The 72,089-nt window shown below is 37.2% G+C and overlaps 2 protein-coding genes and 1 long non-coding RNA gene across 3 annotated transcripts in view; 2 read left to right on the top strand and 1 right to left on the bottom strand.

Annotated features, from left to right (window-relative positions):
• The window catches only part of Dynlt3 (dynein light chain Tctex-type 3), a 10,800-nt gene extending 5,076 nt beyond the window's left edge, over nucleotides 1-5,724 (top strand). Inside the window, exons 3-5 of the mRNA XM_090326232.1 lie at nucleotides 1,908-2,031; nucleotides 2,957-3,034; nucleotides 3,788-5,724. Coding sequence (XP_090182358.1) covers nucleotides 1,908-2,031; nucleotides 2,957-3,034; nucleotides 3,788-3,864 — 279 coding nt within the window. The 3' untranslated portion in view covers nucleotides 3,865-5,724. The remainder of the gene's footprint in view (nucleotides 1-1,907; nucleotides 2,032-2,956; nucleotides 3,035-3,787) is intronic.
• Nucleotides 5,725-22,055: 16,331 nt separating this feature from the next.
• On the bottom strand, nucleotides 22,056-59,489 carry Cybb (cytochrome b-245 beta chain). The gene is made up of 13 exons (XM_090325726.1): nucleotides 59,411-59,489; nucleotides 56,931-57,026; nucleotides 55,094-55,204; nucleotides 47,663-47,747; nucleotides 46,156-46,301; nucleotides 43,807-43,997; nucleotides 39,300-39,429; nucleotides 36,465-36,557; nucleotides 31,259-31,512; nucleotides 30,045-30,207; nucleotides 28,352-28,498; nucleotides 25,581-25,705; nucleotides 22,056-23,458 (listed from the first exon to the last, which is right to left on the bottom strand). The coding sequence occupies exons 1-13, from the start codon at nucleotides 59,453-59,455 to the stop codon at nucleotides 23,332-23,334; spliced, it is 1,713 nt and encodes a 570-aa protein (XP_090181852.1). The 5' UTR covers nucleotides 59,456-59,489; the 3' UTR covers nucleotides 22,056-23,331.
• On the top strand, nucleotides 30,013-32,437 carry LOC150040568 (uncharacterized). The gene is made up of 4 exons (XR_016533722.1): nucleotides 30,013-30,259; nucleotides 31,263-31,381; nucleotides 31,562-31,804; nucleotides 32,302-32,437. It is a non-coding gene; the product is annotated as an uncharacterized LOC150040568 (long non-coding RNA).
• Nucleotides 59,490-72,089: the final 12,600 nt, after the last annotated feature.

The raw sequence follows: 72,089 nt of genomic DNA, 5'->3' as shown, positions 1-72,089 counted from the left end.
AGACATTTGAAAGGGTATCAATGTACGTGAATTAATGCACCTTCTATCTGGCAAATATCATGTAACCCTTTTACTAATTACAATAAAAAAAAGAAAAAATATATATATGAAGGATAAAACTGAAAAGAAATCTCAGTCTACTTTCGGTTATTTTGAACTACTTTTCTTTGCTCTTATCCATCAGCCAACTTGTTTTCTACCATTGAAACATTTCTATGGAGGCCTTGGAAAGGCTTGAGAACATATGTTCTATTTTGAAACATTTCATCCCTTCTTAGACAAGTGTTCTTATTTTCCTTATTTTATGTTTATCTCATTTCTTTTCTGATTTTCTCCTCAATTACCATATATTTATCCTGTTGAACTTTTATAGCCACTCATTTATTGGTAATAGGCATACATTTTATTTTTTGTTAGTAATTGAATTTCTCCAACTCCTAAATTAAATTAACTTAGAACTTATCTATAATGTCTTATTTAGGATGCTCGGAGAGAATTTCAGAGCCAGTTTCCTTCACAAACAAACCTTTGCATATCTACTGTGTGCCATGTCGAGTATAACCTTGGAAATATATTGTCTAGTGGCCTAGTAGTTCATGATAATCTGCTAGATTAATGTTAGTTAATTGTAATTATCAAGGTTATTGATAATGGGACCCACTTTTTCATAGTAAGTGCAAGATTCAGAGTATTCCTATTAGATGACCTGAAAAACAAAATTAAAACATGTGGGCTCTTACATTCTCATTCAGAAAAGCCAAATGGAGAGCCTGAAAGGCTGTTAAAAGTTCACCAGTTTGATAATGCTAAATCCGGAATAAAATCTCTGTTTTCCGGATTCTTTGGCTACTGTCCCTTCTCTGTCATGTTACTGAATTCTCTAGAGCAATTTGAGCCATACAACACCAACCCCGTTAAGTGATTTAAAGTCTTGGTATTTTATGGTTAGTAAAGATTTTATATTATCCAACTGAAGGTCAGTATTTGTAAGTATTTTTATAAATCTTTATGATAATCCGATTGTAGGAAATGAAGATATGCATTTGTGTAAATGTGCATGTATGTGTGTGTGATTGTATTAAGTTAGATGAATGAACGACTTACGAATTAAATTCTATTACTTTAATACAAGCACACAGCAGCAGTAATGATCATGGTAGTGAGTTTTATCCTTGCTCTTTGCCAGTCTCTGTGTTTGAGCACTTGACATTCATTCTCATTTCATCCTCTCATTGTGTTATAAGAATGTTGTTAGCCTTCCTGGAAAACACAGGAAAACAGATAAAACTCACACAGTAGATATGGGCAGAGCTGGCCTTCAGACCGGGATTATGATAGTAAAGCTGGTGGACTAGGGATGCAAATGATCACAATGGGACATCATGTGGCTCTTTTTCTAGAGAATTTTTATTTACTTTAATTGGCAGTATTGCTAGTTGTTTCATAGCAAAGTCCTTGTGTAGTATGAATAACAATACAATTATATGTTCTGTTTTAAAATTGTTTCTTTGTTTCTAGTTTAAATCCCCTACTTTAAATCCCAGCTGTTTTAGTGCCACTCTTTAAGCAATTATCACCATCTTTTAATCCCTTTCCTGTTTTGCAATCCTTTTATCCTATGACTTATTATATGATTAGTCTTTCTTATGTTATATATTTTACAGTTCTTTTATTAGTCTCTCAGATTAAGTTCTTTATCATGGAGACCTTTGCATATTTATTTTTATATGACCCGTAGTTGTTCATAGAGTGAGAAAATACTTCTGGAAAGCCTTTGCAAACATGTAAGCAATTATAAATGAAACAATATGTTTACTGGGATCCTCTATTGGGGTGTACTTTGAATAAATGATTGGTAAAATGTGTTCATTTGGCTAAAGGACTTACATTCTCCCCTTCTCTTGTAGTGTATAGATGGGGTTTTAGGAGGTGAAGACTACAATTACAACAATATCAACCAGTGGACTGCAAGCATAGTGGAGCAATCGCTAACTCATTTGGTTAAGTTGGGGAAAGCGTACAAATACATTGGTAAGCCTGTCCTTCTTCATTAATTCACTCATTTTGTCCTTTTGATTTTCTCTTAATTTTGAGAATGCATATGAATAGTAGACATTACATTTGGATATTAATGAAGTAGAAATGACTTCTGACTTATTAATCTAAAATAATATTTGTAGCCCAAAATGTGGCTCAATTGATAGAATACCAGCAATTATCAAAAATAGCAAGCAAGAATGCAAGACCTTGAGTACAAGCCCATTTATGCATACACACACACAGACACACACACAGACACACACACACACACACACGTGAATGCACGTTATGTATATATGCTGATATATGTATATATAACAATATGTGTATACACACATGTGTATATGCTAATATATGCATATATGTATATGCATATATATGTGTATGTATGTATGGTAATACCTGTAAGATGGCCATGTTTTTTAACTTTAAAACAATTATTTTAATCTTGACAAAAAAATCATGTGTGCTGATAGTGTATAGTCTGATGCTTTCATACATACACAAGTGCCTAAACTAATATATTTCACATATGCATTACCTAGGCATGTTTCACTTCTTAAAAGCAGTTTGAGCTACTAGGGCTCAGCAGCAATATCTAAGTCCAACTGTCTTCCTGGTAGTAGTCCCATGCTTCTATATAGGACTGTGAAATTCACATAGTGGCTGGAAAACTAAACTATTTTTGTGTAATACAGTTACCAGTGATTAATAGTAGTGTACTTCAAACTGACTGGATCCTGCAGTGTTAGAATCATGATGACTGGTAGTCAAGGTGACATTTTTTTCTGGTCTCCTGGATGAAATTTTTCCTGTTTAGTTTGTCCACTGTTAGAGATGTGAACACAAATCCTTCCATCTTGATTCTTTTCCACTATTTATAAATATGACTTTATGTCTATGACTTTATTTGTAGTGACTTGTGCTGTGGTCCAGCGAAGTGCATATGGCTTTCACACAGCCAGCTCATGTTTTTGGGATACCACTTCTGATGGTAAGTCAGTTCACACAGAATTGGAGTTCAAGCAATGAGAAATAATAGTGTGTGTGTGTATGTGTGTGTGTGTGTGTGTGTGTGTGTGTGTGTGTGTCTGTATGTGCATGAGTGTGTGAGAGTCCGGGGCCTTGATGCTGTTCTTGAGCTTTTGTGCTCAAGGTTAATGCTCTACCACCTCTAGTGGATCTGTACCTTCACTTCTGGCTTTTTGGTAGATTACTAAAGAGTCTCACAGACTTTACTGCCTGGACTGGCTATGAGCTGTGATTCTCAGATCTCAGCCTCCGAATGGCCAGTTTTTCATATGTGAGCCACTGGCACCTGGCAAGCAATACACTTTTTTAATCAAATGCTTACTTAGCATTGATTAAGTTCTGAAAATACATTATCAGTAGCATTACTTGGTATCTAATTACATTATAACGTCATCCCATTATAAAATGTGAATATAAAAGAGGGTCAAGGGAATAAATAATTAAATGAAAAGAGAGTTGAGGAGATGGATTAGAGTAGGCTACATCGGGGATGGGGGAAGATTCATGGGAGTGGTGACACTGATAACGATGCATTGTATACATAACTGGACAGGTTAAATTGAAACCCCTTTGTACAACTGAAGACAACAATAAAAACATATAAAAACGAACAGCATGACCACCACAATAAAAATAAATGTGTATCTATTCCCCACCCCCTTGTAATTTTGAAGTTTTACTGATGTTTTTAAGTTTTTCTCTTGTGTATTTTTAGGAACCTGTACTGTAAGATGGGAGAACCGAACCATGAACTGCATTGTTAATGTTTTTGCCATTGCAATTGTCCTGTAACCAACTAAAATAGGATGGGCTAAAGCTAGTAACTTAAGAATTTGTCAGTGTATCCTTTCAAAAGAGCATAATAGTTACTTATCCATGTGCTTGATGATAAGTGTGCAACATGCTTGAAAGCTGTAACAAAACTGATTACTCTAAGCAAGTTGGAGAAGTAGCTCATTCTACACGGCATCATTTAAATATGAACTTAATGAATGTTAGCAAAAATAAATGCAGAAATATGGCATAACTTAAAAAAACATAGTCTTTATATTTATACCAGCTTTTTACTACCATCATTAATGTCCCTAAGGAACTGGGAAAAGACATTCAGATTATATAGTTACCTTTTAGCTAGAATTTAACAGGCATATAAATATGTGAACAAAATAGTCACAAAAAATGTGGAAAAAGTATATTATTTAGTTATTAACTGTTTAATTTCTTTTCTTTATTCAGTTGGATCAATATAAAGTGGGAAAGAATTTTGTTTTTTTTCTCCTATTAAGAAATGTTACTGTAGCCCCTCCAGTAAATCTATTCTTTTTGCCTGTCCTGAGCTTGGGCTCAGGGCCTGAGCACTGTCCTTGGACTTTCTCAAGGCTAGCACTCTACCACTTGAGCCTCAGCACCACTTGCGTCTTTTTTCTATATATGTGGTACCGAGGAATCGAACCCACGTATTTGTGCATGCTAGGCAAGCCCTCTACCACTAGGCCAAACTCCTGGCCCCAGTAAATCTATTTTTTAAATTCAGTTTCTTGGATTTAAACTTGAACTTGAATTTAAATCGATAAAACCAAATTTCCCAGTTAAGCAAAATTACAGTATATGATGAACAGTACATGATTCAGACAACTGCCTTACAATCCACTCCTCCCATGTGGAACAAACATTTGTTGAATGCCTGTTGTGAGCATATTTCTCTGCTAGGCAGTTCAGTTATCAACATGCTGTTAGAATGCTAAGTTTCTTTTGGCAGCTGCTCAGTTAGAGAACTAGTGTTTATGTTTGAAGAAGAAAAACTGAGTTGTTTGACAAGAGGGAAAAAGTGAAGTGTGGTTATTCATGTGGAAGGAAGCAAAATGAAAAGATGTAAATTTAAGAGTTGCTCTTAGTAAGTTGCAATGCACAACATATGCAGCTCTTAGTTAAAGGCCTTATTAGTGTTAACCATATTTGTGGTAAATTTTATCATGGCTTTAATTCACACTCATCTGTAAATAATTTAATAAGAGACTAATTGTGTGGAACTCAACTGACTGGAGTAAGTGTAAATGCAAAATATACAATCATTAGCATGTAATCTAATATCTCAGGGCTTATGAAATATATTTAAAATTATTTAGAAAGTAAAATAAAAAGTAGGGTATACCAATGATCACCAAATGTGAAGTCAATCTGTGGGTTAATCTTGAAGATAAAAATCAATCTGCTATTACCACTGACACCAATACATGTAGAAACTGGAATCATAATTCACTTATGTTTTGGGGAAAAAGTAAAGTTTAATATTAGTACTGACAATATTAAGACAGCATCCTTGTATGAATACTATGTGCATAAAAGATATTTGGCTAAGTAACAAAAACAATGTTATAGAAGAAGATGAAGACGATGCAAGGATATGTTTTGATACAGTGATCTGTGGTTTTGACAAATCAGAAATTCAAAGTCATTATTTTTATGTTACTTTATGCTGCTGGCTTTTGTGCCCTTGGAGATTATAATAGTGACCAAAATACCTGTGCAGTAAAGGCTTGTTTTTGGCTATTGTTGTTGAGGGATTTTAAAAAAATTGACTCATATCTCATGAGCTTGCTATCTATGTTGTTTCTAGTTAAGGAATAATAAAGATTATCTTCCTGTACTGTACATTTGCCTCTGATTGTTTATTCAATAGTTAAATAAATATCAATGTGCTTAATACTAATTTATTTTTCAGTTCAGGTACTGGTGGCTAATACTTATAATACTGTTACTCAGAAGGCTGAGATCTGAGGATCAAGGTTTGAAACCAGCAAGAAAGTCCATCAGATTCTTTCCTCCAATTAATTACCAAAAAGGTGCTGGAAGTAGAGCTATGGCTCAAGTGGTAGAGCACTAGCCTTGAGCAAAAAAAGCTCAGGAACAGTGTACAGGACTTAAGTTCAAGCCCTAGTTCACACAGCCACAGAAGAATTTATTTTTCTTTTTATTATAGGGTCTCACTATATAGCTCTAGATGACTTGAAACTTGTGATCCTCCTGCCTCATGCACAGATTGCAGGCATGTACCACCACATTCAGCTTCTATAAGAAATTATAAGCAGAAGAAATGAGAGAAAATAATATGGAACCAAATAAATATATTGTTGCAGAACAGGCACTATTAAAGAGCAGTTCAAGGCTACACAGTGACTTCAAGGTAGCCTTGTGCTACATAGCAAGACCTTGTCTCAAAAGAAAAATAAAATAGCAGTCCAAGTCTAGGATTGATTTTTAAAGCATAATTAATAGCTTATATTTTATGATTTTTTTCCAGGCCCAGGGCTTGAACTCAAGGCCTGAAAACTGGCCTTGAGCTTTCTCAAGGCTATCATTCTACCACTTGAACCACAGCACCACTTCCAGCTTTTGCTGTGTATATGGTACCAAGAAATTGAAACCAGTGCTATGTGCAAGCTAGGCATTGGCTATACTCCTGGCTCTATTTCATGAGTTTTAAGACAAAATTTCATGTAAAAAGTCAGTAAAAGATATATTCTGTAATCACTAGCTTTTTAAAAAATTGTATTTTATTGTTGGGGTGATGTATATAGAGGGATTACAGTTACACGTGTCAGGTAGTGGGTACATTACTATTGGAACATTGAATTATTAGCATTTAATAATTATTTTTGGAAAAATTTTGTTCTGTGTATCAACTTGCAATTCAGTTGTTCCTGTTTTTTTGTTTTAATTAAAGACTTTTACGGTATAAAATTAGGGTATTCAAATGTAAGTACTAACATGGATTTTTGTAAAGCTATAATTTTATGTTTGTAAAGTACCAGAATACTGCCTAAATGATGGCAACATCGTATTACATTTTCTCTAGTTAAAGAGTGCTTTTCTACTCTTTCTCAAGCTGGGTGTTATCTGATTATGAGTCACTGAATTTATTTTTACCACCTGCATTCATCTTTACATTTTAAAAGTAATCTTAAGATATTTAGGATTGTATTTTCAAAGTTTGGCAAAAATGTTTGTCTATTTTGAGTAAGTATTAAAAATATGAGAAAAATCAGTGACTTTATGAAGAGGAATTTATGGCAGATCCCAAAGCAAAGTTGGAGATATGTATTGGAAACTCCCCTCCATATGCTAAAAATCTTGCAAGGGAAATTTGTTTTATAAACTAGAAGGCAGAACTATGTCTGTGACTAAAGATAATTGAGTCTGTGGAGTCATTCTGTAACGTTCACTTTCCACATTCATGAAATTCTCAGTGTCAGGATGTTCAACATTGATCCCTTTACCACATTTAGATGGCTATCATCAATATGAGTTAACCTCAATGACCCAGGAAATTCTAGCCCACACTGTCTAGTTGCAAACTGTGGTCCCACTTAATGTCACTCCTTGAATATATACAACTTAAATCTAATCATGGCTAGAAATACCTCTTCTTGCTTCTTGCTTATTGTCTCTTCTCCAAATGGTTTCTAAGACTCTTGGGGATAATAAAGCTGAGACTACATATGGACCCTTGGAACAACACGTAATATACTATGTATGTTCCATATATGAAACATGGGCAACCACCCCCTCTGGGATCCTTAAGAGATGAAGACCACATGAGAAATACCTTTAAAGTTCTCCCTATCCAGGCCAGGACAAAAACAATTAGGTCACATGTCCAGCAATGTCAGTGTCATAATCTGGAAAATTCAGTACATTGACTCTCTTCAATGTAGATGGTTCAATGATTGATTATTGTAAGGATATACTTAGATCAAAAGAGTTTTCTTGAAAGTACATCAGATATGGAAGAAAAGAGTTCTATATTTCAAACAAAATGCAGAATACATTAATGAAAGGTGAAATGAATACTGATACTAGGTAAACAACAATATCAACTATATCAACTGCTAGTTTACAAATAAATACTCTATCACATTATAGAAATATGGAGTCACTTGAATCTAGTTTCTGTTTTCCTTCTTGCAGTAGAGATATGGGTTTAAGTAATGTTTGACTTTTTCCTACACTTCTTTTTGGCAGTTCTAGGGCTTGAACGCAGGGCCTGAACACTTGGGCTTTCTCAAGGTGAGAGCTCTATCACTAGAGCCACAGCACCACTTCTAGCTTTTTTCTATGTATGTGGTACCGAGGAATCAAACCTGGGTCTTTGTGCATGCTAAGCAAGCACTCTACCACTAGGCCAAACGCCCGGCCCTCTCCTAGCCTTTTGGAAACCAACAATTCCTTGTTGCTACTTTAATTTTGTACCCCCCCAAACCACACACATGTATCTACTTACAGTTTTGGAGGTCAAAAGTCCAAATAGTTTTAGTGGATTAGAATCAAAATGGTGTTTCTTGGGACTCTCAGAGAGAATACTTTTTCTTGCCATACTAGTTCTTAGAGGCCACTTGTATTCAATGGCAGATGAGTCTTTCCTGAATCTTCAAAGCCAACAATTTCTCTGACCTCCGATTCCTTTTCGCTCTCTGAGCCTCATTCTTCTTTTTTCCTTATTGGAAACCTGGGGATTATGTGGAAACACACAGGATTTTATCTCATTGTCAAGATCTTTAATCACATCTGGAAAATTCTTTTTGCCATGAACAAATCGGTACATTCTAATAATTATGTACATTCCAATAATTATTTGGAGGATGTTTGTCTCATAACTTTATTACTATGTGCTACTGAATACTGGCACACTTTTACATCAAATATTGGCAAAGTAAAATAGTGAATAGATAAGACATTGATGAGTTGGGTACATGGCCTTTCCAAAAGAGAAGCTATGTCTCAGTTACGACCATTGTCATCTTTTAGAAACAATTACCTAATGTTCTAGCTATTAAAAATATCCAATATTAAGATGTGAACTGTCCTTCCGTTTTGAAATCATGCCTCTTGAGTATCCAGGTTGTGTGTGTGCTACTATTAGGAGGTAAGAAAAGAATAAATTAATATCAAAACACTATCATTCTTTTTCCCAGGGACAAATGATTTTTCTCATATTAAACTTCAGAATTACAATTGTCTCCCAGTTGACGGCAGAAACATTCTCTAGGGAAGAGAAGAAGCCTCTCTCTCTCCCCAAAAAGATGTGAATGAAGGAGAAAATACCAGGAATATTCTATTAATTGATGAGTCTGTACATGGAAAACTATGAGAAAGAAAATATCATGATTGGATAAGTAACGATTTCTCCCTTAATATTTAACAGTGATTCAGATTGTTTTTTTAAACACTCTATACTCAGCACTTTATATAGCAGAATATGCATGTCTGTGGGTCAAATGTAGCCCATAGATGATTAAATGTTTGTCTCAGTTAAATAGTTTCTTCAGATCTAGACATCTACTAATTTTTCCGAGGCATCTACTGGTTTCTCTCTCCACACAACAGCCCCTTCCATTGATTGGATATTTGTGAGACATTGTACTTGGTCCACTAATGGCCAATAAGCATGGAGTAGGAAATGAGGTCAGCTATGGTCTGGGCTTACAGCCAAGTCAGTATACTTGAGTGTAGCTGCTATTGTTGCAACTCTGATAATGGAGACTAGGGAGTTGGCACGGAAATAATGTTCTGTGATTTATTAGTATGCTCTTTTTGGAGGCAATTTTGCAGCATCTGGATCTATACAATAAAAATAACATGAGTAGGAAAAGGCAAAGGCAAATGAGAAATGTTCATATTGTTTGTAATAGCAAAATAAAAATCTACAACACAGTGGTTGAAAGTTGTAGTCCTAGCTACTTAACAAGACATCAGGGAATCTTGGCTCAAGAATCTTGGCTCAAACCATAAAGGTTTTCATATTAGCTAGTTGCCAGTGGCTGGTAATCTTAACTATTCAGGATACTGAGTTCTAAGGATCAGGGTAGGAGCCAGTCTGGGAAGGAATGTTTGTGAGACTCTTATCTCTAATTTTAAAACACCAAATAAGAGAGCTGGAAGTGGAGCTGTGGCTCAAGTGGTAGAGCACTAGTCTTGAGCAAGAGAGCTCAAGAACAAGGCCCAGTCTCTGAGTTCAAACCCCAGGATTGGCACAGGTAAAAACAGTTTCCGCAGGGCATGGTGGCTCATGCCTGTAATCCTAGCTACTCAGGAGGCTGAGATCTGAGGATCAATGTTCAAAGCCAGCCCAAGAACAACAAGACTTGAGACTCTTATCTTCAATTAACCTCTAGAAAATGGGAAGTGGGGCTTGGCTGAAGGGTAGGGTGGTAGCCTTGAGCTGAAGAGCTCAGGGACAATGTCCAGGCCAAGTACAACACCTATGACCCCCCAAAAAAGTTTCCATCTTAATGGCTTAGGGCTTAGTGGACACAGTGGCTTATCATGTTCTACCAAACATGGGAGGAGCACAACAACAGGGTACAATGGCATGCACCTGTCATCCCTAGTGTGGCTGGGAAGCACAAACTGGAGAACCACAGAAAGACTTATCTTCGAGATAATCAAGGCAAAAAAGGGCTCGCTCAAGCCAGCTGGCTCAAGTGATAGAATGCATGTCTAGGAAGTGTAAGGGCCTGAATGGAACATCACTTCATACTTTGTGTGTCACATGATTTGAATTGAAACAATTATGTTTTGTCAGTCACAGGGCCTGGATGCTGTCCCTCAGCTTTTGTGCTCAAAGCTAGTGCTCTAACCTGAGTAAATAGGATTACAGGAATAAACCGACAATGTACAGCACATATATATATATATATATATAGTTTTAATCTTTTTTAAAAAAATTAATTTTATTGTCAGGGTGATATACAGAAGGGTTACAGTCAAATGCAGAATGTAGTGAGTACATTTCTTGTCAAATATTGTTACCCCTCCCAGATTTTTCTCCAACTTTCTCTCCCCTCAAATCCTCCTCAACGATGTAAAGTTCATTTCAAACATATTGTCTTGTGAGTATTGCTGTTGCATTGGTTTGGCCTTTGCCATTTGTCTCAACATTTTGTTGTTCCCCTTCTCTTCCCTAATTCAAATAAATGTATATGTAATACACCAGGTAGCAAAATCAGATATAGTGAGGACAGGGGATAAACCATAGGGGGAGAAATAGAACAAAAGATAAATAACTTCACATTAAAAACAACAACCACAAAGAAATTCCTCTTGTTTCCATATCTTGGAGTTCACAATTTTATATTTTTAAAACACTTTAAGTTACATAGGATGTGAATACTTTTTCGTGTAAAACATTGCAGTATAATGAAAATATAACACATTTTTTGCTCTCCATCTTGCCTTCTCTTGCTCCTCCATGTCTTCATCCACTCCCAAGAGACAAAAAATCTACTGTTATTTGATGTGCCTGATCCCAGACTTTCGTTTTTCATCCATATAAGCAGATACACATTAATTTTAAAGTTATATGATACACAATATTCTACCAATTGGTCCTTTTATGCAACAATATGCCTTGTCATTTTTGTGGTATTAGATGCAATCATCTTGTTGGATTTAGCAGATATATCATATGGTACACAGAAGATATACATCATTAATTTTCTTGTTTCCTATGTTCCACTCAATGCAACAATATAGAATGGCACACACATCCTATTATCCATATACAAATACTTTAACGCTTTAGAAGTGAATTATTGGGTGGTATAATTGAATATCATTTACATCTTAATTGCTCTACTTCTAGGACTTAAAAATTACTACTTTGTTTTGATAAGAGAGAAGATAATTAAAATGCTTAAAAACAAATAATAGCTAGGCACTGGTGGCCCAGCCCTACCTACTCAGGAGACTGAGAATTGAGATTTGAATAGAGCCCTGGCAGGAAAGTCTATGAGAATCATCTCTAATCAGCCATTAAAGAGCCAGAAGTGGAGATGTGGCTCAAGTGGTAGAGCATTTGCCTTGAGCAGAAAAGCTCAGGGACAGTGTCCATGTCCTGAGTCCAAGCCCTGGGTCCAGTCCAAATCAATGCTGGGTTGAAGATATGGCTTAAATGGTAGAGCACAAGCAAAGCAAGTGCAAAGCACTGAGTTCAAACATCCCCCCAGCAAAAGTCAAATAAATTTCTCTCTGTGATAGTCAATTTTTTCTTCCCTCTCTTGTCATCATGTATTAATTGTGCAAAGGAATTTCATTGCTATATGGTGATTAAACTTGATCATTAACTTGATTGTATTTAGGAGCATGACGAGGTTATTAACAATCTTGTCCTAGTCCTTTAAAATTACCAGTCTGAAATAGAATTCATTGTGAATCATAGCAGAACATCTTTAAAACATACAAAAATATTATGGTCACTTGTCTTGCTTTTTTGGCTATATGCTTGGGATATCATACCTGCCCTTGTCATTGTATATAATTGTGTGTGTGTGTGTGTGTGTGTGTGTGTGTGTGTGTGTGTGTTACTATATGTTCTATGTAGAAGTTGCAAGAAGGGGCATATTAAGGGTACCATCATGTTCATCTCGATTAGCTTCTTGACACTCTTTCTCTTTGTGTCTAGGATCAGTAGTGGGTCTTTATTTTTGCCAGTCCTGGGGCTTGAACTCAGGGCCTGAGCGCTGGCCTTAGGATTTCTCAAGGCTAGTGCTTTGCCACTTGAGCCACAGCACCACTTCCAGCTTTGTCTATGTATGTGATACTGAGGAATCAAACCTGGGTCTTCGTGCACGCTAGGCAAGCACTCCTACAACTAGGCCAAACTCCTGGCCCAGTAGTGGGTCTTTTTTGTTAGTTATTGGGCTTGAACTCAGGGCCTGGGCACTATCCTTGAGTTTTCTCAAGGGTAGTGTTCTACCACTTGAGCCACAACATCACTTCCAACTTTTTCTGTGTATGTGCTACTTAGGAATCAAACCCAGGGCTTCATGCATGCTAGGCAAGCACGCTACCACTAGGCCACACTCCTGGCCAGTGGTAGGTCTTAAAAGTATAAGAAGGACTGCAGTTTATCTGTGGCTATACTTTCAATTGTTTATGTAGTCTTCCAAGAACTATTTCACCTGTCCACGCTGTACTTAATATATAAATCACAGAGGGCAGATATGGCCCATTTAAACATTCATGTTATGCAGTAAAAAATCCAAATGAAAAATCTAATTTCTGTGACTACATACCCAAGAATTACTTACAGGAAGAAAGAGTTATTTTAACATATAGATTGTGAATTCAGTCTACAGTTTTTGGCTTACCTCATTCTGGACCCATAAGGAAATAGAGCTTTTCAGCTAATGGCAGCAAGAATCAGCAAAACATATTGCCACATGGCAGACTGGAAGCAAAGTAAGGAAGAGGACGAGTCACCAGTTATAAGCTTCAATAGGCACATCTCAATTGACCTATGTTCTGCATTTAGGTCCTGCTTTACATAGTTTTCACCTAGAAAGTAGGTTTATTTGAGGACAAATATTTGTCCTAAAAATTGATGGCCAAGTGTTCAACACATGAGCCTGTGGGATCAAATTTCATATTCAAACCAAAACACAAGTAGTCTGCAGATCACCTACAATGGGGACCCATATGATGCTAACTGAAGTGAAAATGCACACTGTCCAACCTTGATGTGCTGTATCAGAGTCAGACAGTGAGTTGGCAGATTGGAATTTTCCACTTTGAACACATTTTCCTCCAGTGATTCACATGGTAGAAAACTATTTCCTTAGGGAGTTAATTATGGCCAAGACTTGTGGGGTAAAATTTTGAATCACTAACTCAGGAGCAAAATTTGTATTGCTAGGTAGAAGTTAAATGCATACAGTGAAGACTCCAGGAGGATGTGGGATGCCTCCAGTAAGTGAAAGTCTAGACTAAAACATTTGGTATTTTAAGATCTTAGACTAGAAGGGCGTAGAATAAGAATGGCTCATCATGAAGCGGTATAGCTCTGGACTGGGAGGGGACTTTAAGGTTGCCCATGTCAACCTACAGCTTACACATAATATGGAGAGGAGATTTCTTGGATGGAGGTAGGGCTGTGTTTTATGATTAAACATAGCTGCCAGTATATTGCTTTCTATCCCTTTGATGCGGAACTCAAAAGAGTAAGGAAGCATGGTTAGATTTCTGGAGGATAAACATTGGGAGATATTTATCCCAAGGGAACACACACACACACACACACACACACACACACACACACACACACACGACACACTATAGGCTTTTGCTTTCTCATCTTCAAGGAATTTGCTTCTCCATGCAGTTCAGCTGGACTGCCACCAGGGGACAGTAGGAGGTCATTGATTATGCACTAAGTATAAGCTAATGTACTTGGAGATGTAAAATGATGGCTTTCTGCCCACATTGGCCCCTTACCTAAAATGAGCGGTCATGGGTCTTCAGCTCTTCCGAGGACCCTTAGTCTTGTATATAAAAAGTTTATCTAATTTGGAGAAGGGAAAGGGTATCACAGAAATGGTGGGACAAAGGTAACTCAATGTAACAGTGATATTCACAAGCTATTATGTTGGAAATAAACTTTTGAATTTAGTGTGGAGGGGAATCAGGGTAAGGAAAGCAGAAGAAAAGGAGGAAGGAGGTAGCACTGTTTGAAAGGAAACGTATTCATTACCTTACTTATGTAACTGTAATCTTGTACATCACCTTCAAAGATTAAAAAGAAAACATACTACTTAACATGTCAAACTTTAAACTTACTGCCTTGGAATTACATTTCCCAGTCTCTTAATTATATAAATATATGTGTGTATATATACTGTTTGTTTCTAGATTTTTCAATTGGTATTCAATTGTGTTCCTTGGTAGGTCTCTTCTGCCCAGCCTTCCATGACCCGTTTTCTATCCCTGGTCTTTTTTCACATGTTGAATATAGTTAAGGCAGCAATTCATGCAGTATTTGTTTCATGTTCGTTATGTGCCACACAATAATGTTTCCAAGCCCTAGGATAACAAATGAACACAGCTACGTCCTTCATGAAGCTTCCATTCTAATGGAAAGGTAAATAATATGCTCAGATGGTAATGAGAGCCATTAAGAAATAAGAACAGCTGGGCACAGTGGCTCATGCCTGTAATCCTAGATAGTCAGTAGGCTGAGATCTAAGAATCACTCTTCAAAGCCAGCCTGGACACTAAGATTCGTGAGACTGTATCTCCAATTACTCACCAGAAAACTGGAAGTGGCTCAAGTGATAGAGCACTAGCCTTGAGCTGAAAAGCTCAGGGACAACACCCAGGCACAGAGTTCAAGCCCCATGACTGACAGAAAAGAAAGGAAGACAGAAAGAAGAAAGAAGGAAAGAGAGAGAGAGGGAAGGAGGGAGGGAGGGAGGGAGGAGGGAAAGAAGCAAGCAAGCAAGCAAGGAAGGAAGGAAGGAAGGAAGGAAGGTGTTGGGGACCGACTGTGGGGTCAATGACTGTGACTGTGGGGTCAGTGATCTTGGACCCACACAATTGTGTACACAAGGAAGTAGCTCTTATCATGATAACTTTAAGCAATGTCAATCACTTCTTATCAAGATGACTTTAAGCAATGTCAATCACTTCTTATCAAGATGACTTTGGGCAATGTTAATAGCTTCTCATTTATCCTATTTGTGACTTGATTACTATTTTGTATGAATGTAGCCTCTGGCAGTTCCCTAGTTTTAAGAAGAGTATTTAGGGACGGAACTTGAAATAAACTGGGCTGCAGTCTTTACCTGGGTTGCAGACCTCCCAGACCCCATCTGTTTGTCTCTCTTCTATTTTTTCCTAGTCCCTGGCCCCTATTTCAGGAATCCCAATTTGCTGCCGGCTTGCTCCGGCAAGGAAGGAAGGATGGACACAATAAACAATGCCAGGGTGGAGGATAGAGAAGAAAGGTTTAAGGAAAGGATGATATCTAGCACTGTTATTTGGTATGGGATCATCAGAACACACCTCTGTTAGATGAAATTTCAGCTGAAATATGAAGATGTATAGGAATCAACCACACAGATATGTGACAGAAACAAGCAGTGGAAGCACAAATGTAAAGATCTTGAGATTGGACCAGTGTATATTTGAAGGGTATCAAGATGGCCTGTGTCACTGGATCTCAGAAAGTGTTTGACGCAAAGTAGAACCAAATAGGTAATAAGGGGGTCTATTTTATGGTTTGAATATGAAATGTCATATGTCGAATACTTTTTCCCTAGCTAGTGTTTTTGGTTGGAAGTTTCTGGTAACTTTAGGAGATAGCACTAGATCAAATCGGATGCTGGTGGCAGGTCTTTGTAACTTGTCTCCAGCCTCCTTAGCTTTTTATTTCTTCTTCCTGTCTACCATGAGGTGCAGAATCTCCTTTGCCACATGTTACTATAAAGACCTTGGAGCCTAGAAGCACGGATTGAACCTTTGAAATCATGAATCAAAATAAATCTTTCCGTATGTTGTTCTCTCAAGTATTTTGAGCACAATTACATGAAGGTTAACTCAGACAAGCTATCTTGATGAAGCACCAGTGGTTTTCAGTAGAGAAGTGTCATGGTCACTGTGGCTACAGTGAGGATGTGTTCAGATTCTGGAAATGTTTTAAATGTAGAGTTGACTGGATTTGATGTGGTATGTGCAAAAAGGAAGCACCAGGAATATGCTAAAGTTCTTGCCTAAGAGAATGCAAAAGGCAATGACATAACATGAGAGCTACGAGTATTTGGGAGAAGGGTCTGAAAGACAAATGTGTTTTGGAGGAGGGAGTGATCAATGGTGTCACACACTAATGAGGTGAATGTCATTCTTCTGACAGTAGCTGGGGTTGCAGTTGCCATTGGTCCCAGTATCACCACTATTAATAGGCTTTTCTGTCATGTCAGACACATGCTGGGTTGAGAAAGGACAGTTCTATTGACCTCAAAATGCAATGGACCTGTATGTCACATCCTCACTTCTCAACTTCTTAGAGCTCCACTAGATGACAGTTAAGTGAATTTATTCTGTACCAGAGCACAGAGGAACAAAACTACTCAGTGTTGCATTCAAAGAGCTCTTCTTCATAGCATTCTGAGTAACTTCTGGAGTAAGTTTGTGAGAGGAAGGCAACTTTTTCTATATAGAGTGGTTCTCCTCCTCCAAGAGAAATTCTTGAGGTTGAGCATCTATCTTACCTGTTTTACTTCCCATTAGGGCTTTTGTATCCAATCATACAGTTAATGCAAGGCACTTCAGAATTCACTACAGCCCTAAATCTGCAGTATATTTAAGGATTATGCTTTAAGTATTTGTTTTCAAGTAAATGGTCTTACTAAAATAGATGCATGTTATTCTCAAGTTTAATTGTTTTTTAACGGCATGACCTAATTTTGTTTCTATATGCTGCCACTAATTAAAATTCTAGCCTTTTAAAATTATTTTTAGTGAAAAGTTGATGAGTTACATAGTTAAGGACATGAGTATGTTTGTTTTTGTTCATTGTTACCCCAGCCTTCATTACTCCCACTTACCCCTCCTTATTCCCTCCCCTCCACAAATCTTAATAAGCCAAGAAGCCAGACCCACAGAAAAGTAGGTTGCATGATTTCCCTCATTTGCAAGAAAATTCTAGGCTTTAAATTTGAATTTTCTTCCAAGATTAGATTTCTTTTTTGTTTCAATTCTGAGCCTTGAATTTAGGAACTAGATGTTGTCCCGGAACATTTTTGCTCAAGGCTAGCACCCTACCATTTGAACCATAGCTCCACTTTTGCGTTTTGTTTGTTAATTGGAAATAAGATTCTCAGGGGCTTTCTTGCTTTGAACTGGGATCCTCAAACCTCAGCTAGGATTACAGGCATGAACCACTGGCAACTAGCTCCAAGATTAGAATTTTAGATAAACTGTCCTCTCATCCCAGTGAATTTTGGCAATTCCAGTAATTTTCCTTTTTGTTATTATTGTATGGATGTATTAACTATATGGGGAAAACAGTTTAGATTAAAATCTAAACTTCTTTTGCACACACATGATATTCAAGATATTGGTTAGGATGTCTATACCTTGAATGTTTTCCTTTGACAAGCCAAGATAATAACAGTTCTGAAAACTATGAGATAAAACATGCTGAGTTCTTGATACATAATAACATCAAAGGGATAAAGCATGCCTTAGCTTGGGTACTTAGGGGAGGAAAATGGCAACATACTATGATCGTGTAGTATAGCAATAAATAAAACTTTGTTGCTTTTAGCCATTGAGATTTTAAAGTTGTTTGTTTTTGCAGCATAACCTGATTGTGCCTGAATAAAACAGAAATCAATACTATATATTAGGACTTACCTCCCCCAGTCATCTTTACATACATAAATGGCACAAATAAAAAACAAACACTTTGTGAGTGGATTGTAGTTAAATTTACTGTTGCCTTTGATGGCAATAAAGCCATAAGCACACTGGTCACAAGTATATTATTTTAGCCATGATTGCTGCAAATCTCTCAATTGCATAATACAGTGATCAAATAGCTATGTTGCCCTTCTGAATCTAACTACTTCAGCCTCAATGTTTTCAGCCAGTACAGAAACATTCACTGCCGCTGGGACATGCTTTAGTTACATAACGTGGGTTTTCTCCTTATCAACCTACACAAGGCTGTCATAGATTTGTTTAGAAGTTTCTTGGTAAAGACGAAGGTGGTTCATTCCATTCTTTATACCTAGAGTTGTCCTCATCTGACCCCACTAGACAGATGCTTAGATTTTCCAAGGCTTGCATGTGTTAGTGATTTTATTTTTACTTAACTGAGAATTGCATAACTGAAAATAGGCATTAATATCCACCAATTAAGTGATCTAATGTAGTGGTAAACTTGATTAGCATTCTAATGTAATTTTAAGATTTGTGAAGATCTTTGGACTTAATTTTTATGTAAATTATGTTGGCCGTTCTTTAGAGCAAAACTGGTATTTTGGACTTTTTTCAAAGCATGAGAAACAGTCTTTCTGTCGTTAATTCCCAGAGAAAAATCCAGAAAATAAACTCACAGTGGCTTCACCCTATCTGCTACTTTTCCTAGTACTTCTTTTATCCACACAACTGAATTTGGGATTAATTTCTTCATATATTTTGAAGGAATTCCTTGAAAATTTCTAATCCTAATTCCTTGAAATTTTCTAATCTCTTACTAGCCATTATTACCTGGAATATTCAGTTTCTTAGACTATTTCATCCTCTAATCATTCCCATAACATAATGGAGACTATTATTTTGAAAAGATTCTCAGGCCCTGGTTGATCATTTCCTCCAATTTTAGAAATCTCTAGTGCTTAGACTTCCTGTACTCTGTCAGCAATTTATGTTTTGTTGAACAGCATTTATAGTTGAGAAATTCTGTCCTTCAATAATTTTCCTCTTGCAATTTTCACACACACACATGCATACACACATGTGTACATTGCATATACACACAGAAAACTAGTAATTTCCTGAAATTCTGTATAAATAAAATATATATATATAAACTAAACTTAAATTGAGTCACTAGAGTCATCTTTCCTCTAAGCAAAGTAATTCAATAATTCAATTTAAATTAATACAATAATTCAATTCAATAAATTCTGCTTTATCTTAATTTAAAAGATAAACAGCTGGACTCTGGTGCCTCATACTTGTAAACATAGCTACTCAGGAGGTTAAGACGTGAGGATCATGATTCCTCATCCATCTGAGGATCTGGCTGGAAAGTCTATGAGAGCATGAACTCCAATGAATACATAGAGAAAAGGAGGAAGTGGGGCTATGGTCAAGTGGTGTAGTGCATTAGCTTTGAGCACAAAAGCTCAGGGACAGCCCCCAGGTGCTGAGTTCCTGCTTAATAGCAACACCAAAACAAAAAGGCAAAATTATCATGAATCATGTTATTCAGCGTTTCTAATCTAAGGTACCAAGACCCTGGATTTATGCTTCCACTGTAATCCAACTGTTCTAAGAGTATGATTTTTCTTAAGTTTTTGTCAGTCCTAGGGCTTGAATTCAGAGCCTAGGCACTGTCCTTGGGCTTTCTCAAGGCTAGCCATCTTCCATTTGAGCAACAGTGCCACTTCCAGCTTTTTCTGAGTATGTAGTACTGGGGAATTAAACCCAGGGCTTCTTGCATACTAAGCGAGCACCCTACCATTAGGCCATGCTCCCGGCCCCTAGGGCATGATTCTCTTCTTGTTCATTGCTGATGTTGGTAGAAAAAAATGGGGATTTAACACTAACAAGTCATCTACTAGTTGAAAAAAACCTTGCTTGTCATTTATGTTCTCTCGGACATGGTTTACTTTTCAACAAAATTGGGATTAAATAGCTAGCTGAAGTGTATGTAACAATTGGACATAGTGAAAAGAATTTGTTATGTCGGGGTTTTTTTGTTTTATTTTTGGTCAGTAATTGTGCTTAAACTCTGGGCCTGGGTACTGTCCCTGAACTTTTCAGCTCAAGGCTACTCCCCTATCACTTTGAGCCACAGCGCCACATCCTGCTAATTTTTTTTTCTTTCTATTATTGCCATTTGTCTTAGCTAATAGCAGTTCTCTCCATGACAGCACCTGCAGACAATTGCAGGAACATGTAGCCACAGCCCTATGCATTTCAGGAGAGTTAGGATCATATCTAAATGAGTTGACTCATTTAGAACAATGGCTCACATAGAACTGTAGAAATGAAAAAAAAGATGTTATACTGGGACTTCTATGTCTTCAAATTGTGTTCTGTATGTGGATGGCACGCTCTTATATCAGTACTGTAAGGAACATTAGGATATTGACATATATCTTAGTCTTCCATTTTTCCTTCTTTACCCATACATTATCCAGTGTTTGGCATGACATGTTATCTATAGGCACAAAAAGATTATCAGCCTTACTATGGCAGACAAACATTTCCTGGCTGATTTCACCCTTATATACTGAGGTCAATAACACAGACACAGAAAGAATTCACTGATTTTAACAGTTAAGCACAATTTTAATAGCATTTCCTAAGAATTACCACTCAGATCACCCTCCCCTCCTAATTTATTCATACATAATGCCTATAAGTATTGAAATTTTATACAAACAATATTTCAAAAGCAGAAGAATTAACAAAAGCACTTGTACTTTTGAGATAAAATACAATGCTTTAGCGTTCTCTCAATGCGTGCTACCAAATGCAAAATACTTAGTGCTGAAATAGCCATGCTTATAGCTGGCAGCTGATGGGTGGTGGCTGGGTTTGGGGTTTGGGGAAAAACTAAAAAAGGAAGCTCTAAAAATGGTATTTTAAAACTTACAACTAAAATAACCCAGATCTCTCTATTTTGATAACTAATTTGTGTCAAACATAGAGAACTCTGGAGAAACATTCTTAGAAAAACAGATAAAGGTTTTACTCACACACCTAGGTTAGAAAGGGCTGAATCTATTTGTCTATTATCTATTTATTTTCTTTTCTGATGGTACTAGGGTTTGAACACAGGGCCTTTATCTTTCGAGGCAAATGTTCTACTAATTAAGTTACTCCTCCTGACCCTTTTGCTTAAGTTGTTCCTCAGATAGGGTCTTGTACTTTTGCCCAGAGCCTACCATGATCTGAGCTAGGTTTATAAACAGGCACCACCATGCCTAGCTCTGCTCAGAATTCTTTAAACTTGAGTCAGTTTCAAGTTCACAATTTGTATAAAGGACTCAAAGTAAATACACAGCACCTGATAAGTATAAAACAACATTTGTAGAATGAATTAATTCATACCTAGGGGGGCAACGTGAAGAGACTGAATCTCTTTCTTTAAGGAGTAATCTCCCTGAACATTTCTGAGATGCACGTCTATATGCACCCGAATAGTAAGGACTGATTTGTCAGAACCAGCTATCATTGGCTTAAGGATATTGGGAGACTAAAGAAACCATAAGGACTGAGTTCTTAATTTGTCTTCGTCCCACTAAAATGCCCAGCCAGCTTCACAATTTGTGGACAGAATTTCAAGGTTGAATACCATACATAATCAAAATGAAATGAATTTCCATGCCGTCTTTGATTACATGAAGTATATACAAGCTGAGAAATCTGGATTGGAAGTGACCAATGAGACCTATTGCCTCCTTCTAATATCTCTTGTTTGTTTGTTTTCTTTCTCTAAGTCTTCTCCTTCCCCTCACCTCACTTTCCTTCCTCCTCCCAGTCTTTTGGCCTTACCAAAGCTGAATGTTTCTAAGTATCCGTGATCCTTATGGGTGGGGAAAATGAAGTTGTTTCAGAAATGGTAGTGATTTAGTCATGTTCTATTGAAATTACGGATATAAAGAACATTGTTTTAGATATGCATCTACTATGTACATAGTGAGGAGCCTTCCTGACAGTCCTATTGATTATATTCTAAGCTTTATGTATTCTTGGAGAAATTGCTATCCTTTGGTCTCCATGAGTAGCAGAAGTTATTTCTTTAGGAAATTCTTAAAATTAACTCTACTCTGGAATTATAGAGTTCTACATATCATTCTTCATTCATTCATTCAACAAACTCCATCAGTAGCCACTCTGCCAAACACCATGGTAACTACTGAGTACTACAATAACTCCAGTAAGTCCAATATTCTTTGGTAGATGCTTTCTCTGACTCAGTTAGGCCTACTGTATGGGTAAGCTGGAATTTGGTGATATGTGAATACTGTCACTAATAAGTATTAAGGCCACCTTCAGCATGTATTTTCTCCTATCTGAAGAAATCTCCTTCAAAAAATCTATAACAAAACAAAGATGACATAAAATGGAAAATGACAAGTTCCTCTTTTTTTTTTTGGCAGTCCTGGATTTTGAACTCAGGGGCTGGCCACTGTCTTTGAGTGTTCTCAAGGCTAGCACTCTACCACTTGAGCCACAGCACCACTTCTGGGTTTTGGAACCAGGGAACAGAACCCAGGGCTTTGTGCATGCAAGGCTAGCACTCTACTTCTAGGCCACACTCCTGGCCCCTAAGCTCCTCTTTGTGGAGGCAAGGTTTAAGGCAGCCTGTTATTATGGGCATATTACCAATGTTGGAGTCAAGTGACGTAAGTCTAGTCTTAGCTTCATAATCTTAAGGAAGCTACAGAAACTTCGGAACCCCCCTTTATCCTAAAAATGAGTCCAGGATTCCTAACCCTAAGTTTTGCTGGTATCACGGAGAATTAAAGATGAAATAATGTTTATGCAAGTGCTCTACAAACTAAAAAGCATATACATGTAACTTATCACTAACCGACAATGTTTGGCATTCCTTTCAGTGCAAAATTTATGTTTCCTTTCCTGCTTTTGTTTTCCTTAAAGGCAGGAACTTGTGTTAACTACTAGCATTATTTGGTCATTTGGCATCATAACTTATACTTATTTCCTCATGGAAGAGACAAGTTAGAAGTTTTCCTTGTTGAAAATGAAATGTACTCCTCGAGGGCCAGACTCGGAGTTGGAGATGCTCTGTTTATTGAGTGTGTCAGCCAAGGCTTCAGGTCCACATAGGAAAACTCCTATTCTGGTACTTTGGGAAAGAAAGAAAAGAATAGTTTCAGACTTTTGGGATGTGACAGTTAATGAAGTAGGTGTGCAAGGGGTTGAATTTCTTATTGATTAGAGGCTCCGAGGCCAACTTCTCTCTTTTCCTTTGTCTTTTCCATAAATGGCAGAAGAGTTCCGATTACTTTGTAGAAGGACAGCAGTTAACGTCCTTGAAAAATGAAATCCAACCAGAATGTTTAAAAACTTCTATCATAAAGACAATGGTAGTTAATTTGGAAATATGTGGACTAGTTTCCTTCAGGGCTCTATACTCCAAACCCTTTCTTCTAACTTTTTCATATTTTATGGTAATTAATAGAGGGATTACACTTATTTTCGCCAGATAGAAGTTGCATTACTTCACACACATTGATACCCCTTCTCATGTTTTTGTCCTCATTTCCTTCCCCCACCTCTTCCCCACATTTTGTTTCCCCCCTTCCCTTTCCTATTTCAATTGAACAAATAAAAGTATGCAGATTACAAGATAAGATACTGTAACAATATGAGAATAACCAAGGGACAACAAAAATGAGAAATAACATAATACATTAAGAACTACAATCACACATTATATAGCTCTTGTGTCTACATCCTGGAGGTCCTTTCATTTAGCCTCAGTCTATATGGCCTTATATATCTAGGTTTGAGCTTTTGTAATCACCTGCTAGGAGAGTTCAAGGTTTGTAATAATTATTATAAATGAGGGAAACAGATAAAATAGACTTCAAACTAAAATTAGTGGGAATAGACAAAGAAGGTTATTACATACTAATAAAGGGATCTCTCCTCCAGGAGGATATAACCATACTAAATATCTACACACCTAATGCCGGAGTACCAAACTTCATCAAGCAAATTTTACTTACACTAAAAGCACACGTAGATCCAAACACAGTGATTGTTGGTTACTTTAACAAACCACTGTCACCTTTCTTCTATCTTGGTATCGGGAGTATAATCATTCTTAGGTGCTCTAATTCTGACAATAGCTAGGTATGCTTCTATCTCTTTCAATCTTACAGTTGCTTTTCAAGGTATGATCTCATGAGCATTGTTAAGAATGCAGATTCCCACGGGGCTGGGTATGTGGCTTGGTAGTAGAGTGTTTGATGTGCATGCGTGAAGCTCTGGGTTCGATTACTCAGTACCACATAAGCAGAAAAAGCCAGAAGTGGTGATGTGGCTCAAATGATACAGTTCTAGCCTGAGCAAAAGAAATCATAGGACAGTGCCTAGGCCCTGAGTTCAAGCCCCAGGACTGAAAAAAAAAGAAAAAAAAAGAATGCAGATCCCTGGGTCCCACTCTAGAACAAGAATCTATATTCGAAACAAATTGCTTTAAAGCAGAAATACAAGCCTGGTGCAGTGGCTCACACCTGTATCCTAGCTAATGAGGAGGCTGAGATCTGAGGATGGTGGTTCAAAACCAGCCCAGGCACTAAAGTCTGTGACATTCTTATCTCGAATTAACCCATTAGGTTCCAGGGGTAGGGCAGTAGCTTTGAGCTGCAGTGTTCAAGGACAACACCCAGCCCAGAGATAGGGCAGTAGCCTTGAGGTGAAGAGCTCAGGGACCATGCCCAGGCCCAGAGTTCAAGCCCCATGGCTGACAAAAAGGTATGAGACTAACTGTGGCACTAATTGAGACAAAAGACCAAGAAAGCTCAAGGCAGGGATCTGGGAGACTGTTCTTTAAATAATTCTCCAGATAATTTTCCTGCAATTAAGATGGTTTCCCAGGGCTGGGAGTTTGGCCTAGTGGTAGAGTGCTTGTCTAGCATGCACAAAGATCCAGGTTCGATTCCTCGGTACCACATACATAGAAAAAAGCCGGAAGTAGTGCTGAGGCTCAAGTGGTAGAGCTCTAGCCTTGAGAAAGCCCAAGGACAGTGCTCAGGCCCTGAGCTCAAGCCCAGGACTGGCAAAAACAAAGATTGTTTCCCAAAGTCATAAACACCTGGAAAGTTTTATTGGGCATGGATTCAACCTCATTATAGTAATAAATGGACCTTAACTTTGAGAACATACAAGTCTAGACATGTTTGAGACTTGCTGCTTAGGCAAGCATAAGCCTCAAGAACCTCCTGGTAGGGGTTTCTTACTTAGGATGTTGACTTGCAATTGTTTTGAACTCATTGTCCCAGTTGGGCCGTCCATACAAAGTCTTCTGTTTCAGGCCTGTGATCACATCTTTCTCCTCATCGTGATGTACAGCAAAGTGATTGGCCTGCAGCAAGAAGACATGAATTCAGAAAAAAATATATGTCAAATATTAAAAACACATTCAAATATAGTCACTCATTTCACAAACCAATATCCAGCATGTGTGTGTGTGTGTGTGTGTGTGTGTGTGTGTGTGTGTGTGTGTGTGTGTGTGTGTGTAAGGTATCATGCTTGGGACTAGAAGGTAAAGACAAACCAACTAAGTGTCTCTGAAACCATTTCCATTTTAGAAAAGAAGAGAATTGAGTATAAATTTAAACAACCTTATTTGTAGAATGTGGTATGATGAATGCTATGGAAAAGACTCAAGCATCGTAACAGAACAGAGAAGGAAGATGGAATGTCAGGATACAGGGATATTTAAGGCCATGGCATTTGAGTCAGGCATTAAAGTATGGGCATATCTCATTGTTTCTCTCTCCATGCTTGAGTTTCTCTACTGATTCTCATTCTTTGGAAGAATCACTAAGAGCTGTAATAATAATAAGCAAAACACACTCAAAATCTAGTAACAAGTAAGATATTAAACCAAACCTAAAGCTGGGTGAATGTGTACATATGTGTGTGCATGAATATGTACATATGTGTACTACTTATATGCTGTTTCTCTGACATTCTAGAAGATCCCACTTTGAACAATGGGTACTTTCCATAAAATCAGTTAATTAAATGTACTTTAAAAATAAATTACATTTCTAATTCCTTAAACAGAGGATAGAGGATTGGGATAATGGAGCTTAAGGTGGATACTCTGGCTTAATAATCCTTACAGGGACCAATTTTATAAAGCAATATTATTATTTACTTAATGTAAATAAGTTTCCATTTTTAATAGTTTCTGTCTTTAAAAATAGAAACACTTTGGGGCCGGGAGTTTGGCCTAGTGGTAGAGTGCTTGCCTAGCATGCATGAAGACCGGGGTTTGATTCCTCAGTACCACACATAGAAAAAAGCTGGAAGTGGTGCTGTGGTAGCCCAAGGACAGTGCTCAGGCCCTGAACTCAAGCCCAGGACTGGCACAAAAAAACCCAAAAATAGAAACACTTTAAGGCCGTCTATGAATTAGAGCATTTTTTTGAATTTCATTTTTTACATTGTTTTAAATATTTTCCTTACAAATTATAGACATAGCAGCTATTAAGATCTGGAGCAGCAGTCCTGATGATCACAATATCCTGGACTTATAACACCTGTTATTAGGGTCCTTTGTGAGCTCAAAACACTACGATAGGCCCTTAATTATAAAATCCAAATGAGTAATTAATCTTGCCAGGTTGAGGATAAGCAATGTCTAGGTACAATCTGCTGCTGTACTTTGAATAGGCCCCCTCAAAAATGCAGATGTTGCAAGTGTGATAGCATGCGAGTGGGCCCTTTGAGAGGTCATCCTTGGGGATGCTTTCTTCCTAATAGGATTCTTAAGGCCCTTAAGCAGAAGGCTGAATGTAGTGCTCCTCAAACTCGTCAACTGTAATGTGTGTGCACTGCCAAATGTCTCTGGTGAGGGCCAGGAAAGGAGGCAAAATCTCCAGTTTAGGACAGTCCTGTTTTATTTTAGTGGTCTCTTGACCACCTTTTGAAAGCACACATTTATTTGATAGGCACACCCACATGCACACACATTAATATTTTATACACATATATCAGTGCAAGTACTTTACTTTTATTGTGCATACACCTGGTTCTGCTCAGAAGTAATAATCACAACTACTGGGAAATACTCACTGCAGACTCTGAACATTTTGAGGCTGTCATTTATTTGTTGGCAAGGTAGTTTTAGGCAAATGACCTAATTTATTCTAGACCTTATTTCATCATCATTAAAATGTGTCTAATAATAAATAGTTACCTCTATAGTGTTGTTGGTAGCATAAAATTAAACAATATATTAAACACTAAGAACAAAATTTAGCACATTGTTCAGAGATCCCTTGGTATCTGTGAGGAATTAGTTCTAGGACACCTCCCCCTCACATACCAAAATCCTCTGATGATATAGTTCCCTACAGAACCTGGGCATATCCTCCTGTATACTTTAAACCATCTCTAGGTCACTTATAATACCATAATATCATTTATAATAATGCAATGTACATGCTCTTTTTAATTGTTATGCTATTATTTAGAGAACAATAATGAGAAAAACAGTAAACATGTTCAATGTGGGTGCAGTTTTATTTCCAAATATTTTTGTTCCATGGTTGTTTGAATAAATATATGCAGAGCCATAGATATGGAAGGTGACTGTACCTGCTTAATTAATGCAAATGCATTAAGTAGGTTGTGAAACATGCATAAACAGTTAAAGGAATACACATCTGAATGTGTGTAGATGTGGATAGATAGATGATAGAAAGTATTTTCTCCATTATCCATAATGCTCTTGTGATCTGATTTGAGAAAGTCTGGTGGGACAACTCCTACAATGTCAGAAACATGGCCTTCATTCCCACCTCATAGGCTCCTTAGCTTTGAATCTAGTCCCAAGGGCCCAAACATCATGTAGTGATACTGAGTGAGAATGAATGATTCGGGTCACTAGAATCTATTAACTGTTCTTGAAATAATGTCAGTATATAGGACACAACAACAACAGCAGCAAACTCTAAACCCTTAGAAAGGACCTAAGAACCAAACCCCTGGCCCTCACCTGAGATTCATCCCAGCCTGTCAGATAGATGTTGTAGCTGAGAAAGTCAGCATTGTTCCTCTCTTGCATCTGGGTTTCCAGCAGTTGCAGCAGATCTGCAAACCATTCAAAGGCATGTGTGTCCCGACACAACCAGTAGAAGTAGATCTGAAAAAGAAATGGCCACCAAGCAAATTTGAATAGGCTTGATCAGCACAATCGATTTTCGAGTAGAAAATCAATTTCCACACTTTCAAATGTCTCCCCACCAATACTCAGAATGCCCAGAAACACAGGTTTTAAGAAAGCTCTGGGCATTTCTATACAGCTAAAACAAACAAAAAACAAAACAAAATAAAAATTACATATATTAACATGTACCTATGACATACAAACCCTCACCTTAATTTTAATCATGTTCTAAAATCTATGTGCCTGTGGTTGTGTATAGAGATTCCCTTCTTGAATACTTGTTTGTTAAACATGACATTTGAAATATGATGTAAAAATCAATGTTAATAAAATCTTTAATAAAACAAAACAACAAAAAAAACCCCAACAACCTACTGGCCTACCAACTTTCCTTCTAGGCCATCTCTTTGTCTCAGAATCCCTGTTTTTGTTTTTTTTTCTTTTTTCAGCATATCCAAGATAGGCCAAAGAAAACTAGATGAATAGTGGCTGCTAAAGGATTTCTTTGCTGCCTGCTACCCCTAGATATTCATGAGTTCTCAGGGAAAAATAGTTTTATCCATATTTCTCCCACATACAAAAGAAAATAAAGGAGAGAATTTTAAAAATTAAGTCTGTGAGAGGGAAAGCAATGAAGAGAAGTAATGAATGGAGGGAGGACAGGTAAGCGAAAGCAGTCTTATTCAATGTACCCTATGCAACAATTGAATTATGCAACTTGAGAGTATCGATGAGATTGGGAAATATAGGGAGAATGATGGAAGGGGTGACATTGATCAAGACGCATACTCATAATCTGACTCTTGGAATTAAAGCTTTTTTATACAACTACTTAATAATAATATTTTAAAGAGTTTAAAAATTTAAAATAAGGCTGTGAGTTTGGCCTAGTGGTAGAGTGCTTGCCTAGCATGCATGAAGACCCGGGTTCGATTCCTCAGTACCACATATATAGAAAAAAGCCAGAAGTGGTGCTGAGGCTCAAGTGGTAGAGCTCTAGCCTTGAGGAAGCCCAAGGACAGTTCCCAGGCCCTGAGCTCAAGTCCAGGACTGGCAAAAAAAACTTAAAATAAGTCATAATTACTTTAAAAACTTTACATTTAATTAGCTACTGATATAACTTAAATTCTGCTTATTAATGCAAATAAAATGATATTAGATGTAAAAAAAACCTTTCATGTCTGCTCTTCAAAGTTGCTAACTAAATATCATGAGAAAAATTAATGCATAAAAAGATAGCTTTTAAATTGGAATTATAAATATTTTCCAATATTTTAATGTGAATTATCATAACACTAAATACATAATATAAATACAACATACTACTTTTACTAATAGGCTTGTTTATATAAATGCACATATAAGTTACCAGATAATTCTTTGAAGAAAACTCTGGAACTATCCAAAATTTTTATTCATTTCCCATAGTATCTGTCAGCCTTAGCCCTTAAGGAACTTTTAGACTTTACTTGGCAGGAAGGAAGGACCAACATAGTCCCTCTAAAATAATACAGGAACTCACCTTCTTTAGTTTCAGATTAGTGGCATTATTGCAGTATTTATACCAGACTGACTTGAGAATGGATGCAAAGGGTGTGACTCCAATTCCAGCTCCCACTAGCATCACTACCTCATAGCTGAACACATCTTCACTGGCTGTCCCAAAAGGTCCATCAACTGCAATCCTGGATGGACGTGTGAAGAAAAGATGATTTCAGAGATATCATGCTCTTCACAGTAAGATGGAACATTTATTATAACTAGAGATATGCAATGTGTCAGTTGTAAACAGGCAAATTCTCTATGGGGCATTTTTTTCCTATAACATGACTTTCAGTTAGCCAACTTAATAATACCACTGGGATTGAAATTAAGAGGAATCCTTAGCTAACTGGAAACATTTGATGACTCACCACTGGTATATTTTCATCTCTATCCTTCTTTGATTCTCTCTCTCTCTCTCTCTCTCTCTCTCTCTCTCTCTCTCTCTCTCTCTCTCTCTCTCACACACACACACACACACACACACATGCACACACCTGTGCATCCCAGAGAATCATACTACACTTGAATGCTTCTGTACCTTGTGCATCCAAGTAAGAATTTTCTGCATCACAACATCTTATAGATTTAATATCTCTTTTCATTTGTCTATTCATGTGCCATTCAAGAAACACTTTTTCTTCAGCATTGTTAAGTACTTAAAATTATACAGACATGTAAGCAGAAAACTATAAAGCAAATAATGTATAATATACCCTCAAATAAATGATGCTAATTAAAATTTAAGAATATATTTGACATATTACATTTTTGTTTGATAGAAGAAGTTAGCATGACTTGGCTTTGGCCCTCATATATTTGAAGAAATGTGAGAGTATTGACTATTGGTGTTTGATTCAATTATATTTCATGTACAATTCATAAAACATGTATAAAAACCACATGAATGCAATGGGGAACACACAGAAAGATACGTATATTTATCTATATCTTAGAACCACTGTTTTTTTTGGTCAGAGAATCAAGCGCTATGATAGTGAGAGTAATTGTTTAGTTCAGTTGCTCCTAAAGTTATGCACTTTTTTGCCATGTATCATACATACATGTATAAATACATACACACATATATATGTGTATATATTATTGTGTTTTGTTGTTGGGGTAATGTATAGAGGGGTTATAGCTATATTCATCAAAAGTTATGCACTTTTATAATATGTAATTTTTACTCACTTAGGTAGTTTCCAGGCATCTTGAAATTCCTTCTTATCACAGCCACAAGCATTGAATAGCCCCTCTGTCCAATCCCCAACAATGCGAATATGGATGCTAAAGAAGTCTTCCTCTGGGGCAGAGGTCAGTGTGAAAGGATGCCACTCCAGCCTGGATACCTTGGGGCACTTGACAAAAATGTATTGTCCCACCTCCATCTTGAATCCCTTTTTCTTCATCTGCAGCTCAATGGTTTTGAAAGGGTGGGTGACCACCTGTAAAATAAGTATAAATGATAGCTTTCCAAAATATTTGATTTTACAGTGTTCCTATGAATAAAAGGCTGTACTAAGCAGACAAGTTTTCCGTTTCACGATGAACAGAGAAAGTCCTCCAGAAGGTGTGCAAGACATTGGATTTGCTCTCAGCAGTAATCCATTTCCAGTGATGGGGTGAGAAAAAGATAACAACATACTGGTCACCTTGCTTCAATTTGGAACCATTCCAAGGGGCTACTTTAATACTCCTTGTAGGACCAGATAAGGCCAAAACTGCAAGTAAATTGGGGTAAGTGACTTTCTTTCTTTTCTTCCTCTTCTTTTGAGGGAGTAGTTTACTATATAGACTAGGCTAGCCTGCAACTTGGTATGTAGCCCAGGCCAACTTTGATCTTGTAATTCTTCTGTCTTGCCTAGAATTACAGGCATATGCCACCACACCCTGCCTTATTTTCTTGACAAATTCAGTTACCATCTTGAACCTGTTCCTGAGAATATACCCTATACTCCTTTCACATTCAGTTCTCTGTTAGAGTAGTTGCAAAAATATTCAACCAACTCAGTTTATCAGCCTGTTGCAATTTTTTTTCTCTCAGAACTCAAAAAAGTTACAAAAATAGAAAAGTGGGAAGTAGGACTGTTGCTCAAGGGGTAGAATGGTAGCCTTGAGCTGAAGAGCTCAGGGCCAGTGCCCAGGCCCAGAGTTCAAGTCCCATGACCCACAAAAATCTGATTAACAAAAATAGAAAAGTAATGACATTCAGTTAATCTATCCTCTCTTTTCAGGAGATGAGAGAAGTTCTTGGTATCTGGACAAAAGAAGAAGATAACATTGGCTACTTATATGGCAATAGCCTCAAAGCCAAGTCAACTGTGCTATCATCCATCCTGGTCCTCAATTAAATCTTAAACTTGTCCTATACTTCATGCATTGTTTCTGCTTTGAAAATACTTCATCCATTTTGCCCCAACTCAAGGAGTTACTGCTATTCTCCTTCATCTCATATATACATGTGTTTATAACACCTTTACTCACAATAGCAAAATAGGAAACAATTCAAATACCCATCAATAGTAAGCAGGGGAATATTTTAAAATAGAACACAATAGTCAGGAGCTAGTGGTTCACACCTATAATCCTAGCTTTTCAGGAGGCCTAAGAATCACTGTTTGAAGCCAGTCCTGACAGAAAAGTCCACTAGACTCATATCTCTGATTACACAGCAAAAAACAGAAATGGAACTTTGGCTTAAGTGATAGAATGCAAGCCCTGAGTGAAAAAGGCAAGTGGGAGCACAAGGCTGAGTTCAATTCTCACTAATCCCCCTACACATAAAAGAACACAATAAACAGCAATATAGAAATATGCTTTCATCAAAGAGACACTTGCGCTCCTATAATTTGTTGTAACACTACATATGATAGCCAAGATACAATGTCACTTTAAGTGTCCATCACTAGATGAAAGGATAAGCAAAACTGTGGTCCATATACACAGTAGAATACTATTCAGCTGTTTTGAAAAGGGGTAACATTCTGTCTTCTACTCCATAGGGATAAACATGGGCAATATTATGTTAAGTGCACTTTGCCAGGCACAAAAAGACAAATTCGGTATGATTTCACTCATGTGGAGTCTAATATTTGATCTCATAGAATTATGGTGTAGAATGGTGGGTAAAAGTTGCTGAGTAGATAGGATAGAGGGAGAGTTGAGGAAGACTAATTTGTACTGACTCATTCTTAGGAGTAAGAAGTTCTGATGTTCTGTTGTAGAGTTGAGAGATTGTAGATAACAATTATATATTTCATATTTCAAAACTACCAGTGATAAGCTTCTGTGTTCTCAGCACCTTGAGACAATAAATATTCCAGGTGAAGAATATTTAAATTAACTTCATTTGATTATTACACAAAGTATAATTTAATGAAACATTACACTGTATAGTGGGCTTTTTTAATGAGTGAGAAGGTAGGGAAGAACGGAAAAGCCTTTCAATAAGAATTTTTGGAATATGTTTCATAAAATATTATTTCATAGGATCATATGCACATAGGTATTGAGCCCTGGTCAACCACTCCTATGAATATCCTCCTTTGTAGTCACTGTGAATATCTAGAGAAAAGAAAATGAGATTTCATTGTTGCTGTTTTTTGTTGTCTTTTCCTTCTGTCTTATATGTTAATTTGCCTTTGGGCGGGGCGGGGGGGGAGGGTAAGGAGGGCATGGAAGAGGTGAAACAAATGGGTGAACAAATACAACAGTGATACTCGCTAGGCACTATGTGGAAAATGAACTGTACATTTACATTTATTTTTATTGTAAAGGTGATGTACCACAGGGGTTACAGTTATATAAGTAAGGTAGTAAGCATACTTTTTTTTATTTTTTTCTTGTTTTCTTTTTTTTTTTTCACTTGGTTGGCCATGAAGCTTGGATTCTGGACCTTGGCACTGTCCCTGAGCGCTTCATCTCAAGGCTAGTGCTCTACCACTTGATCTACAGTGCCACTTCCGGTTTTCTGGTGTTTAAGAGTTAAGTTTCTCATGGGCTTTAGTTCCCTGGCCGGCTTTGAACCTCAAGCCTCAGATCTTAGCTTCTTGAGTAGCTAGGATTACAGGCATGAGCCTCCCGCGCCTGGTAGTACATTTCTTTTTGAACAGTGTTATCCACCTTCCTCATTTTCTTTCACTTCCCCCGAACTCATTTCTCTTCTCCAAGTTGTATAGTTCATTTTTCAAGACAATGTCAACTGAATATCACTGCTGCATTGATTCACCCTATGTCTCCCGGTTTCTGTGATTCCCCTTCCCTTCCCCTAATCAGATAAATTTATATACAAGTCGAAGGGTATAGAAATAAAAGAAAACAGTGACAACAAGGTGTAAACCAAAGGACAAAAAAGAAAAAAAGAAAGAAATGTAAACAGGGCAATAAAAAAATATCTTTCTTCATTTGTTGAATTTTATAGGTGAGAATGGGAAGGAAAAAAATGGGAGAGAGCAAGGGAAGGAAAGACATTGTTCAGAAAAAATGTGCTCATTGCCCCAGTCATATATCTGCAAGCCCAGAATACCAGAAATAAAAATTTCTGTCTCAGGACACAGCACAGTGGTAAATTACATATTTAGCAGGCACAGGGACCATATTTTACCCCTTACATCACAAAATAAGTCAAACAATTCAAAAGTCATGACTTAAATATATTTTATTTGAGGAGATTGTGACCAACTTGCCCATTCTCCTAAATAAGGAGTTGAAAAACATCATCTTGAATGCAATTTGAAAAGTGTTTATTATGTTGTAATTTTTGTGATGAGAACAATTTTCCCCATATTGCAAGTCTACTACCAGAGGCACAAAGAGGACTTTTTTTTGTCAGTTGTGGTACTTGAACTCTGGACCTGGGCATTGTCCCTGATCTCTTCAGCTCAAGGCTAGTGCCACTTCTGGTTTTCTTGTGGTTAACTGGAGATAAGAGTCTCATTGATTTTTGTGCTTAGGCTGGCATTGAACCTTGATACTCAGATCTCAGCCTCCTGAGTACCACAAAGAGGATTTAACTTAATAGGATGCACGCTAGTAATTAGCATTCTCCCTGGAAATTTTTAAATAAAATATTGTTTCTTATATTTGTATAAGAAAAAAGGTACCTCTTTTTCACAAGGAAACAAGTTTTCCATATCTATATCTACATCTGTCTATCTATCTATCTATCTATCTATCTATCTATCTATACATATATATATATATATATATAGAGAGAGAGAGAGAGAGAGAGAGAGAAATACGTATATTTATCTAGTTTAGTTACTTTTTGTCAATTAAGGTGAATAAATTTTGTGGCACCATTTTACTGACCTGTGGTGTTTTTTCTTATAATACAAAATAGCGTGCATTAAAATGGGGGAACTTTTGAAACTTCCTGTGTTGCATAACTGCCACTGTCAGCAGGATGAGTTTTATCATGACCATTATAGATGTCAAAAAGGAACGAAAGCTAGCATAGAGTACTTTCCATCTTCATTTTTGTGTTTTGAAAAGTAACCCATAGTAAACTTTTGGTAAATACTTTTTCAACTGAGTTACATTAAATTTCGTTTGACAAAAATGAAATTTAAGGTTTGGTGTTTCCTGATATTATAACAAAGAATGCATATATATCATATATATATATATATATATATAGTTGGGTATCTACGTGTTTCATATTGGATAAAAATAATAGAAGAGAGGGAACAAGCCACTTGAGACTTGGAGATAAGAGATAAAATTGAAGATACATCATAGTTCTACCTTGCTTCAGTTCTGATATTCTCTGTTTCTAAAGGACAGAATGATGACCTAGAAATATCTTTTCATTTTTGTTCCCTTTACTTTTAGTTGGATCTTTTGGCCTCTGAAAATTTTGGCTCACTTGTTTTCCTTTTTGGCTCTAACTAATTGTTTATCTTTTACCCACTTTACCCTTCTCTTATACTCACACTCACTCACTTATATGTGTGTGTGGTGGGGAAAGAGGCTGGCGTCATTTTGATAGAGAAAGTGATAACTTCTACCATCCATATTGGTTTAGGCAAAAGGCCAGGAAGATAGAAAGTGGAATAGTACTCCCACTATTGCTGTGAGCTGAAATCTGAGGATCAAGTTTCAAAGGCAGCCTAGGCAGACAAAATCAAGAGAATTTTATCTTGAATTAATTGGCATAAACTGAAATGGAGGCATGGTTTAAGTAGTAGAGCACCAGTTGTGAAAATCAAAGTCCCCAAATTCAAGCACCCCACTATATCAGTGAGTTAAATACAATGAAGTAATCTTAGATCTATCTGCTTTATGCTTCTTGAAAGAAGCTGGATATAAATGACTTCTGACCAATGACATAGGGAACTTAGGAAGAGCTCTTGCTATGCTTAGACACTTGTCTACTAGTAATTAAACCAACTAATACCTTGGTGATGACCACCTTCTGCTGAGATCGCCAGAACCGCACCAACCTCTCACAGAGATAAAGGAACATGGGGCCTACTATCCATTTCCAAGTCTGCAATCAAAGCAAAATTACAATGCGATGTGTTAAGGGTAGCAGGTAATAAAATATTCCAGAAAAAAATTTACAAGTCAGAGGCATATTTGTAGGCTTTTTTTGGCCAGTCCTGGGGTGAACTGAGGGTCTGAGCACTGACCTTGGGCTTTCTCAAGGCTACTACTCTACCACTTGAGCCTCTGCACCACTTCTGGCTTTTTCTGCATATGTGGTACTGAGGAATTGCATGCTAGCCAAGCACTCTACCACTAGGCCAAACTCCTGGCCCTTTGAAAAAGGCTTTTAAAAATAGTTGACACTAGCTGGACACAGGTAGCTGAAGTTCTAGCCTTGGCCCAAAGAAGCTCAGAAACAATGCTCAGGCCCAGAGTTTAAGCCTCAGGACCATCCCCTCTATCCTGACTGTCCCCTATCCCCCTGCAAAACACACACACACACACACACACACACACACACACACACACACACCACACATACACACCACACACACACACACACACACACACACACACACACACACACTTGGCACTGGAGTACTACATCTCTTATGAAACACAATGTATGAAAAAAATCTGAAGGTATGATAAATTGTTGAGCTAGTAAGAATTAAATTTTCTCCTTAGCCTCATTGGGGAACTGTATTTGAAGTATGAAAGTTTCCAAAGAGGAACTGCCTACAAGAATGAGATTTCCTCTCAGTGTCATAACCACAATTGCATTAGACCTATAATAGACCACGGTTGGTTTCAGAATTAATATGTCTCTGAAGTATATCATTTCGGCAACATGGTGTTTTTAATGCAACACTGTTATTGCTTTCTCTTAGCCATGGAGTCAGAGATTAATCTTTTGCAAGATCACAAATTTTATGTAAGAGTTTAGCTGTTTCTTCAGTATTCTGGTAATGTTTTGAAGCTATGCAATGCACTTGTCAAAAGAACAGATGCAAAGGATTTTAGACTTTTAGAGCTAAGCATCTGGTAAGAATATACAGTGTTTCAGAACACTAGCATTGATGACTTTCCAGAATGGATTCTAATAAGGAAACAAATCACAGAATGATTCCTATAGTTTCACAAATGATCTTTCTATTAAATTATATATTTTGGAAACATTTTGTTGGAAGTTAAGACCACTTCAGTATCCACATTTCCAACCAAAGTGTAATAATATTAGCACCAAACATCAGAAACATTCTGCTGTTGGACTTCATGTTCGTAATAGGCAGGTACTTCAGTCTCATACCAACCATCTCTTTCTTGGGTGCCATTATGAGGTACTGTTAATGGAGCTAGATTTGGACATTGACCCAAATAGTTCCAGAAATACCAAAGTTCTTTTTTTTTTGCCAGTCCTGGGCTTGAGCTCAGGGCCTGAGCACTGTCCTTGGACTTTCTCAAGGCTAGCACTCTACCACTTGAGCCTCAGCACCACTTCCAGCTTTTTTCTATGTATGTGGTTCCGAGGAATCGAACCCGGGTCTCCATGCATGCTAGGCAAGCACTTTAACCACTAGGCCAAACTCCCGGCCCCAATACCAAAGTTCTTTTGAGGTAGATTCCTATAAAGGTAATTGAACTCTAACTCCATCTATCATTGAGGAAATGTGCATTCCTTATCCCAGAAAAGGACCAACAATATGATTCCCTTATTATTTCATTTCTACTAACACATTCATGTAGTGAGGACAGTCCATTGACATTCCTGATGCTTTCCTTAATGAACAAAGCTAGATCTCAAAGATGAATCTTCATAGCATGATATTTATAGAAAAAGAGTACTCTCACACTGAGAAAGGAGGAAATGAATAAATGAATGAGGAATTTACCTTTTATAATAAACCATATTATACTGAAGAAAAAACAATCCTAGGGGCTGGGAGTTTGACCTAGTGGAGGAGTTGTTGCCTAGGATGCACGAAGACCTGGGTTTGATCCCTCAGTACCACATACATAAAAAAGCTGGAAGTGGTATTGTGGCTCAAGTAGCCTTGAGAAAACCCAAGGACAGTGCTCAGGTCCTGAGCTCAAGCCCAGGACTGGCAAAAAAGTCCTATTCAGAAACTCCACACAAATTTTGTCCTTTTTTTTAGTTTTACATCTACAGTTAGGACAATAACCAATAAAATATACTGTATGCCAATAGAGAAAGAGGAACATTACAGGTCCTACTTCTTACTCTTTTGGTGAAAACATATAAACAAAATGAAGCCTTTTAAAAGTCTATCTAGGATTGAGTTTCAGTATCTTTCCCTTTATTTATCCTTGTCAAATTCCTGCACCATCACAAGGCTAGTGATGCTGGTGACACGGTTGTCTGGCTTCCTTCATTCTTAGTGGACTGGATTTCCTAATGGCAGTACAGAGTGCATTTTCCTCTTTTCCTTCAAGTTCTTGAGCCATAAAAGTTTACTTTATTTCTTGCCACCCAAAGACATTCTGTGTAGTGATTTGAGCTATTCAACTCAGTATAGGATGGAATAATAAAGTGCCCCTTTGAAAATTGACTAGTGCTACTCTGGACCTTGCATTCAGAAGAAAAATGATGAAACCTCTTGAATTAAACACTTCTTTTCCAAGTTTTGTGTCAGTGCAAAGTTTCTATTTCAAGAAGCAATTCTAGTCAATAAGTAGAGAAAAGCAGACACAACGTTCTCAAAATTCCATATTGTACATGCTTCTTACACACTTGAAAGACTGCAATAAAAAAACTATAATCATAATAATAATTTGTACGTACCATAGGAGGATTCCCAGCAAACTTTGGTATTGGACAGTCCTTTATTTTTCCCCATTGTGAGATGCTTTGATTGCATAGCGATAGTTTGTGCTCCTTCATACTTTCGTCAGTCTGCTGACGTACAATTCGTCTGGGAAAAAAATGTTAACAATTTAACAGCAAACAAGTAGAGTGTGTGCTTTTGAATTGTTAAAATTTTTGTAGTACTTAAGATGGAACCCAGATCCAACATATGCTAGGTTATCACCAAGTTACATCCTCAATCCTGATTTGGATATACTTTAAAAACCTTAATGTATGTTCTACACGTTTCACTAAAAGGAGTATCTTATTGTTCTCCCTGAACAAATTAGGTAGAGGAAGGGAAAGAAAATATATATGATTTTTACAATAGGAAAAAATTATATAATGGCATGAAGAATGTCTATATTAAAATTAAAGAGGTTAAGTCTTCGATCATCCATACAATATATGTTTTCTTAAAGGGAGACTATGTCTCAGCTATTTTCATTTATAAACAAACACACAAAACCAGATAAAATGCAATTGTAACATGCTGACTACTGGCCCATACAATACCTTTATGCAAACCAGATAAAAGTTTGTCTTCTGAGAGGATAACTTTACAGATAAAGGGCTTAGCTAGTAGAGTATGGGCTAATTTCCTCCATTTGTTACGTACTTTTGTGTAGTGGGACAACCCCTAAACTCATCAACAGTAAGTAGCCTTGAGATGCAGAATTACTTTATTTGTGGGCATAAAAAATGGTCTAGAATGGGAGTCATGGTACACACATATAATCCCAATATAAATAGAGGAACATTATGAATTTGAGGCTATACTGGGCTACGTAAACAATTTGAAGAATACATGTGCTATACAGTAAGACCTTGTTTACAAAACAAAATAGTAGGGGCCAGGAGTTTGGCCTAGTGGTAGTGTGCTTGCCTAGCATGCACAAAGACCCAGGTTCGATTCTTTGTACCATATACATAGAAAAAATCCAGAAGTTGTGCTGAGGGTCAAGTGGTAGAGCTCTAGCCTTGAGAAAGTCCAAGGACAGTGCTCAGGCCCTGAGCTCAAGCCCAGGACTGGCAAAAATAAAAATAAATAAAAAGAAAATAGTAAAGAATATGTAATTATCTCAATTAAACTAAGAGGTTGAATTGTGTTTGAGACAACTTTATCCTCTGGGAATCATGCCATTATTTCAGACACGAGTGCCAATAGTGTTTTCAGATATTATTTACTTAAGTAAATACTAATGGAATAACCATGAAAATACAGTTAGTTTTGGATTAGTTATGATAGCAGGGTGAGGGTACCAAGTTAAATAAGTCATGTCCTTGACTTAAACAGGCTCTTCAAAATATATATTCCAAAACAACAAAAAAATAAGAAGATAAACCAGTTACAGTGGCTCATGTCTGTAATCTTAGCTACTCAGAGAGCTTAAGATCATGGCTGAAGCCCAATGTAGGCAGGAAAGTCCTGAGACTCTTGTCTCCAATTAACCAACAAAATGCTAGAACTGAAGCTATGGCTCAAGTGGTCAAGTGGTCAAGTGGTAGAGTGCCAACCTTGAGCCCTAAAGCTCAGGGACAGCACCCAGTCCCAGAGTTCAAGCCTCAGGAATGGACCAAAACAAAACAAGACACAAAAGTCCTTTTTAAAAATTTGTTTTAGAGAGAGACCTAAAATTTACAATGCCATATAGTATAATGAGAGGATATTTTAATTCAAGGTGATTAACAACTCTTTTTTTGTTCCAGGAGAAAATTACCATATATAGAGCACTTACTATGGGTGGACTTGCATTGTTCACCAGTTATCTTAGTTAATGATCATAACATGCTTGAGGGGCAAGTATTGTCTTTTCCATTTTACATGGGGTAATAACTCAAGCCAGGCATCATTGGGTTCAAATCTCAGGTCAACCCCTTAGTAATTGGGTGCCCTTGGGAAAATTGTGAAGTAAGATAATTTAGCTATAAAATAGGTATAATACCTCATTAAAATACTTCATATAATAGTACCTCATTATACTAATTGATATGATGTATAAAAATGTAAGATATAAGCTGGGCACTGGTGCCTATAACCCTCGCTATTCAGGAAGCAGGAATCTGAGGGTTGCAATTTGAAGCCATCTGTGACAGGAAAGTGCATGACTCTTATCAGCAATAAACTACCAAAAAAAGTTGGAAGAAGAATTAAGGCTCAAGTTGAAGAGTGCCAGCCTTGAGCAAAAAGGAGCTTAGGGACAGCACCCAGGCTCTGAGTTCAAGCCCTAGGTCCAGCACAAAAAATAGTACTCACTATAATTCAAAGGTTAAAACATTGGTAGCTATTAAAGTCTTTGATTCTAATGCTCACATAGGGAGTCAATGATAGGGAAAAAATCCAGTTTTCTACTTCTCAATATTATTATCAGAAGTCTGGAAATCTGAATGTTAATGCTATTTCAGCTGTTACACAGCTGACTGGGAACAATATCTCACGAATGTGAGTAGCAGACATTCCTCCAATAGAAACAGGGCAAATAAATCTGTCTGCTCCAAAGGAAGATGGATATGTGTGATACTATCCAAATAGTGTTTGGAACTGCTAAATTAGAGAGAGGAAGAAATTCTTTGTGTTCCCTGCAATTCACTGAAAAAGCTTGTTTTTTGGTGAAGTTCCACTTAAATATATTCAATTGCTTTAGGAAAGTCAAGCGATTTCTCTCCCCTATTGATTTTTTTAGCACTTAGAAAGCGTTTATTAGGTGTCAGAATCAGGAAATGGTTTAGAACACAAACACATGCAGAAGTTATGAAAGCAGTTCTCCCCACCCTTCCCCTTTTTATTCTTGACTTGACTAATATGAGCCTAATCAACTTGGTTCTAAGAAGAGTGTTTGAGTTTTGAATGTCTGCTTTCTGAACCCTTAGTTTCCTGGAAATCTATACTCACTAGGGAACTTTCCTGGGCCTGCCTTTGTCTGCAGGTGGTAGGAAATAGGTAGAAAAAGGAAATCTAATATTAAAGAGGATTCATCCCAATTACATGTGCAGCTCTATGTATCTCTGTGAGAGTATTCACGTAATTTGCTGTAGACCATCTGTACTCTGGGTCATTCATCAGCGGGGAGGGGCCCAGTCTACATATTTTTTTGTTATTCGTTGTGGGGCTTAAACTCTGGTCCTAGGGGCTGTCCATGAGCTCCTCAATTCAAGGCTACTGCCCTATCCCTTGAGCCACAGTGCAGCTTCCAGTTTTCTAGAGGTTAATTGGAGATAAGATTCTCATGGACTTTCCTGCCCAGGCTAGCTTTAAACCTTGATCCTAAGATATCAGCTTTCTGAGTAGCTAGGATTACAGGCATGAGCCACCATTCCCGGCTTTGTTTACATATTTTTAACCAATTTTAAAGTCCCTATGAATAGTAAGAACATCTATCTATACAGTACAGAGATTAAAAGAAATATTTGCCATCAAATTATAAATATAGACCCTGAAGCACAACAGTGCTCAACAGAAGTTAGTTTCTACTTTTATTATATGTTCCAAAGCAATATCCATGTATTTTTCCTGCTAACAATTCCCTCAGTGCTCAAGATAGGTCTTGATACACACAAGGCGTCTAATAAGTAAATGGTGGCTTCAATCAAAACCAGTTGAACTACAGAGAACCTCTTCTATTGATTAATCAATAACTCTTCTGGTTTTGGAGTTCATCTAATTCATTAAGTGATTAGGTCACAGGAGACAACTTTGTAGAGATACAAGATCCTGCCAGTGTTATATACTCTCAGAGATAATCAGATGTTGATATATTTTCCTTAGGGTGATTGCTGTAAATAACTACATAAAAGTAATACTTAGTTGGGTAGAAGAAACTGTAATGCTTGCTTGATATCTGCTTTTCCTTAGAAACACTGACTTCTTACATAGGCCCATAAATAAACTAAAAGTAGGATAAAATGAGGCCTAGACGCATTCTTTCCAGCAATCCTTCTTGCAGCTATCTTGGAATTCAGAAAGAAGTGGAAAACCTGACAGGCATTTTACTGTAATAAGGCTTCTCTGTACCAATCCTAAGAAAATGAGCTGCTAAGATCACTTGTGACAGTTACCAGCCACCGATGGCCACCAAAACACTTCTGTGATGAGCACTATGCAATGCATGCCTTTTACCCTGTCCCCAATTCTTCCACCTATTTAAAGCTCTAGAAAATGTCTTTTTAAGGAAGAAAGAGTGCAGAAATTGGATTGAAATAATATTTTTTTTTCTATTTTCATGGCAAGTGACCAGACCTGACATATGGGACCCAGGAGTTTTGTCCTGGATCCTAAAATCTATAACAAAATTTACAGTGCGGCTGACTAGTCTACACTAAACGGATTTGTTCTGTTCTTTTACATCCCCCTCAGTAGACAGGTTGAGCACATATAGCAAGAAAGTTACTGTGCCTCTACAAGGGCACACACATAAAGTCCTTGTCTCTGGAACTAAAAACTCACTCAGCTCCATGGATGGCAAGACCAATGAAGAAGATCACAAAGAGATGGTGTGTGTACCAAAACACTTCAAAGTAAGACCTCCGGATAGTTTTGGTGGAAGAGGTAATGATTAATATGAGACACAGGGTGATGACAATTCCGGTGATCCCTGCCAACCGAGTTACAGCCACGTATAGGCCCCCTTCAGGGTTCTGTAAAATAAAAGCACACACATATGTACATTCTCATAGGTTCTCAAATACAGAATTATAAAGGCTTTTATAAAAGTATTTACATTTCGATTCACGTCCCCATTTGGATAGTCCTACTCAATCCTCATGGAGAGATAAAGACTTGGAGTAAATATTTCTAAAACTAAAAGGAGTTTACTTGAGGAGTCATGGGAAACACAAATTGGTACATAAACTCTCCCTTTGATTTGGAAAGTGCAACTGTGATTGGTTTCCCAGTGTATTTTGAGAATGCCTACCACTTGAGGCTTGGTTTACCTGGAGTGGATCCTGAGATGAGAATTCATAGGCAAGTGATTTAGAAAGAATGTACTCTGAGAGAAACTAATAAGCCAATGAGAAACACAACAGAGAAAAAAAAGGAAAAAGCCAAGTGAGAACATGAACTCAGACAAAGACTCACAGAGGATAGCTTTGGCATGACCCCGGATGGTAAGATATACCTCAGAGCTTATCCCAACTGGAGGCAAAGAAGATGACAATTAATGGCCTGCGCTCATCACTTATTGGAGAGTCTACCATTTAGATCCTTCTAATTTTCAGCCTGCCAGCAAGTTCAGTCCTTGGAAAAGGAAACAGGCACATGTAACAAAAAATAAAATACTCTGAAGGCTCTCAGATAAAATAAAAATGATCCCCCAAATCTGGGGAGAGTATATTAGTGCCAGCTTACCTACTATGTTCATATTGCCTCTCTTATACATCATTGGGCCAATAATAAGCAATGTGAAAAAGTTTACCCATGATACAATAGAAAATTTGTATTTGGTAGTACTTAATTCTGTCTCCTTAATTCTCTAAGGAGACAGTGCAAATTTTCCTCATGTCAGTTAGAGGATAACAGAAATATTAAGAGTGTTCTCTTGTAAATTTTTCCTAAATATAAGGAATATGTGTTTAAAATGTAATGGGTAGTTATGTGACTTAGCCTATGCCATTGGGTATATGAAAATAGCTTGGAGTTTCTCTCTGGGTGTAAGAAGCTTCAACAATTTATGAGATGAAAGAAATCCTGGACTCTGAACATTCTTATGCCTGTTCCTGAAAAACTGCCAAGTTATTCTCAGTGCACCAAAGGATGACAATTACCAGATAAAAGACACTCCCAGCTGTTATAGGCAAGGAAGAGCAAAAACATCACTGACAACTGTCAACGGATGGTTGATCTCACACTAACAACTAGGCTAAGTGTTCCCTAGTTTACACAAGTCATTTCATAGAACAGCAACTTCAAACAAGGTTACTTTGCATATGATGTAGTGAAATGCTTTGAAACTGTGTCTGAGCCTATACAAAACTTGAGTGATGCTGCTTGTGGACCTATTTTCATTTAAACCCCTTGATTTCTTTCTACTTCTTGGGGGGAAAAAAAGAACAAGAGAGATGTCTCAGGCCCATCCCTCATTTCTGATCATAAGCAAACCCTTGCTTTTTAAAACCATCCTCAATACCATGTAATACAAATTTTGATTCACACTATAAATCCCTTTTAACAACTCCCTGAGATTTCTTCATGGCATGGAATTTCTTTTCCTGTGGCAAGGGGTAAATCCAATTTGTTTGATTAGAAATACTCTCCTTGCTTTATTCACCTCATGGCAAGCTCATGATTGAGCCTGAGTTACCTTAGTCTCCATGGGTAAACATTGTCACATGTGAGCTTAAGGGTCTATAAAATAGCTGCACAGCCTCAGCACATGGACTCAGAAACACAGGAGATATTTTCTTTATATTCACATTATTATTATTTTTTTGTTCATCATTGGGCTTGAACACTGGGCCTGGGTGTTGTCCCTAAGCTCTTTAGCTCAAGGCTAGTGCTCTACCACTTGAGCCACAGTGACACTTCTAGTTTTCTGGTAGTTAATTGGACATAAGAGTCACACGGATGTTAATGTCCGGGCTGGCTTTGAACCACTATCCTCAGATCTCAGCCTTCTGAGTAGCTAGGATTACTAGGTGTGAGCCACTGACGCCTGGCTGTACTCACACTCTGTATCCCTCACAATCAGCCAATTTCTGTTAGTATTCTAGCCAAGTCGAGTTCTTCAGTAATTAAAACAAAGTCTTCTGTTTCAATAACTTATGGAGCAACTCAGTCAAGAAATGAGAGGTTTACCTTGATTCTTTCTCGAGCAAAGTTAAGATAAGTTTCATTGTCCTTGTCTCCAATGTCAGAAAGTGCTATCGAATAATAATCAGAATTGTTGACTCTGGCATTCACACACCACTCCACATTGAATAAATGTGCAATGGTGTGAATTGCTAAAAAGGGCAGAGAAGAAAAACAAGGAAAATGAAAGTATGCACAAATTAATATAATCTGGGCTTCAAGCCACAGCCGGTGATCCTATAATAAGTCATAGGAACACAACAGTGGCCTAGGAAGCTTACAAACAAGATCAGGGTCTCCACAAAAAAAAAGCAAAGGAATCATAGTGGTTAAACTGCTTTCTGCTGTAGGATTGTGAAAATCCTTTAACATCTCTGGTCTTGAGGTAAAGAGTTTAAGCTAACATTCCAAAAGATTCAACCAATTTCTAGACATCTAGAATAGCCTCTGTCTCCAAGGGAGTTAGCTATGCTCTCATTTATCTATCTCTTTCCCTAATGTTTCTGTGGTTGAACAGGGAAACTGTCTCTCTCTCTCTCTCTCTCTCTCTCTCTCTATATATATATATATATATATTAAATATTATATATAATTATATATCATGATATATGTATGTACATATAGTGACTGGCCCACTCATGTAATTCTGAAATTATATCTGGGATTATAAAAATTGTTACATTGATACAATCCAATGACTGAACGAATATTTTTAAAATGACCTGTGTTCTCTACTTTACAATCATTTATTCAGGGTTTACTTGATTCCAAGTACTCTCATCAGTATTTCACAATTTCTTAAGCATTACTTATTGATGTAGGTACAATTAAGATGAGCTTATCAAACAGATGAGGAAAGTAGGGCATAGTAACTTGAAAATCTTGCTCGTGTCATCTTGTCAGGAAATGGAATAGCTACTAGCATTGTCTTAGGCATGTTCTTCTGTACCAACACTCTCACCCTAATAATTATGATAATTATATAGTAAATTTGCCTATGCCATGCATCCATATGCATATTATCATGCATATTTATTAATATGCATGCGTAGTATTCATTACACATACTTTTATTGTCATAAAATGACAGTAATAATAACGGCGGTGATAAGCACTTTCTTGAGGGAGTCAGTTTATGGACTGATGCTTCTGGAGGCTTATTGCCAAAAATTCACATTTCCAACATGTGCAGCCAATTAATTTTGTAAAATCAATGAATAAAAGCTCTCATATGTGGACTAACAGACATCGTTGCTACTAAAAAGGATGAGATTGACTTTTCCCAAAGCACACTTTCAGTTTTACAGAAATATCCTGACAGAAAAGCTTTAAAGAAATAAATCTTAACATTATATAACAGAGTAGTGAACAATTTTGAACAGAACTACAGCATATCTGACTATGACCCAATGGACACGTAAAGTCTGATCTCTTACACCTATGTATCCAAGAAAAGAGTAGGCTGCCTGGGTATATTTTTTCCTTGCAATTTCAAATGTTTTAATAAACCTACCAGTATGAAGTGCTATCATCCATGCTACCAGTTTATGAAAGGTGAGGTTTCTGTCCAGTTGTCTTCTAATTCTTGTTGAGCAGCACTTTGGATTGAAAGAGAAAGAATGGAATAAAAATACTTAACAAGAAGAATTTTTAATTTTCACAACCATTCTACAAATGACATCTTTCTATGCATTTGATGGATGAGAAAATGTAGATACAAAGCTTGTAATCATTTTCCCCCAAGTCAAACAGCTAGTAAATGACACAGCCAGAATAACCAATGTGTTTCGGTTCTCATAACAATGAGTTTGTAGAGAGAAAATATTTATCCATACTGGATAATTTAATTACTAAACAGACAGGATCTATAGAAATGAAATAATGAGAAGGCTTTTCTTCACATACTTGGCATTCTAGTAGGTACAAGTGACTTTTCTCCAGCAACACCACTCTACTATATATATTATGGGAGGTCAGAGACATGACAAGAAATATCACTATATAATAAGACCAAAACAAGGACAATTACATTTATCAAGATCCTTGCAAGGAACAATTTTAAGCACTTATATGCATTGATTCACTTAATTCTTACATCAGTGTTACTATGGAGGTACTGTTGTTATTAATATATACTAGAAACAAAGGCAGAGAGAAATTATCCTACCTTTGATCACACAAACATAGTAAGAACAAAGCTGTTTAAACCAAGGCCATCTGATGTCAATCTACATCAATATTCTGCTCTTTAATACCCTACCTGATTATCTTGATAATAAAAAATAATATTTTGGTCCATATTTCAGTGTATTTCTCCTATGTGTCAATGTTAGTGGATTTGGGTTTGAATATGGATTCAGATCAATGTTCAAAATCAGAAAACAAAATACTAGTTTATAGCTGAAATAAAACTTGACTCTCCCGGCTATTGGACAATTTATCACTCTGGCTGCTTTGTTCCAGAATCTAAATACACTATCACTCAGAAGACTTTTAAGAAGAGAAGAATTTTTTCCCCAGTCCTGGGCTTAAGCTCAGGGCCTGAGCACCGTCCTTGGATTTTTCTCAAGGCTAGAGCTCTACCACTTGAGCCTCAGCACCACTTCCGGCTTTTTCTAAGTATGTGGTACCAAGGAATCGAACCCGGGACTTCGTGCATGCTAGGCAAGCACTCTACCACTAGGCCAAACTCCCGGCCCAGAAGAGAAGAATTTAAGATAAAAATATCTTAGATATTCAAAATACTTGTCTTTAAATGTATTCAGTTTGAACAACAGTCTTACAACATGTTTAATAAAACATTCTGATTTTATAGAAAAAGCCAATGGTATAGAAAATTGTGTTTGCCACACTATTTCTAAGTTGACCAAACCTAGACTGTTTAAATTATGACTTCTGATTCTTGGAATTGCAGAAATACTGGTGAGGAAGATACTGAGGATTCCAAATGTAAGTTGAAAATGACTCAGGCTTTGTTAAGTCTTTTCTGTGAACCAAGGCGTTGACCCATGGTATAATATAATAAAACAAGTATTAATGTCCATCAATCTAGAAAAGAAAATCAAAACTAAATTCTCAGAAATGGTGCTGTGGCTCAATGGTAGAGTGCTCGCTTACAAAGAAGTTCAGGGACAGGACCCAGGTCCTGAGTTCAAGCCCCAGCTATGGCAAAAAAAGAAACAATCCCTAAAATCTCCCATCAAAAGTTCATGGCAGTTTTTATCAAATAAAATGAAAGGATATAATAACTTATTTTAAATGACTAAATACTGAGTAACATTGTCCCAATTGTAAGGAAAGCTTAGTAAGTGAAGTAAGCCAGACCCAAAGAAAATAGGCTCCATGGTTTCCTCATTTGTAATAATTAGTATATGTTTAGGATAGTTCTAGCACAAGATCACAATAGCTCAATAGCTGTGAGCATATGACAATATAAAATGATGCTAATTGAAATGCACTAAAATATATGGAAACAAGAGGTGTTTTATGTACTGTGGGAAGTTATTTGTTTATTTTCATTTTAACTCTTATGGGTTACCCAGTTTTCATTGATTTTTACTTTGATACACTGTGTCTTCTATATGTGTTTATCTGACTTGGGAAAGGGAAGGGAAATAACCAAATGGTAAGACAAAGGACAAAGGGTGAACCAATGCCACAGCGATACTCACAAGATGGTATGTTGGAAATTAAATTTACAACTTGGAGAGGAGGTAAATGGGGGGAGGGAAAGCAGGAGAAGGAGGATGTAACACTGTTCTACAAGAAATGTATTCATTACCTTACTTATGTAACTGTAATCCCTCTGTACATCAACTTTACAATAAGATAAAATACTATTTTTAAAAGAAGGTGGCTATAAAAAGCAAGAGTAGCATAGTAAAATAAATGGAAGTTAATAAAGAGTGTATCATCATATGAATTACTATGATCATCTATCAGTGGGCTCAGTATATATTAAGGAACTGTCTGACATCATAAACATTGTCACAAGGATCTTTGATTTTTTGTTTGTTACATTTCAATTTTTGCCAATGGGTTGGAAAGCTTGAATCAATATCGTCCAACTTCTAGCCATCATTGGTTGACGGGGTACTCCTAAGGCATTAACTTTGTGACATATAAGGCTAGGCTTAGAAAAAAAATTTACTCCTTGTATTTTTAGTTTTAAGAAACAGAATTGTAAGAATGACCACCAATAAACTTATAGTCTCCCCTTACCTATGGATACAATCGATGAATATGATGAGAAATAATATCTATACCTTTGTTACTTATGTGACAAAAGGGATTTTGCAAAGTTAAGTCTAAATTTAAGTGGCAAATTATATAGGTAGGCCTCACCCAATAACATCAACTCTTTGAATCTGGCCCTATAAGTCTAAGATGGAGGAAGTGTTGCTTTCTTATAGATACAGGAAAACAAAGGAAGGAAGTGGGAAAGCTCTAAGTTCTGCAAGCTGCCCCTGGATGGCTGCAACTGAGGAAAAAGATACCTTATATGTGCAACTGAATTCTGCTAGGAGGCAAGACATTCTAAACAAAAAAGCTAGTCAGAAGGTGTTGAACTTCTGACTTACACAAGTATAAATTTACAATCGAGGACTATTTTAAGCCATTGAAAGTGTGGTAAATTATTACACAGCTATAGATAACTAATATTATCCTTACTGAAGTGGTGATATTGATTTAGAATTCAAAGAATCAGAATATGGGAATTAGCAGGGTTGGAAAGAAGTATTGAATTACATTTGAGAGCAAGTTTTATCTTCAGTTATACCTCTATTGGGTCCCTGGCCTACTATTTAGCCACAGAACATTGAATAATGGACTCAAGTCTCTTATTTTCTCATCTGGATAATTGCTATAGGCCTTTTCTCCTAAGCCTGCTGCCTAGATTCAATTAAGAAGGATGTAATAAGAATTAGATGTAGCTTGACTCCCTAGCTATATGAAGATCTGTGTGCTATATACTTTTAAAACTTTTAAAATAATTTTTGGTTGAATAAAGGGATTATACCTTCACTATCTCAGAACATAGATGATTACTCCAAACTAACAGAGATGTCTTTACTCTCTTTTTTATTTAGTTTTATTATCTTATTGGTTGGACAAATTAGTTGCCGCTTAAGAAAGTAGTTCATGAGTACACATTTGCATATGTGTTATCTTCAACTTCTCAACAAGTTCTTTTGGTGAGAGAGGATACTAGATCTTTCATGATAAATTTAAAGAGACAGAATATGATTTTTTGCGGGCCCCATAAACCGATGTTTATCATGTTCATCAATACAGATGATCAAAGACATCAGACAATATTGATCCCTCTTAACAGCGTTTGTCATAATCTCTTAGAGAAAAAGAAATGGAATTCCAGAAGAAAGGATGGAAGTGACTGAGAAAACCAGCAACACAATTTTATTTTAATAAGTATTTCTAAAGGCTAGTTAAAATACATTCTATTAAAAGGGAAAAGCTACTGTTCACTAATGAACCAATGGAATGGGTCCCACCAGATTACTTCAGTGTGGTCAATGATAAACAAACCAAAAGGGAAGTCATAAGTCCTGCTGGAACTAGGCTTCAGAGAAAATCTTACCGCTTCCTGATTAGGGGGCAAGACAGAAAGTTGGTAGTGATAGGAGAAGCCCTCTTGTCTTTGATTGCCCAGGACCTTTCTGTTTCTCTTCATCATGAAGATACCATTTTTGTGTCTGGAGTCATTTGTGAATTATTGCCAGACATGAACAAATTACCCAAGCTTCTATCCTCTTCCACATCTTCCTCACTGAACTACCTCTATGCTTTCTCCAATTGACTTTGAAAGGGGAAGTTCTTCTGAAAGATTTGCCCAATTTTAATAAAATCTCCTTCTAATGCAAGGACAATTATTGAGACACCCTGGCAAATTTCTATGCTCTATTGAAACTATGAATTTTGAGAAAATGAGAAGTGAAACTAAAAATAAGTATATATTTAATGGGGTGTGGTATGAATGTCTCTAGCTCTATTTTATATGCATTTGGTCTTATCACATGCACTATTAATGTATCCGAATTAGATATTTATATCCAAGTTGGGAGGAATGACAAAGTTCCTCCATCTGCCAAACTCAAGAAAAGTAGATGACAATGTCAATTTCTACTGATAGTAGAATGTGGGAAGAATATGAGCAACGTCATATTTACATAGTACTTTTATAATTTTGAAATCTCCAGTTTATTCTCTATATTCTTAAGACCCTGTTTATTCTCTGTATTCTTAAGACCCTAAGCTCCTTAACTTTGTGGAAATTCATCATTTCTTTAATTCAACATATATCCTTAGTACTAAGCACATAGATGACCTTCAACCAGTATTTATTGGCTGATGATTCCCTAATAGACTTAATTGAATACTTTCACTAAAAGTATGTGCCCTCTCTTCCTCTCTCTCTCTCTCCTTGTCTCCTTGTCTCTCTCTCTCTCTCTCTCTCTCTCTCTCTCTCTCTCTCTCTCTCTCTCTCTCTCTCTCTCTCTCTCTCTCTCTTCCTATCTTTCTGCTAGGGATGGAACTTGGGGCCTTATGTATGCTTGAGAAGTTTTATCATTGAACAACCTCCCCATTTAAAAGGGCATATTCATCTTTACAATTGCATTATTTGCAATGTTTCTCAGATAAAATATCTGAGTCAGAAAAAAGGAGAGACTCAAACTGAAAGTCACCATTGAAAACTGGCAGCTGGACAAAACCCAATTAACAACACATCTTGGTTTGCGGATTGATTAATATCTCCTCAATTTATGAAACCACAGATTTGAAATTTCACTGTGTTAAAAGTTTGATTAAAGTTAGATGGATGAGCCCCTTACTGCAAAAATCTTCTTTAATTTTTTTTGTCAAACAATTGTAAAAAGGGCTATTTAACACGTGAATTTATGCACACCATGCATCTTGATCAGAGTTGCTGCTTTGATCATTCTTCCCACCATCTATTCCACACTATCTTTGATGTGGCATAGGTGACTGATGAATAGTTTCTAAGTGAAGCCACAATGCACTCTAGAATTTGTTGTTGTTGTTTTTTGTTTCTTTGTTTTTGTCAGTCGTGGGGCTTGAACTCTGGGCTTGGGCACTGTCCCTGAGGTCTTCAGCTTAAGGTTAGTACGCTTCCAATTAGAGCCACAGTGTCACATCTGATTTTCTGTTCTGGTGATTAATTGGAGAGAAGTCTCTTGGAATTTCATGCCAGGGCTGGTTTTGAACTATGATCCTCAAGCTCAGCCTCCTGTGTAGCTAGTATTACAGGAGAAAGCTAATGGTACATGACTTGTTGTTTTGCCTTTACAGCGATTACATTTTTTAAAATCTTCTCTACCCCTATTCAAATGTGTTTTTTCTTAAGAGGAAGTAAAGCCTGAGAAATAGGCAATGTTTTCACCAGGATGATTAATTAAGAAATCCTGATTACCACACAACCCCAAATTGCACTGCTTTGAGCTTCCAAGTCCTGTGAGCAGCACATGTTGTAACAGCAGCATTTAGATTTCTTTTGACCTGACAGCAAACATCCTCATGAAAGTCTCAAGGCAGAGATAAAAAGAGGCTATTTTCCAACAAGTAAGCTCAGCTTTATAACCAGATAAAAGAATGGACTTTTAAAAACTTGCAGCAAAACTTAATTTATTTTACTGCCCTAAGTTATGCAAAGAACTGATCTTTTACTTTCATTGTCTAACATCAGTTTTCATTTTTATTTATTTTTTTCTTACGAATTGTTATTTTATTTCTAGAGTCAGTTGAGCATAGACATATAAACACATTTCAACAATTTTACTTATATTAAAAGGTCTTATGTATAGAAATTTCAGGGGAAAAAAGAGATTAACCATTAGGGGGAAAGAGGCAATATTTTCTTCATTTTAAAATTATTCAATAAAAATTATGTATTTATTATAAAAAAAAACTTGCAGCAAGCAACATTTTTGTTTTACAGACATACCATGTTGTTCTTTATGGGATTTTTAACCTGAAGTGTGAACTTTGCACATGAATCTCCTTTTTCCAATTTGGATTAAGATGACTGGATGTGCTATAAATGATGTTGACAATCATAATCACTTTAACTCATGAAATGCCATAGAACACAGCTCATTAAAATCTCCATTTCAAGTGAGTGAGGAGGGAACAAAATTAAATGGGAGTGTTGTGATTCAAAACCCAGATTATTGTGCCACAAGATACTGTTTGCTTTTCTACATAGCACTGACACATTTTCAAACTCTCCTGTGGCTGTAGTTTGGTCTTTGAATTTCTCCACACAAAAGAATGTTCAAATAATCTAGGCCAAATACTCTAGGATAGAAATGACAAGGATTGTTGTACCTTCAGAAGCTTGTTAATGGGACATCGTGAGAAGTAAATAGGAAGAAAGCTTCCAGTTATCCTGACTTGGCCTCCCCATTACTGAATTTTAGGCCCTCACTAGCATTCTGAACATTGATTGGTACCTAGTTACAAATTTTTTTGTAGGTCATGGAGCTTGAACTGGGCCTGAGCACTGTCCCTGAGCTCTTCTTTTCAAGGCTATCGCCCTACCCTTGAGCCAAGTCCCACTTCCTGTTTTTTAGAAGTTACTTGGAGATAAGAGACTCATGTTCTCTTGTGCCCCAGCTGGCTTTGAACCTTGATCCTCAGATCTCAGCCTCCTGAGTAGCTAGGATTACAGGCGTAAGCCACCGAGTCCAGCTTGTCACAAATTTTCTTTGCAAGATTAGATGACTGTGTCAGGGAGCTCAGCTCCACTCACTAATACAGGAAAAAGGAAACCTGTTCATGAGCATGGCTCAGCTCATGAGTATTCTACAGTAGATAGTCTGAGAAATCACTGGTTTGTTCTTCCTAAGAAATGACACTTGGATATTGGCTTTGAAAATTTGAGGAACTGTCCAATTCTTGCTCTTACCGCACTGGAACCCCGGAGGAAGGATAGCAGGTTTCGACAGACTGGCAGCAGAATCAGCATACAGTTGAAATTCAGGCAGGCTGCTGGGGCCCTGGCCAGGGCCAGTGCTGACTAGAAGAAGCACAATAGGGAGTAGTATAGTGACCCCTGATGAACACAGAAAGCCCTACTCTCATTTCTCCTTGTTCCCAGCCTGAGGCCAGACACCAGATGCCCTAAGACATCTGGAAACCAAGGTCATGCAAAGCAAAAGATTTTCTTTTAGGCCTGCTGTAACCCTCTTTTTTTAAATAAAAAGCTGACTATTTAATCCAACTCAAGATTTGATTATGAAAACTTTCATATATAAAGAATTTGAAATAATATTACTATACATTTTGCATATTTATGTTGCCATCCCTCTATATATGCATCAAGCAATATTTTTGGTTCTTTGTACAATCAATTGTGGCTATCAGTTCACTTCCTAATAAATACTTAAGCATGCGTATCATTAACTTGAGTTCAGTAACCAAATTGGACCATTTTCAGATTTTAAACCAAGTTTCCTTAGACCGATTTTTAATAGTAACTTAAATTGGTAGACTGTAATATTTTAGCATTATAACTACAAGCTATGTAATATTACAGAAGTTGCACATTATGGATAAGTTGCAGATTATCAGTGTGAGCAATTATAATTGTAGAGAACAATTACTTAATCCAATTATTTTTGCAAGTATTTATATATACTGACAAGGCATACTAAAATTATTACAAATAACTAATTCATGGTTTCAGCATGACGTAATAATGTTCTAGTGTAGATGAGATTGTAATTATTTTCCGTAGTGCTGTGGTTTATACTCAGGCCCTTGCACTTGCTAGGCAGGTGTACTACCATCTGAGCCACATTCCCACACGGTTTGTTTTCATTATTTCCTGTCACCACACTTTGTATTTTGTTTAAATGGGGTTTCAGTAATTTTTTGCCAGGCTTGTTTTGAACTGCTATCCTATTGACCTCTATCCTAGGACAGCTCACATTACAGCCCAGAGCTACTGCACCTGGCCTATACTGACGTAAAATATATGATGAACAGGCCTGATCATTCAGGGAAACTAAAAGTTACTATTTTTTAAAAAAGAAACTCAAGGGCCCCCAATGTAAGTTCCTTCAAGTTTCTAGAGATAGAGAGGTTGATTTTCTGAAGATCTGAGAAATCTTCTTTACCCACAAAAGTGGTAGGATTCAGATGACTTAGAAAATATGCAAAATTAGCTGGATGCCAGTGGCTGGCACTTGTAATTTTAGCTATTCAAGGAAACTGAGATCTGTGGATTAAATTTCAAAGCTAGCCCATGCAGGAAAGCTGTGAGACTCTTACTTCCAATTAATCACCAAAAAATGCTGGAAGTGGATCTCTGATACAAGTGGTAGAGAGCACTGGCCTTGAATAAAACAAACAAACAAACAAACAAACCAGAGATAAGAGTCCCCAGCCATGAGTTAAGCCTGAGGACCAGCAAAGAAAAGAAAAAGAAAAAAATATGGGGAAGCTCATTTATTCTACACACATGTGTCACTTGTGGGTAGATGACTCCAAAATGGCCTTCCATTCCAGAGATTTCAAGCTAAACAATGGTACATGGCTTAGGGGGAAGAGAGAGATGTTTCTTGGACCCTCTGCTATGCTGCTGTTTATTTTACTAGCAGGCCTTTGCACTGGAGGGAGTGAGGCTAATATAGCTGATTGAGTTGGTCACAAAACTTCCTTAAAATATTAAAGGAAATAATAAAAAGGGAAGACTAAAAATGTGAGCCAGTCAGTATTGCCTGAGGTAAAATTATACTTACCCCAAGAAGTTTTCTAGTGTAAAAGTACCTGTCTTGAAGATCATAAATTCGGTAGTACCAGACAAAGAGGAAGACATTCAGCCCCAGCCACACCAGCTGCATAAACAGAAAAGAATCCGTAATGTTTTTGTGTCTCAATAGATAAAATTCCACATAAGACAAAAGTCAGATGTAGGTCAGGACTTCCCCAAGTTCTGCTTTTGAAAACATGGCTAAAATGCCAAGTGCAACCAGCTTAAAGCTAGTTCTTTCCTACAACAAAGCCATTATGCTTTTCTGTAATTAATCTTCCCATCCTGTATTGTTTGTGATGGTTATTTTACTACTTAGCCAGATAAGAAATCAGTTATACTGAGTTTCTTCTCATTTCTTTTTCCTCCTTACTTCTTGATTTTAGAGAGGTAAATCACACTGATTTGCAGGCAACATGAGAAGAGAAGGCAATATATCAGTATTCCTGTCCCCCTACCAACAGAACACTGAATTCTGCTTTCAAGAATCAGTCACATCCCTGTACACCGCTCCCCTGCTATGAAAGTCTCATCAGATAACATGACAAACTTCCTTTCTACTTGATAAAATTTTCTTAACTCTTGAGGGAGGGGATGTTGATCATGAAGGAGCAGGTGAGAGGCATAGAGTTTGAAGACAAAGCAAACTTCCTTCCTAGATTGTGATGTTTTCATTTCAACCCAAACTTAATTTTTTTTCACATGATGATGCTGCACAGTCCTCTATCTTTGGCTCTATAATGATCTTTTATTAAATATTGGATTACTAATCATTGTTATTAACTATGAAACATCCATAGGTGCTTGAGAAGAGTCTATCTTTACAAAGAAGCTGCAAAAACAGGTCTCCATTTCTTGAGCTTATGCTTCCCAATAGGCTTGCTAAGCTGTGTCCTCATTTTCCACTAGATGAGTGGATAATTTAAAAGAAGATCAGTTCTTAGGGAAAACTGTAATAAGAGCTAAGAGTACAATACAACTTGTTTTTCATAGGAGTAATAATCTCTGAAGTGGCACTAAGAAATCAAGTTCACAGTTTCAAATCCTTAGATGTCTATATTGCACTAGAATGCAGGTTTGGTGTAAAATGCCTTCAATAACAAACTATTTTCTGGCCTGGTTTTATTATTTAATTTCTTTCTGCCTCTAAAATTGAATGATCTCATATAATCTATATACAATGCTTACAAAAGTTCCATTTACTAGTGTTCTTTTTTCTAGGATGCTGACTGTTTGGAAAAGCTATTTGAAAATAGCATTTCTTTCTGCCCAATTTGTCTATAATGGCTTTGTTGAAAGTATCTTAGTAGCAGAGTTATATCCTTTGTGTTCAAAATCACACAAACAAATGTCTAGTTGAAATTTAGCCAATATCTGCTTATTTTTTCTCAAAATAGATTATATTGCTAAATATAATTGTGTATTTTATATAATACATTGGTCTAGATAGTTCATTTTAATTATTTTCTTTTGGATTTCAGTAAAACTCAAAAATGACTGAAGTGTACACCTCAGAGAATAGATGAAACTTGTTTTTTTTTATTTTTTTTTATTTTTTTTATTTTTTTTGCCAGTCCTGGGCTTGAGCTCAGGGCTTGAGCACTGTCCTTGGACTTTCTCAAGGCTAGAGCTCTACCATTTGAGCCTTAGCACCACTTCTGGCTTTTTGCTATGTATGTGGGGTACCGAGGAATCGAACCCGGGTCTTCATGCATGCTAGGCAAGCACTTTAGCCACTAGGCCAAACTCCCGGCCCATGAAACTTGTTTTTAACTTAATTATTTTTGGTGTTATTACTAAAGATCAATTTCCCATACATGAGTCTATCTTTCTCTTTGTTATCTAAAAATGATTTTTAAAAGTTTTTTTTGTCACTTGTGGAGTTTGCACTTTGGGGCTGGGCAATGTCCCTGAGCTCTTCAGCTCAAGTCTACGGCCCTACCCCTTGAACCACAGCACCACTTCCATTTTTTGTGGTTAATTGGAGTTAAGAGTCTCACAGACTTTAGTGCCTGGGTTTTCTTTCAACTGAGATCCTCGGTTCTCAGCCTCTTGAGTAGCTAGGATTATAGGCGTGAGCCATCATGCCCAGCTGACTTAAAAAGAGTTTTATTTAACCATTTTAAGCAGTTTAAACACATGGAAAATAGAGACATTTGCCTCTGAGTAACTAATGAATAACTCAGAGTTAGGGATAATTAACATGAAATGTCTTTTATTCTCTCTATGAAATGCAAACTTAATACTCCTAGAAGCTCATAAATAAACTAAGAGAACTGGGCACTCTAGATATATTTTTTAAGAAACAGAAGAATAAATTTAGTCTGCATACAAATAAATGTTTGTTCATAAAGCAAATCAATTTCTCATACAATAATAACAAAAAAATCCCACCTTTGTACTATTTCAGCTTCCAGAAGAAACTAAACGTATGAAAGAATTAATAAATAATCTGTTGCTGGTACTTACGATGACAAAGATGGAGACCCCCTCATTCACAGCCCAGTTCCCCATGGTGGCAGAGAGTCAGTGTGCTTTGTGTGGCTTTATTCTATACTGTGTTGCTTCTTCCTATGAGGAAATGAAAACTGTGGTCTTGAAGCAATAAGTTTCCTTTTCTATTATCAGAAATTAGATAATTGTTAGTCAACTGCAAAAGCCTGTTTCCACAACAACTTTAAATCTTTCAACCACATGAAATCCAGGAAAACAGATTGGAAAATGAATTCGGTATCTACAAACTGAGAAATGACAGAGTTCAAGGGATGCTTTTCAGTCAGGGGACTTTTCTTTTTTAAACAACCAAATCTGATTGCAACTTTCCAGTCACCCAACTAGCCATGTCTTTGTGCTTTATAAAGCACAATAAAGAAGTGAGACATTTTTTGCCAGGCTTTTGTGGCAGCATTTGTATCTTCATTGAGAAAAGTAACGAGAGCAACAATAGATTCTATATGAGGCTTACTACACTCTATTTGGTATACATATATATGTGTGTATGAAAGTGCCTATGAGCTGAAATACACACATTTGTATGCATACTCACAGCACACTAGCATGCACATACACAACAATTCATTCAATTCTCATAACTCAGTCATATAAAGTTGTTTCTATTATTGCAATTACATTTGAAGATGAGGAAACTGAAACTCATAGATGTTAAGCTGCTTGGCCACAGATAGAAAAAAATTTGAGATTGGAAACCCAAATGCTATGGCTCCTCAGTCTGTATTTTTAACTATGATATCCTGGCTATAATCTCCAGCCTATATCAACTACCTACCACTACAGAAAACAAAATACAACAAAATACCAAATATTCAGATGACAATGTTGTTCCTAGGCAGACAACATAGCTCTATTCTCTATACTATATAAGTCACACCAAAGGTATATCAGACCAAAGGTATGGTCGGTGCCAAAGCTAGATATAGTAACCATTTTCCCAATTTTGGGGAAAGAACAGAAGGGTAGGAAAGCAACCTTACTATTAGTTCAAAATTGAATTAACAAAAGAAAAATAAAAGAGAAGATGCAAGAATTCCTTTGACTATTATGGACAAACCACATGGCTCAGCCTAAGAAATTGTGAGGAAATAGTAAATTACTATAGTTTCACTTCATAATATTCAGGGAAAGGTTCTCAGCTCTGACCTCCATGGCTCTTGGAGCACGTATAATCCACACAAAAGGAAACTGCTCTCCTGGTTCGTTTTTCTAAAGAGATGAATTCAGAGGAACACAGTTGGACAGTAAAAACATGAGAAATTACATGCTTCTTTGCTCTCTAATCTATTCTCATTTCTTTGTCCCACTGTATTTAAAAAAAAAGAATTATAGTTGCCAGCCTGCTTGCCTTGTAACTTCTGATATATTTAACTAAACAGGAAGATACAAAGGGAGAGAAACTGGAGTTTTCCTTCTTTTGACTTTTTTTTGTTTTAAGTGGTATTCACAAGCTGGGTGCATCTCTAATGAGGCTGCAATCCCCAGTGGATGGCTTTCACTCAGTGTCATGAGCTTCGGTTAGCTAATACCACTGGAGCTCAAGCTCTTGCCAGATGGCCCTGGCTGCTTCACTGGAGTTACACCACTTCCTCCTACTTCTTCTCTAACACTGAGGGTGGTAACCACTTCCTACACTTGGAAATCTTTATATTGCTTCTGCACTTCCTGTTGGGATTCTCCACTTTTCCATCATCCATGCACCAACTTTCTGATATGAAATCCCCTCTGCTGAAAATGGTGGGGTTAAAAAAATAATTTTCTAATTGGATTCTGAAATAAAAAGTAATTCAGATGTATACTTACTTTCTTAAGTAATTAAAGAAGTAAGGCATATAAGCCTAAAGAGCTATAGAATCCCTTAAAAGCCTGTTCTCCCTCCTCATTTTAGCCACTGTCACTCTCCTCCTCAGAAATAATTCCCACTCTGGGGAGCTCTTGAAAGTCAACAGTGCTCTCCTGTGCCTCTTTCCTCTATTCTTACCACATCCAATCCTATCTCACTCTTCAAACCTTTCTCATCATTTTCCATCTACCTCCTGAAGACTGTGCTCTGCTGGGGAGGCAATGAGAAGGGGACAGTGAAGTTCATACACAAAGAGATTATGCTCACTGTCTCAGAGGCTTATTTCTTAAACATTTTCCCATTCCCTTTCTCTGCCTCTACAATTTCAGAAGAAAATTTGAAAAGGAAACCCCATCTTCTGTAGGTAACGGAGCATTCCCTCCTATTGATTTGTTTTCCTCCCTTGTGAAAGTAATCTCAGAGCTAATGAGTAGTGATTTCTTGAGATCTTTAAGCGCCTCAATCAGTTTCACAGCTGGAGAAAGAGAAGTCAATTGTGAGTTCCCTGGAATTCAGTAGATTCCGTGGAAAGGAACTTCTTCTTTTGAGAATGCTGTTTAAGAAAACTGCCATGAACTTTGTTCAGAGACAGACATTCAGAAAGGTTGATAAACAAGAAATAGGATTGGTAGAATGGCATTAATTACACATGGAAAAATGAAGAAATTGAAGCTAGGGGAATCTCCCAATCTCTTTGGCTTCTACTGTCTCCCAAATTGATACCATCAAGATAGACTCTGGTGACCATAAACATGGGTTCACCATTCTCAATAAGCAATCATCAACAGCTTCAAGGTTGAAATGGAGTCCTAGATACCTTTGACTGAACAAAAGAACGGAGAGGAGAAACAGATTCAGGTTTCCAGAAAATTCTTTTGTAGCTCAGATTCCAAAGTAGAGCCCTTATTATTCCAAGATAGGGAAACTTTAGAAGAAAGGGAGAGGTATTATTACCAAGGTACCCAACATGTTTCACTCAACCACTGTACTCACAGAGTTGCAATCTTCTGACTAGTCATCCATAGGCAAGGCACTTAAGACAGATAGAATTGGAGCATGACAGCTCTAGAAAGATCAGGGTATATAAAAGAGTGAAAGAGGAAGCAAGTCCACTTGTCTAAATCTGGCTGTTACGGGCATGCACTACTGCACCTACTTTATTTGTTGGGAAGGAGTCTTGCTGAGTTTTACCAAGGTTGGGCTTTAACCACATTTTTTTGCCATCTGGCATGCCTACCAGGTATGAATTATAATACCTGGCCCAGTCTCACAGGCTTAAATGTGATCTAGGTACAAGATATAAACTGACAACACTACCACTTCCAGCTTTTCTTGAAGTTTGATTATTTGGATTTCTACTATATATATATACATATATATGTATGTATATATATATATATGGAAAAGGTTTTTTTAACTAACGTATGTTTTAATCAAACTTGTCTTTACTCCATAATAAGAGTCTCAAAGTTAGTGAGAGCCTGCTGAAGAGGGATCTAGATATTCTATCTCATGTTCAAGAAAGAAAATAAGAAAATCAAGCAAAAATAAGGGATATGAAACCTAATGTAGTGAAGGAAAATAGGAACCCAGCATTTGGGAAGGTGAGGTAGGAGGATCCTAAGCAAGGCCTTTCCTTCAAAAAACATCAAGGAGAGAAATAGAAGAGGCAATCCAAAGCTTCATATGGAATAATAAAAGACCCCATATAGCAAAAACACTTCTTAGCAGAAGAACAGCACAAGAGGAATTTCAATTCCAAACTTTAGACTCTATTACAGAGCTATAGTGACAAAAACAGCTTGGTACTGGCACAAAAATAGACCTGAAGACCAATGGAATAGAACTGAGGACCCAGATATTAACCCACAGACCGATGGCCACCTAATCTTTGATAAGGGAGACAAAAAATACAATGGAAGAAAGACAGCCTCTTCAACAAGTGGTGCTGGCAGAAATGGTTAAGCACCTGCAGAAAACTAAAGTTGGATCCTTCTTTGTCAACCTGCATCAGGATTAACTCCAAATGGATCAAAGACATGGAGGTAAAAGAAGATACACTGAAAACTTTACAAGAAGGAATAGGAGATACACTAGGTCTCCTTGGCACAGGTTGAAACTTTCTTAATAAGGACCCGAAACACAACCAATCAGAGAATGTCTGGATAAGTGGGACTGTATTAAACTGCAGAGCTTCAGTATGGCAAAGGACATAACTCGCAAACTAACCAGAAAGCCTACAGAGTGAGAGAAGATCTTCACTAACCATACAATAGACAAAGGCCTCATATCTAAAATATATCAACAGCTAAAAAAATTGAATCACTCTAAAACTTATCTCCAAAGAAACAACCATCCCATTAAAAGATGGGCCAAAGACATAAAGAGAGTCTTCTCTGAAGAAGAAATAAGAATGGCCTATAGACACATGAAGAAATGCTTGACATCTCTGGTCATAAAAGAAATGCAAATCAAAACAATTCTAAGATTCCACCTCACTCCAGTTAGAATGGCCATGATCAAGAAATCTAATAACAACAGATGCTGGTGGAGATGTGGCCAGGAGGGATCACTACTACATTGTTGATGGGAGCACAAACTGGTTCAACCACTGTGGAAAGCAGCATGGCGGTTCCTCAAAAGACTAAACATAGAGCTCCCCTATAACCCAGCAAGTCCACTACTTGTCATTTACCCAATCATCCAGAAACAAGGACATACTAAATCCACTAGCACAACAATGTTCATTGCAGCACTATTTACCATAGCAAAGATATGGAACCAACCCAGATGTCCCTCAGTTGATGAGTGGATCAACAAGATGTGGTATTTATACACAATGGAATACTATGCTGCTGTCAGAAAGAATGATATCGCCCCATTTGTAAGGAAATGGAAAGACTTAGAAAAAAAATCATATTAAGTGAAGTAAGCCAGACTCAAAGGAATATATAAGCTCAATGGTTTCCCTCATTCGTCATAATCAGTAGAAACCTTGGGCTCTCCTAGCAGAGATTTACAGTAGAGCAAAACCTAGATATATAATGTCATATATAATATAATATAATATATATATAATGAATGATTGTTGTCCTTAATATACTATGTTATGTGTCACCTCTTTTGCTGTCCCTTGGTTATCTCATATTGTAACAGTATTTTACCTTGTTATCTGGTATATTCTATATACACTTATTTGGCTATTTGAAATTGAATAGGGAAGGGAGAAAACAAGATGAGGGTTGTGCGGGGGAGGCAAATGGGGACCAAGATATAAGAAATGGTATCAATGTTTGTGAAGTAATGCACCTTCTATCTGGTGAATATAATGTAACCCTTCTAATAATTACAATAAAAATATATGAAAAAACCATCAAGGAGGCTTGGAGCGTGGCCTACTGGTAGAATGCTCTCCTAGAATGAACAAAGCCCTGGGTTTCATTCCTCAATACCACAGAAAAGGCCAAAGTATGGGGATGGGATTTTGGTTTAGTGGTAGCGTGCTTGCCTAGCATGCCTGAAGGCCCGGATTTGATTCCTCAGCACCACATACACAGAAAAAGCCGGGGGTGTTTCTGTGGCTCACGTGAAAGAGTGCTAACTTTGAGAAAAGCCCATGAACAATGTACAGGCCCTGAGTTCAAGCCCCAGGACTGGAAAAAAAGACATCAAGGAGGGGCTGGCAATGTGGTTTATTGGTAGAATGCTTGCCTAATATGCATAAAGCTCAGAGTTCGATTCCTCAGTACCACATAAGCAGAAGTGACACTGTAGCTCAAGTGATAGAGTGCTAGCCTTGAGCAAAAAAAGCTCAGGGACAGCACCCAGGCCCTGAGTTCAAGCCTGGGACTAGCAAAAATAAATCAGGAATGAAGGAAGTAAAGGAAAGTAAAATCATGAGGAACATTATTTAAGTGGCATTTCACTTCATAGAAAGTGAAAATGTCTAGTGATGAAGTTTATTTACATTTCTAAGTTTTTAATTTGAAAATTGTATGCTTACATTAATTTTCATCTGAAAGAAGAACAGAATAGGGAAATACCCACCAAACACAAATCTGTGTGTAAAAATTTCAACTAGTCTCCTGTAATAACTGTCTAACTTCTTTTTTTAATGCTGAAAACAAACTAATTGTACAACCTTAACTTGGTAGTATTATCAACAGCTAATGCTTCTAAGACACTTTGAACTGGCGAGAGGTGCTATTTCTCAGTTTTCACAACCAGTCTATAAGGTACGTAAAATAATCACATCCATTTGTAATTGGGCAGACATTCACCCCAAAATATATAAGTTCTAATCTCCAGAACCTGTGAATATGTTCTGTAGTTACAGGACAGATACTTGGAAGGTGCTATTAAATCGTGGAGCTTAAAATGGGAAGATGATCATGGATTATCTTCATGGTTCCACGGTATATGCTCAAGGGCCTTCATAGAGGTAGGGGGGGATCAGAGTGAGAAAGAAATTATGAGGACAGAAGCAGAGGTCACAAGGAGAGAAAAACTATATCACTGAAGATTCTAAAGAGAGAGGATGGGTAAACAACTAAGGGATGTATGGTAAACAGCTATGAAACTTGTAAAGATTAAGTAACAAGGATTTTATAGCCACCAGAAGAAATAGAGATCTGCTGATATCTTAATTTTAGTCCAATGAAACTGATTCTAGAGTTCTGTCTTGAAGAACTGAAAGAAAATTAGTTTGTGTTTTGTTTATTTGTTTTGATGGAACCAGAGCCATATACTAGATAATATGACATATTTTGGGATATTTGAGCCACCAAAACTATTCTATAAAGCTAAGGCTTAATTCTAAATAATGAAATCATTTCGCTAGCCTCAGCTTCTGTCCTAAGGTCCCATACTGATCTCTGCCCTGGTGCTTTAGGTTTGCAATAGGCAATATAATTTTCTACCAGAGTGATGAAAACAGCTGTCCAAGTCTTCTCAGTATAAGTGCTACTGACACTGGCATGGATGCAGAACTTTCTCAGTTGCAGCAGCCTAATGGCATCTCTTGTACAATAGGCATTAGGTTCTAGCACATAGGTTCCTTTTTGCCAGTCCTGGGGCTTGAACTCAGGGCCTGGGCACTGTCCTTGGGATTTCTCAAGACTAGCGCTCTACCACTTTAGCCAGGGCATCACTTCCTGGGTTTTTCTGGATATGTGGTACTGGGAAGTGAACCCAGGGCTCTGTGCATGCTAGGCAAGCACTCTACCACTGCCACACTCCTGGACCTCTAGGTTCTTTATATTTTAGCTGAATCTGAAGGAGAAAAATCTTTGCCTTTGTGTCTCCTACATCATTTCTCCTTGTGCTAGCATATCTAAGTTCTTATAGTCCCATGTTGGGCATTTGACAAAGGCTCATTCTTGTTGAGAAGCCAACAAGCAATCTAAGTAGTCTCCAGGTGAGAGAATCAAGGACCAACTTTCTTTGGGATTGTAGGTACCAAGCTAGGATTCCCCCAAGAGAAAAAGCACTGGTATTACATAGGTCACTGTAATCTAGCTTCCTAGGCACTTTCAGCACAGAATGCTTGGCCTAAAGAAACTATTACAGCATGACTAGCACCTAGGAAGAAATTTCAGGTGCACCACCCAAGCATATATATTTACATGAAAGCAATTAATTAGTGTATTCACCCACGGTACTACTGTCAAAATAAGAATATATATATATATATTATCTCATCGACAGTTCATATGCACAATTTGTGAACTGTTTCAATAGTGGGAATGATTTTGGGGGGAATTTTTTCCTTTCCAGTCCAAAATCCAATCTAAGTTCATTCATACAAAGAAGTTAGCCTGATAGCTAATTTCATGCATAAAATCAAGTTAGCTATTTTTTTTAAATCTGGGACAGTCCTGTATTCTTCTTTCACGCATGACATAGGACAGCTCTAAAGAAGACAGTTTGGTTATTTTGCAGGATGTTTCTCATTTGAGGTATGTCTGGTATTTGTTTATAACTGGATTCAAGTTATGCCTTTCTGGTTAGCTACTTCTGGCACAGTCTAGAAATCATATGAGTCATTCTCAGTATATCATGTGAGAAGGCACATGATATTGATATAACACATTACTGGTGATGGCCTTTCTTCTTTTTTGCCAGTCCTGGCGCTTGAACTCAGGGCGTGGGCACTGTTCTTGAGTTTTTCTCAAGGCTAATGCACTACTACCTGAGCCACAGCACCACTTCCCACTATTTCTGTGAATGTGGTACCCAGAAATTGAACCCAGGGCTTCAGGCATGCTAAGCAAGCACTCTACCACTAGGCCAGACTCCCGGCACCCTTTCTTCTTTAGTACACACTGAAGTAGTTAAGAATAAATATGGGCAACATATTTTCAAATGGGCAAACATATTTTGAATATATATAGAGAGAGTGATACTGTAAATGTGGCAAAATGTTAATAGTTGACAATTCTGGAGCAAGAGTCAACTAGATTTCTTTATAGTATCCTTGTAACTCTTGTATACTTAAAATCATTTCAAAATATAAATGGTTCTTGAAAATTTGATATATTAGAAGCTATCTTAAGTGTGTGCAGATTGCTCTGTGAACTGGGGATAGATTTAGTTCTTTCTTTTGTTAGAAATATACTTTGATAGGCTTTTTGATAATTAAAAGGTGCTACCTGATAATTAAAAGGTGCTGGATTTAGAGAAGAATTAATCTGATCAGCATAGTAAGATGAAAGGATGACATTTTTGAGTGGAGAAACTTACACTATTACTACTTTTTTTCTCTTTGTGGTATTAGAGATCAACTTTGAACCTCATGCTTTAAAGCCAAGCACCCTATCATTTGAAGTACACTCTTCGTTCCTTACAGTATTACTTTCTTTGAGATTTGTCCTTGAGATTGGAGAATGCCATGATGCTTAGAAGCAGGTCCTCACAGAGATGAGGAAAAAACCACAAGACACAGCACAATGTCTGGCTCAAGAGAGGATATGGACAATAGGGACTTTTTTGTTCATGGTGATGCAGAGAATAGGGAGGCACAATCATGTTTGTTGTTTTTCCCTTCTCTGTAATATATACTTGTGTGTGTGTGTCAAGAAAGGCTGACTAATAGGCAAACTGTACCACTGACCTTGCATAATCATCTTAGGAGATAAGATAGAAACCAGTCATGAGGGGAAATAGACTAGAGGGAGCAGAGGCTAAAATCAGGAGTAATGGAGAGATGACCCATCTGATTAGCAGGAGACAGTCAGGAGGATGACAAAACAATAGTTTGGAGAACACTAGAGACCACGGGGAAAGACAGCAGATTGCTAGGCATTCTTTGATGTGAACCATACTGATTTAGATGCTAAAGATAGAGGAAGATGGTAATATCTTGGAAAACTTGATTACTTGCAGGAAAGCAGACATTTGCCATATACAGGCCATATGCAATAAAAGTAAAATATAGATTTCAATATTCAAATTAGCAGACAAAGTTGGTTCATTCAGTTTATTGCAACTAGTAGTGTTAGAATATGGTTTAGTGGTAGAATGCTCATATAGTATGTACAAGGTTATGGGTTTGATCTCCAGCTCTGGAGAATAAAAGATGACTAAATTGAGAAAGTCATATATAATAAAAATAAAATAATGTAAATCAAAATAAACAATTGTAATTAATAATAAATTTTAAAATAAAATAATATAAATTGAATCAAATAAACAACAGTAATTGATAATAAACATAATCAAAACAAATCGTATTTTGATTAAATGACTAAAATTATTAATAAAATAATATCAATTAATAAATTAAGCTAAGAAAATAAAAGAACTTGAAAGCAACTTAGCAAGACAAATTAGTCATTGCAGATGATGTGAATTATAAATTAGTGTTTTCCTGTGTGCATATGCTCTATTTTCAAAAATTATAGTCTGTAAAAAATGAAACAGATAACATATTTATATTATTTTAATACAGTGAGATGATTAACCTGATATTATTTATGAGATGCATGATATTGTTTCCTGAGACTGAGTATCAAAGTAATTAAAGAGTTCTTAAAAACTTAATTAACAAGACTTCAAATAAATCACAGGGTTTTACTTTCTCACAGATGTGAGAAGACATCTGCACACACTAAACTTGAAACTACAGACAAAGTGTGAATGCTGTTTTCAGTTCAAGAGAATGGGGTCACTCAGACTCAAACTACATAATTTGGATACTGCATTCATTTCTTTGCTAAATTCACAGGGTTAAAAAGTAGCAATTTTGAATAAAGGCCATTATTTTGGTGGAAATGAAATCATTTAAAAATAATGATTAAGAATGAAATTTGAATTTTATTTGCCTATAAAAATTAAATATATATATGCTCAAACAAGTATCAGTCCTTTTAAGATGGTTCAATTTTCAAAGTGTCCATGAAACTATGGTACATATGTCAATTAAATACTGGAACTCTCATAAACTCAGTCACTAGTGGCTTATGCCTGTAATTCTGACTTCTTAAGAGGCTGAAACCTGAGGAGTGCAGTTCAAACTCAGCCTGGGAAGGAAACTGTGATGCCCAATTAACCAGCAAAAGCCAGAACTGGAGCTGTGACTTAAGTGGTAGAGCACTAGTCTTGAACAACATAACTCAGGGACAGTGCTCAGAGTTCATGTCCAAGTACATGCGCGTGTACGCGCGCGCACACACACACACACACACACACACACACACACACGCACGCACTAAAACTATCAGTATGGGCAAATAATGAGCAATGCTTATGTCTCAGGTGGCCACAAAATTACTCATTAATAAGAAAATGGAATTCAAAAGAGGCACCATTACCAACATAAACCTGGAGCTGAAATGAGGTTCTGACTATTTCTATTCCACATTTCCCCCAGAAGAGTTTATTTTATTAAGCAAATTGTTCCTTACTAGTTTGCATGTTTCTCATCACCATGCCCCTTTGCTACATCCTAATACAGAGGATGGTACAATTAATACTTGCTCTCTAAAATTTCCTTATAACTAGACTTAGAAAAATTATCTTCCAGGGGAGGGAGGTGTGGCTCACTTGATAGAGTGCTAGCCAATGAGTAAAAGTGGGAGGTACTAAGTGAGTTACAATCTTGGACAAAAATAAGGAAAAAACAATCTTCCCAGTAAGCAAGGAAGTAAATAAAGTGTTGCTTGGAAATACTTTTGTTTTATTAAACAAGAGCAACACTAACGTTAGAAATGATAGTAGAGTAACACGCTGAATTATGACTCTAATCCATTCATATGTTGAAGCTCTAACTTTCCAGGTAACTATATTTGGAAATCATATATTTCTTCATTAAGATTAAATGAAGGTGAGACCCTACTCTTTTAAAACTAGGGAGTTTGTTACAATAGCAAATACTATTGAGTAAGTTTGTTATAATGGTAAAAATGTTGCCTAGCATGTACAAGGCCATGGATTCAATTCTCAGTGCTAGCAAAAGGAAAAAGAGAAAGCAAAGAAAAGAGATACCAGAGATTTCTCCTTCCACATGCTCATTTGACCTGCACAGAGAGCCTATGTGAGGACATAATGAGAAGGTAGCCACTTATAGGGAAGAAGGAAAGTCCATGAGACTCTTATAACCAAATGATCAGAAGTAGAGCTGTGATTCAAGTGGTGGAATGCTACCCTTGAGCAAAATGTTCAGGGACACTGCCCTGGACCCAATTTCAAGCCCCAGGACTGGCACCAAACAAGAAAAAAATAAAAGTTCGCCAAGCTGGGACGGTGGCTCACAGCCTGTAATCCTAGCTACTTAGGAGGCTAAGATCTGCGGATCAAGGTTCAAAGCCAGACTCGGAACAAAAGGACCTGAGACTCTTATCTCCAGAATACGGGAAGTGGAAGAGCTCAGGGACAGTGCCCAGGCTGAATTCAAGCCCATATTACCAACCTCCCTCACCACACACACACACACACACACACACGTCTGCCAGACATAAACAATCTAAGAGGAAGAGAGATTTAAGTTACTAAACAGTTTCTGAAATTTCAGTACATAATGCTGGCTGTGTTGATTCTGGACTCCTGGGAAGGAAGAACAGCGTGGCAAAGGAGGCAGACGACCTGCTATTTACTGGTAGACCCTCATGAGTTTCTCAGCACATTGCTCCTTTTGGTCAAGGTCTCTAACTGCAAATAGCAGGACCTGACTTAGATTACATAATGCCTTGGACAATTGATAAGAAGGTTAGAGGAACAGAGGAGGCAAATAAATAAGAGTAAACGGATCTGAGGTGCTAGAATGTGAAGGCCTCAGTGATAGCATATAACATGTTGACAATTATATGGGTTTTTTTTTTTTTTTTGCGGGGGCGGGGGTGGTCATGGGGCTTGAACTCGGCCTGGGCCCTGTCCCTGAGCTCTTCAGCTCAAGGTTAACGCCCTACCCTTGCGCCACAGCCCCACTTCCCGTTTTCTAGTGGTTAATTGGAGATAAGAGTCTCTCGGCTTTGTACTGCCTGGGCTGGCTTTGAACCTTGATCCTCGGATCTCAGCCTCTGGTGTAGCTAGGATTACAGGTCTGAGCAACCGTGCCGGGCTGATATGTTAATAAATGTTTAATAAGCATCCTTCTGGGCTTGGGGACATAGTCCTAATTTACAGCATTTATCAAATTCCATGGATAATGGAAAAGAAAGTATCCTTGTAAGATGTAGCTGCCACTTATACCAGCAAAAGAAATCAGAAACTCTAATTCTTCTCAATGCCATTTTCTGATACTTCAATCTGGGAGCATGTCGCTTTGGGACCACATTACTTCCTTATTTGGATTCTTGC

The sequence above is a fragment of the Megascapheus bottae genome, chromosome X (assembly GCF_031878675.1).
Source record: "Megascapheus bottae isolate mThoBot1 chromosome X, mThoBot2.hap1, whole genome shotgun sequence".
Lineage (NCBI taxonomy): Eukaryota > Metazoa > Chordata > Mammalia > Rodentia > Geomyidae > Megascapheus > Megascapheus bottae.
The sequence above is the reverse complement of the archived record's forward strand: the minus strand, read 5'-3'. Positions and strand labels throughout refer to the sequence as shown.

Coding starts and splice junctions, on each gene's coding strand:
- Cybb (XM_090325726.1), bottom strand. CDS start 59,455: ATGGGGAACTGGGCTGTGAATGAGGGGGTCTCCATCTTTGTCATC. Junction 57,027..59,410: donor GGGTCTCCATCTTTGTCATC/GTAAGTACCAGC, acceptor CTGTTTATGCAG/CTGGTGTGGCTGGGGCTGAA. Junction 28,499..30,044: donor CTAATCTGAAACTAAAGAAG/GTGAGTTCCTGT, acceptor TTTCTTTTTCAG/ATCTACTTCTACTGGTTGTG.